Source organism: Fistularia commersonii, chromosome 30 (assembly GCF_037954325.1).
Source record: "Fistularia commersonii isolate RoL2024-O1a breed Wild chromosome 30, RoL_Fcom_v1.0, whole genome shotgun sequence".
In the NCBI taxonomy this organism is placed as follows: domain Eukaryota; kingdom Metazoa; phylum Chordata; class Actinopteri; order Syngnathiformes; family Fistulariidae; genus Fistularia; species Fistularia commersonii.
The window spans coordinates 6,390,742-6,451,118 of NC_141313.1; the positions used below are offsets into that span (position 1 = coordinate 6,390,742).

Here is a 60,377-nt window from a genome sequence, read left to right on the forward strand (position 1 = left end):
TGCGTTTCTTTGCTAATTATTACACAAGCCAATGTTATGATCACAATAAGTTTTCAAATGTATTTCACATATTTGTGGACTCCAAGGGAATTGCCAGGAAAATAAAATAAACTACAATTCCCATTGTGGTCATTCTACTCTAGCACATTGTATTGGCTGGATAAACGAACTTTCAAATAGCATGTAATCTTCTATCAACAAGTGTTCTCAAATTAATCCAAATACGAAATACTTTCATGAAAGTCCAGTGTTTCTCTGAAACAAATATTTTTTTAACCATAAAATCTCACTCCCTAAATAAGTGGCGAAACTACAAAACCTGACCGAGCGTCGTTCGGTGGTGAAGGCGACGCACAGTGCGCATGCGCAAATTGATTACCCTGATCAGCTGACTTGAGTGAGATGCTCTTGTTGAAGGACCCCTAAGCCCGAAAACCCGCTGTTATCCGCGCTATGCATGGGAACCAGCCACTCTCAAACTGAATTTTAGCGCGTAGATTAAACGCCGACATCTGCTAACGCACCGGTAAGTTGGAAAACATACCAATTAGTGACGTCGTGACAACGGCGCGTCGCAATGCTAGCAAGGCTTGTTTTCAACACAAGGCTAGCCGTTCGTTTAACCACGCACGCGTCTGTTTTGAATATAACTCGTTGATTTTCTTTTGCGAAATGAAATCGATGACACGGCGGGGAGCCTCTGTCTCCCGACGGGTGTGACGCTTCGGTTTTCATTCAACAGGAGATGTGTGTGCTTAACATGATCATCATGTCCTTTACAGCAATGGAGCTGATCATATGACAGTCAATCAGCAGACCGGAGACCTGTCTCCCCTCTACCGTGTCTCAGTGATGTAATCAATGGGTTTAGAGCAGGGCCACATGGGAACAAAAAATCTACGTTTCAGGAAAAAAAACAAAAACAAAACAGAAGTTAAGAAGGAACTAAGAGCAGATCTTTAAAATGGGACTGTGATTCACCCATGAAGGTGTCTGACTGACGCAGTAGTGGAAAAGCCCCGGGGTGAATGTCTTAAAGAAGTACGTGGGTACCAGAAAGATTGTCAATGGAAAAAGTAAAACACAGAAAGCAAACTTATATTTTATACTGGGGGCATGAGGAGAAAGACGATCACGGCTGGTCAGTCTTCTACCAATGAATATATTAGGAAATAACACATTTTGGAGTATGTGGACTGATGACACAAAACATGGCAAGAAGTTTAATTCTAGTGGTATTTAGATTCTTGGAATAGTGGTAACAATCATTCAAATAGAAGATATTTGACTCAGAGCAACTCATTTGATTCATTCAAAATAATTGAAATATTTCATTTCTAAATTTGAGCTTTTTATTTTTGTATTATGGTTATGTTCATTTGACTACTTATTCAAAGTTTACCCCAGTAAAGTAACTGTTGTCATCAATGTTATAAATAATACTAAATTGGATATATTAAAACAAGGTCAAAAGGAGGAATATTGTCCTCCAAACTCCTTTTATGAATCCATTTGCAATTTTTCTTTCAATATAAATCATTTGTCTGCAAACTAGGAACATTTTAATGATAATACTAGAGAATAATACCTCCTGTGACCTTTGTATCACCTATCAGTCTGGATCATGAGTTAAGGGATTCGGTACATTTACTGAAGGTCACAGTGAAAACCTTTTTTTTTTGTAAATGGAATTGAAGGCAAGAGAAACACTTACACAGCTCTAAGGGATTTTGTGCTATAACGTTCGAACTCCTGATGATGAAAAGTAAAACACAGCAGATTTTTTTTTCCTTAATATTTTCCCCATTTGCCTCAAGCTTTTCTCTCAGATCGGAAGCTAATCGCACAAACCCGCACGCAGCCATGACAGAATTCTGGTTGATCTCTGCTCCTGGCGAGAAGACGTGCCAGCAGACGTGGGACAAGCTGATGGTTGCCACCACCCGCACCAACAACCTCTCCACAAACAACAAGTTCAATATCCCTGACCTCAAGGTGAGACACAGCAGGTGGTGTCGGGACTGCACAATAAAACAAGGAGGCCATGGTTGATGTTTTATGTTTCTCCAGGTGGGGACACTTGATGTCTTGGTGGGTCTCTCCGATGAACTGGCCAAATTGGACACATTTGTGGAAAGGTGAGCGTTGCTTGGAGATTGCCTCAGTCTCACGGTTGCATCTCCAGCGGAGGGTCACCACTGATCAGGGTTTGCCTGAAAATTAAATCATTCATTGGCTCAGAAACTTTGAACCTCCTCTGGTATAAGATCTATGTGTGATGTTGAAACATTGCATGATTCGTGAGAGTATCTTTATGACATTTGACCTTAGGTATGTTTTTCTTGCATTGCTTTGTAAACCACTTTCTGCTTTCTTGCCTATGTGTTCTTTAGACAAAGCTCATAGTTTGTTTACTAGAAGTTGTCAAGATACTGGTCTTCATGGAAACAACCCCCTGCAGAGCGTTCTTCTGGCGCTGTTGCTCCTTGTTGTCACCAGACAAGTCTTAATTTATATCTGTCACTTATGGACTCTTGAAAGCTGTTCAAAATCTGTTCTTTTTCAGTTGTTTTGGTTTAAAATGGATCTTTCTTTAATATATAATGTCCTATATCTGATATTTATATTCTTTATTAAATTGTCTGTTGCCATTATTTATTTTTTTTAATTGGTGACATTCTGCCCTCAGAAGGTTGTATTTCCTTTCCATTCATTTAATCCAATCAGATGAACTTGCAATGATAATATTAGTTGTTAGTTTAAGGGTCCTGGGCTTTCTGGAACACTGTGTTGAGAAAATCTCTGCCTTGTGCTTCAGTGTGGTGAAGAAGGTGGCTCAGTACATGGCCGATGTGCTGGAGGACAGTCGAGACAAAGTCCAGGAGAACTTACTGGCCAACGGATGTAAGTAAACTTTACATCATCCCTCTGATAGGGGCAGAATCATGAGGTAGTTTTGGAAAAAAAAAAAGTCTGATCTGTCTCCTTACAGTGGATCTGGTCACATACATCACCAGATTTCAGTGGGACATGGCCAAATATCCAATCAAACAGTCACTGAAGAACATCTCTGAGATAATCTCCAAGGTATGATGGGGAAACAAATATTTTACACCATTCACGAGTTTGTCAGAAGACGTATGAAAGTCTCGCAGAGACTGTTCACCTTTTTTCCTTTTATCCGACACTATTGTCTGTGATTCTAGCAAGCAAGTCAAATTGACAACGACCTGAAGGCCAGAGCTTCGGCTTACAACAACTTGAAGGGAAACCTGCAGAACCTGGAGCGGAAAAATGCGTGGGTTTTTCATTTATTTATCAAAAGTTCTTCAGTGCACCTGCATTTATGAACTTTATTTCTCATTGTGCTTCAGCACTAATGACAAAAGGTTAGCACAGATCTAACCAGGATTATGATACATAATATATTTTCATATAAATTTGTATCATTATTATTTGTTCTTTTTCAGTCTTGGGTGTCTAAATTTGAAATTACCTCATCCACGGGAAGAATCTTTGTAGCTGTCAATTCAATTAAAAAAGCCTGAAATGTTAAATAAGAAATAAATAATTCAAATGAAAAGTTTCTTTAGCAACAGATAATATTTTTGTTTAACTAACACTCTTAACATCAAAGGAAGTAGACAGCAATAAGAATTGTACTTTTGTCTAATTTTGGTTACTTACCCTGTGAACTGAGACTGATTATAAATATTACATTGTCACACAGCTAGTTTCTTTTTTTGTGGTGATGTTGATATGAAAAGGCTAAATCATGTCTTTGCACAGACAAAACAGCATCAGTGATATTTTAACAAACTCACTGGGCCCCGTAAACCCCACACCCCATAAGTTATCGTACAATTTGTACTGTTTGTGTCTTCCTTTAGGGGGAGCTTGCTGACCAGGAGTCTGGCAGACATTGTGAAGAAGGAGGACTTTGTCCTGGATTCAGAGTACTTGATAACTATGTTGGTGGTTGTTCCAAAGTAAGCTGAATTGTGTTGTCTGCGTGTTTCTACTTATGGTCTGGAACAGAACATTTTTAATTTTATATCAAAATCTAGTCCTTTTTATTCCCTCCTTATTAGAAACATTCTTTTAGGAATTGTTATTCATTTGGCAGAAAAATAATCACCTGAAAGTCCATTAAAAATAGAGTTTGAAATCTCCTATTAATTTCCCAGATTACGATGAAAAGTGGGTTCCTAACAGTCATACAACGACTGTAAATGTTGATCATGATTACATGGTTAGGATGTCTTTAATAATACAAGCTGTATTTCGTTATGTATGAGTTATTTTGAAGTACAGTATCTGTGATTCTGTGGTTGAGTCATTTAGTCCGTGAGGGACAAAGGATCTTTTTAGGTTCCCAGAATGTTAGAAAAATCAGCCTTCTGGTTTAATCAAGCCTTCACTCGGGTCACAAGGAACACAAGATATGGATTTTTAAAATGCACTTTATTTTTTGGAATAAATGTTTTTATTTTAATATGCACTGTCATTTATGAAGGTGTACACAGTTTCATCAATAACAATTGTAAAGTATAATCCTGTTTTTTTTAGTGATGTGTAATTTAATATTTGCTCATACAATAATGAAGGACTTGGAACTTTGAAACCTGTATATTTTATTATTTATTTCCTTTTTTTTAAGTCAAGATGTCTCCGATTTAGTTTGCAACCAAATCACAGAACCAAAATGTTAATGCTGTTGTATTTGTGGTCCCAAACAGGAAGCTAATAAAAAAGGAACATACGCGAGTCACATTTCAATCCCGATTAATGCAGGGCAGTTGTCTCGACCAACTGGGGAACATAACTGTAGCATGCTGAGCTTAAGATAAACTATACAATCACGCTTTTCAGCAGAAACCGATTTCGAGAATGAAAAAGAATAATTACCACATTCTGTTTCGTCTGTCACCAGAACGAGCTACAACGACTGGCAGAAGACGTATGAAACTCTCGCAGAGATGGTTGTTCCCCGTTCCACCAAGTAAGTGTTGTATTAGATGTCTCTGGTGTTCAACACGTTTATTAGGTTTGGTTTAACAATCAATTCATTCAGTATAGCTGTTTGGCCATAAATGCAGCCTGTCGATAGTAATATTCAGTATTTTGGTGACACTGTCACAAAGGTATTAATGAAACGTCTCATTTATTGAGGTTGCAGTATCTTTTGAACAGAATGACAAAAAAACAAACAAACTGGAATATATAGCTTCTTTAGAATAAAATTTGCAACCAATTTGTCTTATTACATCAAATATAGTAATCATTGATTGTATATCCAATAAAAAGGGGACGTGACAGTGTTGTTTTCAAGAAACCTCCTGAAACTTTGCCTCCTCTCAGGTCTTTGACAGCCTTGCGAAATGGACCACATTTTACGGTTGACCTGCAAAAAGCACTTGACTTGTGTCAGACTGGAGAACATCATGTGGTTGACTTGCTCAAAACCACTGACCTTTAGCCAACGTTGCTGGATGATTGAGGACATTATCTCTTGCTTTTTGGATGAAGGAGACTCAGTAGGAAGTAGTTTCCAAGCAACATTTTTTTTTGCTTCACTCGTTTCAACTCAAAAAGTTTTTTGTGTACTTTTTACAAGTGCAGGTTTAGTTTTGATGGTTCAAGGTCTTAAAATGATCAGAATCAGAATCTCTGTAAATGCCAAATTCACAATATACACAGGAATTTGACATGGCATGTCTGCTGCCTTGTTGCAGGAAATCTACAATAATAGTTAATTGAGTGCTCATAGAAGTACATAACTAATACCCTGCTTTTTTATTTTTTATTTTTTTGCAAACACAAATTACTCTGCAGCACAAAAAAATTAGCGTATTCGCAGCATTATAATGACTGTTCGTTTGAGTTTTGATTTCACACTGCTCTGCAAGAAAAGGGTTGCTGGTTGTTAAATAATTTTCCCATTCATTTCCTACTTACTTTTCTTTACTCATTTTAGTTAGGGTGAAGCATGTAATTCGTGACAGTTATTGCACAAAATAAATACGGTGCACAACGCCAGTTTGTCAATTCTGAGCTCCAACTCTAGTTTTCATGGATCATTCTGGTTCCTCTCCCGTAGGCTGCTGTTCGAAGACAATGACAGCGGCCTCTTCAGTGTCACTCTTTTCCGAAAGGCTGTAGACGACTTCAAACACAAGGCCAGAGAAAACAAGTACCGTAACACTTTTTTTTTTTCCTCAGTTACACAAATGTTCTCAGCGGAAAATTCAGTTTCGACCGTTTCACGGCTCTTTGTTTTGAATTCCTTGTTGTTATTCTTGTTTGTGCTCACTATGATCAGCCTTCATCCTTTGGGAACCCAGTCAACCTAAATAATTAGCAGTAATGAGAGCTTGTGATTGAAGGAGGCTCTCTGTTTCTAAAAGCAAACACTGGCTCATCGTATGTGTGTGAGGGGGGCAGTCCCATTATAAACAAAAAAATTATCTGCACTCAACAGTCTCTTCAATTACAATGCCAGAGGAAGTATGTTCTATGTGTGTGCGCGCACATGCTTGCGCGCCTTTCAGTATTCTGGAGAGCACTTGTGCGTGCTGATGTCCAGTTCTCTGTTGTGTGTCGTGCCATAGATTCACAGTGCGTGATTTCCAGTACAATGAGGAGGAGATGAAGGCGGACAAGGAGGAGATGACACGCTTGTCCACCGACAAGAAGAAACAGTTTGTACGATGTTTGCTCTCATTAGTGATTATCCTGTCGTGACAAAGGTCAGATAGTGTATTAAGATCTGGGCTTTTTGTACATTTAATACCCATGGTATTAAATTGAAAATATCATATATTGTTTGTTCAGTCAATCTTGCAATGTGGTCTGAAATAGTGGTCCCCAACCCTGGACCGATACTGGTTTGTGGATCATTTGGTACTGGTCTCCAAAGAAAGTCTTTCTTGGTACTAGTTATGTTTTTTTCATAAGCCCTTCTGGATCTTATTTTGAAAAAAAGACTGTTTCCACCTTCACCTTGCTGCCGCACATAATATTGTAACTGCCTAATATAAAGTGTAATCGTTGCATTAAGATTAAATAATGTGAACTGACAAAAGTTTGACATTTTATAAATGTGGAAACATTTTCATGAATAAAAATGGTCCCTGGTACAAAAAAGGTTGGTGACCACTGGTCTAAAAGATTGGGTTTCCTTTTTTTCCCAAAAAGGAAATCAGAAATGTTTTGAAGTTTGACTTGAACAAACAATATATAATATGACATTTTCAATTCTTATTTAAGCCACTTCCCATATCTGGCTCTGTATCAGATATAGATTACATTTTTGCTCTTTTCACTTGTTTCTATTCACATGTCTTTTCCATCGCATAAAAAGTACCTGCAAACACTTCCTATAGGTGCTTTGTGATAATGGAAACTCTTACGAAGGTGGCCACCAAGCGACTGTTAGATCCCGCTAGAGTTTATCTTGTCGCTCAATGGAATTCAAACCTAAGGGCTGAGATCATACCTGTCCTGTGAAATGAGCAACATGAAACATATGGCATGTGAGTCCTGCAAGGACAGTGACAATGTATAAAGGAATTGAATGAGGCCAAGTTAAAAAAGATAAATTAAAGAAAGAAATTGTGTGACCTGTGAACAACAAAATCTGATCTGAGGACCAAATTTCATCAAGGCTAGCAAAAGAAGAATAGCCAGTGTTTCCTCAGATCTGAACTTGGAGAGGTTTGCCTATGAATCGATCACTGAGGACAGATCATAATGCTGGCCGGGCCAAAGAGTCAGTGCATACATGAGGGTTTGAAGCAAATAAACCCAAATACATCACAAAGGAAACAATATTTCCCAATATGATGTGACAGCCCCCCTTTCTAAAAATCAGTGTCTTGTTACTCATACTAATGTATAGATCTTGTTGAATCTTATGAGAACCTGTTTCTGACTGTCATTGAAGTTATTCTGTTATTTTTGAAGCAATATTAGCCCCTCAAGACAAATTGAATCCAGTTTAGATTGATTGGAACCAGTCAGAGCTTTCTGATGCCTCCAAAACCCCAGTACAATTCAGATGGATGAATAGCACCACGGGAAAAAGGCAAAGTAAATTGCTCTGTCCTCTTCTTTTTTTTTCAATCTGCGCTTATTGATGAATAAATTAGAATTGGAATTTAAAAATAAGTACCGGTAGTGAAGAAGAGGAACTGTTACCCATTTATTCTAACAAATATTTGGATCTCTGTAGGGGCCTCTGGTACGATGGCTGAAAGTAAATTTCAGTGAAGCTTTCATCGCATGGATTCACATAAAAGCTCTGCGGGTGTTTGTGGAGTCGGTCCTGAGGTAAGCTCTCAGATATATGAGCACTTTCTGGTCCATGTGTGCGTCTTTTGGTGTCTGATGAAATGTGATATGGTTGTTGGGATTCTTGGTTTTTTTTCTTTCTATTTTTTCTCAAAGGTATGGTCTGCCAGTAAACTTCCAAGCCATGTTGCTTCAGCCCAACAAGAAAAACATGAAGAAGCTGCGGGAGGTGCTGTATGATCTGTACAAGCACCTTGACAGCAGCGCTGCCATCATCGATGTGAGTCTCCTCTCATATTTATGAATATGCAGTCGTAGTAGCGTCTGCAGAATTCAGTGTTTCCCAAATAAACCAAGTTAAACTGAATTCCAATTTTTAAAAATGCATGATTCTATGTTCACGCCAACAACATATGATCATTATTCACCTTTTTTCAGTCACGCACCAGCCAGTCAGTGGTTGCAAGTGGAAACATTTTTGCTAATATTCAAAGGGATGTGATACATTGGTTTATCAGCAACTAGTTGGAAATACTGAACCATTTTCACTTGGTGTATCCACTCATTCTTCTCTTCTTTTTTTTAAACTGTATAAACAATATGGACTTCTAGGCATATCACATGAGGTTTCAAAATCTTAAAAAAATTAATGATAACAAATGTTTGTTCTGAATAGGCCAAGTTACTCTTTTAAATTTAAAGCAATAGTAATTTCTTCCATGTATCACCCATTCTCTGAGTAGGATGGTGTTTTTGCATATAAGACAAAATATAGAGAGAATATCAGAAATGGTAGAATTATCTTTTCTCTGTGTTGAGCAGCTGCACTTAAACTGAAACTGACAGAGAAACAGCAGCACAAGCGATACATTGTTTGTTTGTTAAACCACTTACATCATCTACCCAGAAGTGTGTCATAAAAGTATTGGCTGTTTAAAAATTATTCAAATATTTCATCATATCAGAAGCAACTCAGAGAACTCATAAAATGTGGGGTTTCTACCCCCCCTTAACATAGATCAAATTATCAAGTTCCCAAGATCCTGTAGTTACAACAGTTACAATGCTTACAGGGAAAGCTGCTGCTAATGGCACGGCTTTTCAAAAGTAAAGCACTGCTATTCAAATCATCGAGTCAAAATTTTTGAATTTGCATTATCAATTATAGAACCATAAAGCCTTATATTTTGTCTTACAGACTGTAAATGTATTAAATGCTTTTGAAGTGCCTCATTATATCCTATTTTATTAGCCTTGACTTGCATGGAACAACTAATGGCCAAGGGATACGTCCACAATATGAAAACTGTAGATTGTATTTGGAAATACCGGCCTATTGTTGTTTTTTTGCCACTGTAATGTCTTTACAGTCATTTTTTTTTTCAAATCCCATGGGCAGAAACAACAGTGAATGAGCAAGCAGTAAATCTGATATCTGGCACCATGCTATCAAGTCTGAGCGGCCAGAAACAAAGGGCCCCTTGATGGCCCTGTGACTGCCATTCGAAATGAGACAACCTTGTAAATCTATTCTTTATCTCTAGCCAACTGTGCTATTGGTTTAAAGACCGGTATTCTCACCAAAGTTGCTGCTAAAGGCCAGATGCTACAGACATGCAGTTGTAAACAAGTTGACACTTTAAGTGCCAACAGCAGACATTTGAACTGGTTGTTATTGACAACATCGTCAATGTTTTAATGGCACTTTGCTCTTCTATTTCTGTGACCCTGCTGTTGCATATTTGGGTTTTAGTAAGCAAATGAGCTTAAAATGTTGGTTGAAAATGAGCAGGTGTCTGGAAACCTACAATTTAAATTCATGCTGATCTCCTTCAATCATCCGGCTGCCTTCAGCAGAGGCAGTGTTTAGCAGGATTTTTTTTTTTTTATATTCACCCATAGTTTTGGGGAGCCTCCAGATCACCAGCCTTAAATGCGTATCTTTATAGGAATACTGATTTTTAATAGAATTAAACAATTTGATCTTTTTAGTAAGATGAGGAAAAAAACAGTCTTTCTTATGTGTGCGGTCCTCCTGCTCTGAGGAGCAGGAGATGCACCTCCTGCTAGTTAGCATAGTAAAACATTTTTTTTTTTTCTGCCCCACATCTTTTGCATTTTTGTTTTGCAATGTGTTCATTTTGTGTCGTGAAACCTTCTTCTCCTTTCGGCTTTTCCCTTCAGGGGTTGCTACAGTGAATCAACCTTCTCCATCCATCCCTATTCTCTGTATCCTCTCTCACATCAACTACCTTCATATCATCTTTGACTACGCCCATAAATCTTCTCCTTGGTCGTCCTCTAGACCTCCTGTCTGGCCATCTATTGCATAGTGCCCCTAACACTTTTCTCCATCCATTCCAAACCTCTTTTCCACACCCGTTGCTCTGGATTGTTGACCCCAAGTACCTGAAATCCTCCCAACTTCTTGATCTACACTCCCTGTAGCCTCACAGTTCCATCTGGGCTCCTCTCATTCAAGCGCATACAGTATACTCTGTCTTGCTGCAACTAACCTTCATTCCTCTCCTTTCCAGAGCATTTCGTGTCATGAAATACTAACCTGAAATATCAAGACTCTGTACACCGCTCTTACTTAAACAGCCTAACCTGGGTATTGTCATCAAGCAGAGGAAAAGGATGGTGTTTGTACATGTGTTATGAACAGACAAATGCAATTTGCAAGTTTTCCTCTCAGCACAGAGATAGCCAGATGGAGAACCTCACTTTTCTCTCCACATGATGTGGTTTTATTTTTATCACCCAGTGCTCTCCATCAACCCACTTGTATCTCTGTCTCTCTCTCCTTGCAGGCCTCAATGGACATCCCAGGTTTGAACTTGAGCCAGCAGGAGTACTACCCCTATGTTTACTACAAGATTGACTGCAATCTGCTGGACTTCAAAGTCTAACAAAAGCCCCCATCATGACCTGTCATGCTCTTAGCAGTGTCCAATGTGACTTGATCACCTTCCTGAGCTTTAATTTATTCTTTGTCCTCTGTGTACCCCTTATTTTCCATTGTTTTCCATTCTTGTCCCGCAACATTCCTGGGTCAATACTGGACAAGATGCCGAAGCTCTTTACTGACTGCAAATTTTATTCGTCAGTCAGATAGAAGGATGTTGCAAGGTATAAAATTATGCGACGTCCCACCTCCTCTGTTATCACTTCTCTGTACCGGGCGGTAAAATATGAACAGCTTTCCCATTTTTACCCAAAACGATTGACATTCACCCATAGAATCATAACATGTGTAAAAATAAAAAAAAATAAAAAAAAATATCACAATGTTGAATCCTCTCCATCCTGTCAAGACCACAATATGTAAAGCATCAAAGTCAAAGTAAAAACAATGGAACGCATATGGAGAGAAGTATATGGTAAATATAGTATTTATTTTAAGCCTATAAAACCAGTGAATATGCTTTCGATTGTTCGTTTTGTTTGAAGGTGGTGTGTTTTTAGCTCCATGTACCGAAAGTCTGTTTACAATAGATGTTGACCATTGTTTTCCTGCCCGGGCTATACTGAGATGTTTAATATGACTAATTTACCACAAGCAATATATTTTGATTGTATGCTCCTGTGATTTCTGTATATTAAGCAGTTTCAGAAAAAAAAATCTATGTGCAAATACTGTGTTGTCAGTATACAGAAAGTTGAACCATATTTAAAGTAAATGTGAAATAAATACTGTATGTGAAAGATGATTAATCCTGACTCACCATACTTGAAATAGCTTAGAAGTTTTTCAGTAGAATATGTCTCAAGCATAACCTTGTCCCCTGACACATTGATTTGTCAACTGTGACGTTCAAGCTTTTTGTGACATTGACTGGGAAAATGTACTACCGATGCCATTCAACTGTTCCACACAAGTGAAATTTAATTTTACACGGGTTGAAAATAATAGAGAACTCGAGCCAATGAAATCTGCATCCCATCTTAAAATACATTTTGCTCAGGAGTAAAAGATCACTTTTATCATTATTTTGGAGAACTGTTGAATGTATGACAAAAAAAATCTTAATGATCGTTTGCCAGAATCTTAGGTGATTCATAGTCATATTTAATGCATGAAATTGAAACTCAAGTATGAAGATAGGTCTGAAAGTGAATACATGTTTAAAAATCCAAAAACATACAAAGTTGCATCAGGAAAAAAAAAAATCACATTCCAATCCCTGATTCTCCATGATTTTAAGACCTTTAAGTGCATGTTTGCACTGTGATGCTGCTGATGCTGCTGACGCTGATGGTATTGGCCCTTCCTTCCAGCCAATCAGCAACCAGCATGGCTTCGCCCCGCCCCTTCCGTGTGTGCGTGACGCAGGTTATCCACTGTGTGTGTATATGTGTTCGTGAGTGTGTGTATGAGTGTGTGTGTGTTTGTGCTGTCCAGCTGCTGGCTGGACGGCAGCATCACAACCGCCGCCAGGAGCGACTTCGGAGATAATAATGGAAACGGAAAGGGAGACGGAAGTGCAGTAAAGGGAGACCCGGGGAGGAGAGGATGCAGCGTCTGTGAGTCGAGCCCAGCCGCGTTCAGCCCCGCCGCCCGTGGATGATTTTCCCGATGGGTTGTGGAGGGAGTCGGGCGGATGCGATCATAGAACCGAGGTACCACGAAAGCTGGACCAGGGAGACGGAATCGACGTGGCTTACCAACACCGACGTGGAGACCCCACTGCCAGTAGCGAACAGTAAGTCCATTTTGCGTGTGTTTTTACGAGCAGATCGTCTGCCGCCCAGAAGTCCAGGCGCACACGGACTGCACTTCATCCCGAGTGAAGTCTGCGGGTCCTCACTAGCGAAGGGGGTGATGACAAATGAACCCATACACAGCTGTCAACGCCTCCATTCTCCCGTGTGTTTGTATGTCAGCTGCACAGCTAAGTCTGACTCTCCTCCCCAAGACAAAGCTCTGGAGGCCAGTCTGAGGGAGAAGAGGATGGTGAACACCGGCACCCAGTGTGGGAAACAGGCCCACGCCACCACCGGATCCAACCACCAAAGGAGAGCCAGGCGCTCCTTGAGTGAGGTAGGTGTTGATGAGAGGAGCCTTGGGTCTGTTTGAGGGAAGAACATCAGCTTCTGGTCCGTGATGGAGAGTGACACAATGTTGTGCTCTTACTCTTCATATGAGCTTAAAGGCCAAATGCGTTGAATTATCTTAACAGGATAAAGGCCAGAACAAAAAAAGAAAAATGCACATTTTATTACATTGGCTGGTGAGTACCTGTATGGGCTTATAACTTTGTAGGAATGGCAACTATATGTATTAATATTTTACATCCAAAAGATCAGTGCATACTACTGGATTCTTATTGTCATTCCACTCTGAGACAACTGTACGAAATTAGTTTTCTGTGACAATATAATATCATGCGATTAGTTGTGTGTGAGATATGCACAGCAGAGAGATAAAAAAAAAAGAAAGTAATAAACCTTTATCGACAAATATACAGGAAATAATACAAAATGAGCATAGTTGATGAAAATGCTTTGTACATACAAGTCAGATGATGTACAAAGTTTGACTGTGCAAAATTACACCAGGTAGTTCGTTAGTTCCATACTGTCCGCACCCCCACATGCTTCATTTCTGACACAGGCCTTTTTCCCACATGAAGTTGGCACCTTTGGCCTGTGCACGCCGGGGGGAAATGACTGTGAGTTTCCGTATGTGAGCCTGTGATACATGGGCTTGGGGTGGGATGGGGGGGCGCCTTGCATCGTGCCCATTCTCTGCTGTGACTGGCTCCATCACCCACACAACCCTGGTTGCAAGATTAGGGATACAGACAATGAATGAATATAAAATACCTTATCAGTTGGATGTAATTGCATGCCTAACAGGCACCCAGACTGCAACCAGAGTTGTTTACACAGTAATATTATATTGAATGTAGGCTTTTTCTCGTCAGTGCCAGGATGACTAATGCCGATTTACGCCCAAAGGATAGTTGATGTTCAAATTGTGTCGCTTTTACAATATTTTTGATATTCATTTATATCTTTTTGATGCTACGTAGATGTCCGGTGCAACAATTCAGTCAAATGATTGTGACCATTTATAATCCATTTTAATGAAAGCAAATAAAGTAGCGATTAAGATATCTGAGAGGAAAAATCTTCTGTTTTGGTAGACATCAGTATATCGGAGACAACCCACACCATGATCATCAACTTTAATAAATAGCTCTTTAGGCTAAATTAAAGAAATGTATATTATAATTTATGGTAAAACAATCACTTTAACTGAGAAATAGATACTCTTTTCAAGCACAGGCTTATTATTTGTGCACATAAACTTCTTTAGATTAAGACGTGATTTTTTTTTCCAAAGTCTGTGACTTTAACTTGAGTGACAAACATTTATCTATGACTAATTCAAGTTTTTTATGACATTATAGTTCTTGCAGTGGCAGCATTTTGCAGCCCCTGAACCGGGTCAGTGATCTTATGAGATACAAACACATATGGTATTTAGCAATTCTGCTGAAAAAAAAAGATGTTTTACTCTAGTGTTGGACAAGGCAAGCATGCCAAACATGTATTACTCACCAGAACAGTAGCCTATATTTGGATTTGTTTGAATATACAGTGTGTGCTGTGCTGACATGCAAGTCACTGCTAGTCTTTAGATTTGTGAGTTTTCTTGTCAAAATCAGCTTATTCTTTCAAGGAAATATTGAGTCATATGCATATCTGAAAGCAAAAGTAAATTTCCATGCATCATGACTCTTGATGTTTCAAGTTTCAGGTTTTTTCATGATATTCTATACATTTTAGTAGCATTAGCCACTGTGGCTAATGTTTTGAAGGTGAGTTGAATCACAGTTGATTTCCATGATAGAAAAGCTTGAGCTTGAGAGGCTCAAACACAGGTTTTGCATAAAGGAATTGATCCGTCATGCAAAAATATGGTGCAGACTAACTGGTGATGACTGTGAGATGCAGCCATAAAGATTGTTTGTGCGTTATGTTAGATTTATGTTATTCTTTCGAGGGTGAGCCCAAATCTTGCTGCATTGAGGTAAAATATCATTTAAAGTTTCCCTGTTTTTTTTTAATCCCTTAAAATTCAATTATACTGCAGCACTCCAAAGAGTGACAAAGAATAAAGAAGGGAGTTTAGCTGTCTTTTCTCAGAAAGAGGATTCATGGATATTAATGCAAATGAATCCAACTCAGACAGTTGATGGACACGAATCTCCTGCAAGGTTTTGACCCAGTTTGGGGAAAGCAAGTGGATATGAATGTTTTTTGGCCATTTTTTTTACACTAGATATAATTCTTCTGACCTATTAAATCAAATTTTCAGAAAAGAGATTCATGATCTATTTATTTACATTTCCCTTCTCATGTCATCCACGTGTCACACACTGGCTTTCTGACCGTCTGTCAGCGACATTTACACTTACATCTCTCCCCACCAGACAACCCGAGACTACAAACGGAGTGCTTCCAAGGAGGCTAGTGCTTTGTCTAAGGACACGCAGTCCGTCATCATCAACAGCAACGAAGACACTGAACCTGTGAATGTGTGTGATGAAAGATGAAGAAAAGCCAAGGCAGAGGAAAATGGCCACAGCTGTGAGAAATTCACCCGGTGAAAGAATGATGACCGAAGTGCGAGGATGATGTTTGCTGGTAATTTTTTACAAAGCGAGCACTAATTTAAAACACAGTTAGCACCTGCATATGTTTCCCTCCAAAGACCTTGAGATGCTGCATCTTTGTTGTGCCATTGTGTGAAACAGGGGGTGGGCCACAACCAGTGTTCACACTCATGCTTCTTTCTCATGCTTATGGTGCCGGTCAGGGAACATATCACTGTGTAAAGGCAATTTTGAGAAAACAAGAAAAGGCCGTTCCATATGCGCATGATAATCACAATCTGCACATCAAATGTTTTCTGTGTGAGGCCTTTCCTACAGAATTTGCTTTAGTTCTTTGTGCTACTATATTCCTTTTCTTGTAAAAATTATATTGTGTGGGACCGATGGCGATGATGCTGTTTAATAAGTCACTGCTGTCAACTATTTACCTTCAGAAGAACCTGAAGTGCTGTTTTAGAAATCGAGGTTGGAGGCTCCAAGGCTGACGACTGTCTTTGTAAGATACAGAAACAAACACACCCGCATGTGCCTACAATTCACCAGTATTCAATTGAATCCATGTCATCTCTTCTCCGATCCTCATGCGTTTTTATTTGACGTGAACTTTACTCTTGATTTGTCAACACAACATCTCATCATGATGTAAGACGCGTGACTCGCCCTGATCTGCATGTGTGCAAATCGAGCCAAAATTATTGAATAAGCACTGTTGAAAATTGGTCATGCGCAGAAAATATTTCTCCACATGTCATCCATAGCGAGCAATGCCAATTTAAAAAAGGATGGCTCATTTTATGGTAAAGGGAAAAATAGCATAGAGGATATTCGGTAAGATGACTGGTTACCAGGTTAATGAGACTTAGGACCAGCAGAGGGAGCTGTTCCACTCAGATCAGTACTAATGAAAAGGCCCCATGACATTCGGCTCTCTTTAACAGCCATCTTTTAATTAAGGATCTTTAGGGTAATTGAAAGTCACGCTGGTCGTTTTGTCTAGCCAGACCACAGATATTGTGCAAGAACCTGCTTGTTTCTTAAATTCATTACATGGTAAATTGTGGAAATTTTGACCGCTGGTCATTTACAAACCTTTTGTCATAGCATTATTATTTTCATTTAGTATATTTATATTTGATTTATGATTTGAAAAGCCTGTCACTTGAAAATTGATCATCCATTATTCATTTGCTATTAAAGAAGGCAACAGCAAAATGTAATGCCTGAAATCATAAAGACCAATAAATAGCTTTATGTCATTTTGTCTGTGATTCCATACATCTGACTTTGTATGTATTACACAGTTTACAGGGATTTGTCCGTATTAATCAGCTGAAAGCATTATCCTACAATAACAGCTGTCATTATTATTCATCATGACAACTATTTAAGTGTCAAAATAAGAATAACACCAATTATGCTGTTGGACTAATGGAGTGTAAAATGGGACTAAAAGGGTTCTAAAAACTTTTTATAAAGGTATTTGGGATTAGAAATCATAATTTTATAAAAACAACCTAGATTTCTTAAGTGACAGCAGGCCTCGCAAAGGTGAACAATAGCTGCACTGGACGGAGTGTCCGGTTCCCGACATGATTTTGAATGAAAGACAGCTGTAAAATTTAGATTTTATAAGTTGAAATAACAAAGAAACAATTTAGACAAACAAAGACACAAAATTAGAAGATTACTTTTTACGGTATGGGTCAGGAAGCTGACTTAAACCCCATATTTATGAGTCTTACTTATTGTCATCTCAGTAAACTTTGCCATTTATTTTCTTCCAGAAAGGATCACAACTGAACCTTTATTTTCATATTCAGTATTTGAATTCAAATCCGCATGACGTGTGACAAGGGCCGGGCGCACCTGACGTTTACGCTCGCTGACGTAATGACGCACTGACGCAGCGTACGCGGAGGACCGCGCTGACTGACCGCCGTCGTCAGTGCGCCGTCAGTCGCTCACCGAGCCGCTTCTTCCACACGGAGCCGGTAGTCGATCGTCACCGACTGACCCCGAAACCCTCCCCGCCGCCGCACGATGAGGTCGTGATAACGCGAGGATGGCAAAGCGGCCGGGGACCGACGATGGGACGTTGAGCTCGCCGACGATTCACCGGGATTTCGCCGCCGATGTGAGCATGGAAAGCGGCGAGGGAGCCGAGGAGGTGTCCCTGGAGGAGATCCTGACTCTGTACGGCCAGCCGATCAACGAGGAGCAGGCGTGGGCGGTGTGTTACCAGTGCTGCCGGACTTTGGCTCACAAACACCGGCGGAGAGGCTCCAAGTCTCCGGCCGGTGACTGCCGGAGACGGATCGAGGGACCGGACGATGTGTGGATCGGGAGAGACGGGATGGTGAAGCTGCACTTCGAAGACGGACCAGGTAACCAGGTGTCTTTTGCGAGCATCGCAGCTCCACGACGCGGCGGAACCCACGTCTGTTTTCTCCCCGACTTAACGCGCGGTCGTGCGTCTTCCCGTCACGCCGCTCGTAGGCCAAAACCACCGGAGCATCGTTACAAAGAGGCCATATTGTTGCAACCGGCCCCCCCCCAACCCACCACCATCACCTCCAGCCATGTGCTGAATTTGTTTACTGATGGGGTTTTGGTAATAAAAACATTAACACATCGGCGCACGGCCGCAGGGCCGCCCCAGACAAAGGCGCTCTGTGGGGCGCTCAGGGGCCAAATCTGCCGTTCCGGCTCCAGACGCAGCTTTCGGTTCGGCCCATCCGGAGGAGAGGGCGGTGGGCACGGCTGCTTAGGAATGGCTGCAACCATTCAAATCCCCCTGTGAGGAGGAATTTGAAATGCCTCCGCAGCGGTAGAATAGCTTCGGTAAACACACACACACACACACACACACACACACACACACACACACACACCTGCGGGATGCGTGAGGTGACCTGGGTTAAGATCTGCTGCTCATCGAGTGTGTCCTGATTGAGATAAACCAACTTCCCCAAGCGTGTGTTTTGTTTTGATGAAAACTCCTCTGACAACTTTCTCCTGAGTAAATGCGCCTGTTCTTTTTATTTTATTTTATTTTTTTTAAGTCCTGGGAAACATCCAGGGAGCAAATAAGGAGGAATCTGTCTTTTTCAATTAGCATAACTTAAACAAACAGTCGTAATTTACCGAAGAAAGAAAATAAATAGATTTTATAATAGTTATCCAGGATAAATTAACAAATGGGGAGGGGAAGAGTGCTCGATTATCACCCAAGAATACATATTTAAATTACAGCAATATATCATACATTGATCATTCAAAAAAAACAAGCAATAGCCTATCAGTATCAAAAAAATATTTGGTACTTGTGTTTTATTCGATGTTTCTTTTGTTTTTATGTGAATTTTGAAAAAGTCATTAGTATTATTCCACATCATGGAGAAATACTGAATGAAATTAAGTCATGAAAGGTGCAATTTATATATTACATTTTTGTGCGTTTTCACAGAGCCATAACTACGCCCCTTTAGTGGAGGTCAGACCAGACACAAAAATTGTAAATCAGGATTTCAAATATTGATCACAGTAACACTTTCAGTTTTTGTTAACTAGCCAGTAGTTAGGACGTCTCCCCATTTTTCCGTCACGTATCTGATTCAATATATGGAATTGAAAGTGAATGCTCAATCTGAGCATAAGATACAGTGCTCATGTTTAAAAGAAGTTCACCTGTATTTTGTATTTTTAACCTTAATGCTGAGGCTCAGACTTATTAAATGTTAGAGGATCAACTTCTCCAAGTAATTGCTGTTTCAAGTTGAGTCTGGACATCAGCAGTTTGAAGTTTCCTCTGTCTGTCTCATGGAGGTTGAGACCGATGTCTTTTTACCAGGCTAGTTACATTTTGTAGAAGATGACTGGTGCTGGGAGGATGACATGAAAAGAGAATTTTTAGGTTTTAACACATTGTCCCATTTTGGATCAATCCATTGCCCTGTCATGAAAGTCTTGGATCTACCCAGTGATTTGTTGACACTTTAAATATGATGTGCAGGTTCCGCTGTCCACCGCTGTCCGACTGGGCTGGTCGGTTTTTCGAGACCCTGCTGACAGACACGCAAAGAAATCATAATATGCTTGGCTGAAATAAAAATCTCTCCTTTGAATCTTAAAGGTGTTTGATGTCAGTGGAACTGGGCTGATACACGCGTTTCTGGAATTCCACCGTGTGATCATTAGGACGAATTACATAAATTAAACCTGAAAGTGAAGTACGCAGCAAAGGAGCCTGTGTTTTTTTTTTTTTTATAAGTCCGTGACCCTGTGATGTAAGCAGGGGGAACTTGATTTTGAGCGCAGGATTGTGAGCAAAGCCCAAGAAAAGACGTAAAAATAGAAGGGAAAAGAAGCTTCATCTATAAAACCACCTCTTACCCCAGTTTCCCTTTTTTTTGCTTTCTTCCCCCTCATTTTCACTCCCAAGCTGAATCAAACGGTCGGTTTTCCTTCACAGCAGGGAAATTAGCCAACCAGTGACGATAGCTGTGTGTGGAAATTACATTCTTTCCATAAACAGATTCAGCACATGCTGAGCATCTTGGCTCTGCCGAAAATAGAACGAACGTGACAATTAGATGCACAGATTTTACAAGTCTTGACTGCAGACGAGCGCAGTGTCCGCGGGGTGAGGACTGTGCTCCTTTAGTTTAACCCGAGACGGAGGTATTTTGGGAAAATTTAGCCTGCTGTGTGTTTATTAGGTCCGGTGATGAGAGAGATGTGAAGCTTATTAGGCTCTCAGTAGCTCAGCTGTTAGTACAAGGGGTTAGTCCCCAGAAGGAAAATCAATACTTATGCAACGTGCGTAAGGCTAGCGGATGAGTTAAGGTGGAAAGCTTTGGCCAGAACCCAGGTTACGACCAAAACCCCTGCAACCTCCCCGGCCTTCATCTTTAACTCTTGTTTTGAGATTTGGACAGGCCAGTGTGGCGTTCGCTCATCATCTACAAATACAGCACGGGGTTGTATTTGTGATGCAGAGCGAACAGAATCAGACTAATAAGCAGCTCAGAGTCCAGACATACTTGATGCGAGACGTTGCCGCAGCCGCATCAGCTTGCACGGAGAATGGGAGGGAATATAGTCATTCCCACTTGACGTTACCTCAAGAAAGTGCTTCATCAAGCACAGGCACTTGTTTAATCCATGGCTATCCATAATGATGCAGTATGGAGGAGTCTTTTCTTTCTTCTCGGTTAATTTGGTACACCCAGCACTGAATGTTTTCAAATAATTAGATTATTAAAAAGTTGTGTTTCTATATAAATAAATACAGGGGTGTAAGTGGGTCTCGAAGCATTCATGTCAATAATGGCTGGCAGTTAGAGGAGGACAACAGAAGAGTATGTAACGCTTTGGGAAGGTGCATTGTAAGTCAACTCTATTCCACTCTGTTAATCTATTTAACCAGTAAAGTGGCTGATATTTTGCTAGAGCAGGATAGCCGAGGGTGATACTGCACAGCCCGAGTCGTGCCCGATGAGATTTAGTCGCCCGCCTCTCCGCAGCTGGTGCACAGAGAACCCAGTGTTTCCAGATGAGGGTCAGTGGATGTTTATTTTTCCTTCTCTGCCTGACTATAAATTAATAATGTGCTGCACAGAACTGAGCCGCAGCCGGCAACAAGCAGCTCAAATCGACAGTTCCAAAATATAATAGCTATCAAAGTGGAAACAGCATTTGTGTGGTTTCACTGTTTTGTCAAACCAATCTTTAGCTTATACTGTATTTGTAAAGTAAATAATTTTTATTTCACAGCATTCTGACTCTTCTTACATCTTTAAAAACATAACCCTATCCTCAGGATTGCTGTGATTTTATACTTAACATTTTGTATAAATGCTGTATTTGATTTGCTCACTTGCATATACATTGAATTTTTATTTATTTTGTATTTTGCCATAGTTCAGTTCAATAAAGTCCTTATGAAATGAAGAATAACAGATGATAAGTCTCTCTGAAACCCACTCAGGGCTTGCTTGAGTTTTATTCCACTATAGATTAATTTCACAATCCTACCACATCATCACAGGGCGAGTAGAGTCCATAGCTGATAAGTAATGTGTATGTTCAAGACACTGGTATCTAGCTGGCAAAGGTGTGAACTGAATTCTCATGCCTTGGACTTTTGTCACTAATTGGATAACTTTAGGCGCAAAATGTAAAAAGGCAAAACGTCTTCTACATTGGGCTTTTTATCATGGTGTTGCATTTAGGGAAGAAGTTTGAGATGTTTGACGTGTCTTAGGTTACCCTGTTCTGATCTGATCATGACCGGGGAAACAATGATCAGTGCCATCTCTGCTCAGTAGTACCGGGGATTAACCAGTCAGTGAAAGAAAAGTGATACTGAAACATTGGGAAGTGGTGTAGCTGGCTATAGAGTATTATTCTGTTATCTGCATTCTGGACTGGTGTAAAAGTCTGCCAGTCTATTGGTCCCCGTGCACTTTCATACCTGGTGATACTGCTGGTTGAAAGTTCAATAAAACAGGAGGAGAAAAACTGTCAAAAGTCACATCTGGCTTTGTACGCCATTGCAAGAATTCCCGGTAAGCAATGTCAATTGCACTGGGCTGGAATTCAAATACACAAAAATCTTGCAAAACAGGTGTGTCAGAAAAAAAACTCCTATGAGCACAATAGATAAGAGCACATGCATTTTTTTTTTAATCTCAAGTCTGATAAAGACAAAAGCGAGTTCATGTTTTCCGATTCGCTTTGGATCTTGTAATTCAGGTTTACAGTGAACTGTAAATATCAGTGAGTGTGCAGCAGTCTCTCCCACAGAGACACGCAGTTTAAAATGGTTAAAGGCCAATGCGAGAAGTCGCTCTCCCTGAAGTAAGAATTAACTTTCCCTGCTGCACAATCAGCCCTGGGGGGACGCTTTGCAAGTCTGTCTTTGGCATTTGCTACCGAGGAAAAACAAACACTTAATTCAGCTGCTAGTATAATGCTTGTCTTTAGTGATGTCAGGTACTCACTTTGCTCCTGCATGGTTCAATTCTCGCTCACTTCACTCTCCTAGAACGATAAGTTCAATATTTCATGTCCTATATGGGATGAGTTTATGAATAATTCATAGGGTGGGTTTGGCTTGTTGATTATTGCAAATAAATACTTGCACAGTTAATAACCATGCTGTGTTTGTGAGTATAAATAGTAATTGTATCTGTTCTTTCTTTTCAGAAAAAGACAGATCGGCCCCAACATCATTAGAGGTGAGTTGCTGTGCAGCATACTGTAAATGTTATGGTCGGGCAAGTGAAGAATGACAGCCACACTTTAAGTACCTCTTGCTTGGTTCAAAATGTTTTTTTCCTATTGGACATTTGGAGCATTTGAATATTTCATAATTTGATAAAAACATAGAGGGAGTGGAAAATTGAAAACTGTGTTTACTACATACCCGGAGTGATAATTTCTGTTTCAAATCAAGTGCTGAGGAAAGCATTGAGAGTGACATTGCGTAATCCAAAGAAGTATGCATTTTCTTTTCCTCTAAGAACATTTTTCAGCGTTTGACAGAAAACTGTCGTTGACAGTTTTTATGCAAGGGAACATAAGGGATCTTTGCCGGTTTAATGAAATTATGATGGACTTGGAAATTATTCTCACAGTGACACTTAGAATAAGATCAGTAGGTTCTTAGCCGCAGAGTATGGATTTTGTAAATGTCATCAAAAAACAAATTAGAAAAGAGAGCTGATGTAGGGACACGAGTTTGAGGGAACAAGCTCTAATTTCAGCATCACTCAATATTGATTTTCTATTACCCCGCCCACCCTAAGACTTGAATCATAGGCACGCTACTGGTATTCTCATTGTCCTTCTACACTCAGAATCCTCTGTTAGATGTTGTCTTTTAAATTATTCAATCTTACACTCTTAACGGTTTTTGTGTCTCTGGGATAAAACTGTTTCACTATTTTCACTGTAGATGATGATATTTAAAGTTGGAACAGTGGATTGTAACTTTCAGAAATGTAAATATGCTAACATTACACAGGAAAGACACTCACTGTGGACTTAGTAATTTCTTCTGTTTTTTTTGACTGATGTGAAAAAAACAAACTTACAGCTGCACAAAAGTTCACATAACAATTCTCAACACAAAGTATTTAGAATTACAACAAATGGGCTTGAGGCCTTTTCTCTGATGTATGACACTTCTGAATGTGTTCAAACAGCATTTCATTTCCATTCTACTTTGTTTGCTGTTCTTAAGCCTAAGTCTACTCAATGTTAGTTCCTAGTGAACTCCTTAAGATTCATCGCCATTTGTACACTGAGACATCATAACCACAGCCATGTGACAAAGACATGTGGCCAGTGTCTGTTTGGCCAAGTGACATTGGGTATAAAGCTGGGAGGAGAGGCCTTGTTCAAGTTTCATGTGTGGACAGACTGATTAACCAAGACAAACTGTAGTACAGTTAACTCTTCACCAGTTAGATTTTCTTTCATGTTTGTATTGTGCTGTCTATGTTCACGTGTGCAATCACATGTGCGTGTTTTTGCATGGCTGAGCGGGAGGCTGGAATCCTGTAACGCCGCTGATAATCTGAATTCCCATGGCTGAAATGCCAGCAGCTGGGCCTGACGGCACCCACCACCCGATGATCCTCTGTTCAGTCATTATGGATTAATACAGCCATTATCAATATTCTCATAAAAATGGCTCAAATGATTAAATTATGTATTTCTTATTACATCATCAGCATTATTTTGTTTACAAATGGCTTGATAACTTCATACTGATGAAGCAGTGAGTTGAAGGGAATATCAAATAAAGCAGCTCATAGTTGTATCTTTCACTGCTTCTGTTTAAGACAACAGAAAAAGTCTCAAACTGGAACCGAAACAAGCCCATTGAAGCAGCACTGTAGTCTGAGTACACCAATGGCCGGCGTCTCATTATAATTGTCAGTAACGTGGTTGCCAGGAACTTGTCAAGGGGCCGAGGGGTGTATTCTACACTGGGAGTGCAAAGTTTTTGGCTTTCTTTTCTCAGGAACCAAGAGCACTTGAATCAAACGATGGTTATCGCCAAGATATTTTCTCATGAGAACAACACAGACTGACAGGTCTTGTTCCCTCTAGATCAAGAGCCAGTGGTCCTACTTTGGAGATGACAGCTTTACTTTTGAGGATATTCTGTATCATAGCGACCAAAAGTCAGTCGTTTCCTAGCTGTGCTTTCTTAGAGGAGAAGCTCGTGCTTTGTTCTAAAAGAAAGCTAAACTCATTGGACATGGGCAATGATGCAGTTTTGCTGAGCATGTCGCGGACTGCTAAACTGGACTAAAAAAGAGGATTCTTGGCAGATCTGACAAGCGAGTAAAATGACCTGAACCTGTCAGCGTTATTTGAAGCAAGCAGCAGTTTGAGCCTTGGTCAGCTCTGATGTTTACCAGAAAAACATTTGAAACTTGGGAAAAAGGGGAGAGCAGTACCAATGCTTCTTCTTGACAAATCAGTGAATCATTCAGTTATTTCAAACCTTTTTGGTTTCCTAACACCTTGCAAGATACTGTTGCGCCCCGTAGCTGAAGTTTTTATATTATAACCGTTGTTTTGTTTTGGTTTTATCTATGCGCTCTATGCTTTATCAATATGTATCTATGTTCAGCCCATAAACTGTCAGCTGTCATACGGACAGACAGGCTCTTACCAGAAAGGGCTGGGTGATCATTAAATGTGTTTCATTACCCATGCAGCAATTGCTTTGCAAATGCGTCAAAAATGCTTTAAAAAATCTACATAGTCCTGTATTTTCATTTTCTTTAAAACTTCTATTCATACTACTGAACACAGTGGGTTTTTACATCACAATTTGTGCATCAGCAGAATGCCAGCCCTATTTTGCATGCCAGTGCTTTCTTTTTCCTCTTCCATTTGAGGGCATTGTGTTGTGTTCAAAGTCCACTCTCGCTGCAGGTTAGAGGGAACCATCATTTAAATACAGCTAAAACTCTGCCATCCACATCTGTCACCCCTTTGCCGTGCTCAGTGGCTTGTTTTTAAACTCAGATTTCTCGTGCCCTACTTGTATCATGCTGCGTGGGCGTGGGCAGCCTTATTCATGTTCTGTGACTTCCAGTTTTTCGAGTTATGGACCTTCCAGTTCCAGTTTCCTTCAATTCAGTCTGTCTGAGCTATTAGTTTAGTGTACAATCGAAGTCTGAAAAAGCCTCTTTACTCCTCTTGATTGATGCACATTGATGTGGTCACATTTTGGCAATGTGCTCCGGTGATTTGGTGGAGAGTGCTTTGTGTTTACTTGACCCACTTTTTCACTCCGAATATCCCAGCAAGATACTGGTGATAACCATCGGATGAACGTACTGGATTACCTTTTTCGATTTGCGTTTTGGATGTTTATTGAGGCATTGATGTGGTGAGCAGCGGGCGTTTCAAACACGAAACATCTTATTTGAGATGTGCACCTTCTGTTGTGGCCCATACGATAAGCTTAACCTAGTTTGTGCTCAGTTAAAGATTAAGGTGAGATTAGTTGAGTTATCCTATTACAGTTTTCACCACTTTGCCAGGACTGCAAATTAGTCATTGTAGCTCAGTTCTTGGCCATGACAATCAACCAGTGTCATGCATGAGCTCTAAAGCCTTGGATTTTGAAATAGATGAGTAGATTTTTTTTTCTCATCAAATGAAGCAGTAAACGGTTGTTACTGCCGTTCGTCCCAAGGTGTAGTGTTTCTGCCCAAAGGCCACACAGGGATATTTGTGTTTTTGCATGTAAACAGCATACACTAGACAGTTCCAGTGGCCCAACAGGGGCTGTGTGTGTCTGCATGTGTTTGTGTGTGTGTGCGTGTGTGTGTGCGTGTGTGTGTGTGTGTGTGTGTGTGTGTGTGTGTGTGTGTGTGTGTGTGTGTGTGTGTGTGTGTGTGTGTTGCCCCCACAGCCTAAATTAACAAAGACTGTCTTACTGCTGTTTGCCCTTGATGTTAGACAAGGTCTGAGAAGGCATGAGTTTTTTTTTTTTTTCTAATTTTCTTTCAAATCCTTTCGTCAGACGTCTGTGTAATGCAAGAAAGTGTGATATAAAACTCCCCTCGAGAGATGCGTTGGAGCACAAAATCTCTTGTCTGCTTGGTAATGTACCATTGACTTCATTTATGCTGTACTCCGCCTTAGTACTAATTAGTCAATCGATTTTGTGACATTTACACCTTCGTTTAAAATGACTTTTGCAGCTTGTGTTACAGTCCCTGAGGTTACATTTCTGCTTGAACAACAATATTAACGGTCAGCACGCAGCCATTGAAATGCAGTCTATTGAACGATCCGAACTATTTCAGGCAGTGCATCCTATTTAAAACCCCGCTGATAGAAATCTATTGTCTCTATTATTATTTTGGATTTATCAACCTGGATATTTTTTTTGTGTTGCAAATATATTTAAACTAAGACAATTTTATTCTAAGTGGTATATTTTATTTTGTGAAGCTTGTTTTTCTTTTAAATTAACCGTCTTGTCTTAAATGTGTTCTTCTCTTGACAGCAGGTAATAATGACGCAGAGTAGCATAAGTGTTGTTTTTTTTTTTTTTTCCCCCTGCCCTCAGCTATTTCCATTTGACTGCATAAAAGAGTGCTGGCTTGACGGGTTTGGGCCAGAAAATGTAAAGGAGTGGCATCCGGCTCTGTCCTGCTGTGAACTAGGATAGTGATGCTGCATTCAGGAGGAGGTTGCGCATCCGTCCCTGCAGTGGAAGCCCCCGGGATTTAGGTCTGGTTATGTAACTGTCTGTGATGATGGCTTCACTTTGCTACCAAAACAAGGTTGAAGGGCTCTCATTTGACTGGTGTGTGAACTCAGAAGGCAGCAGGCTGTGGGTCAAAACTTTAAAGCAAGTGTATTATGTTAATGTCTCAAACAAAAAAAGAGACTGAAAATGACCACTTTTAGTATTAAATATAGTATATTTGAAAGGTAGAGCTTAATGATACTTTTAAAAAGGTGTTTGCTTGAATGCACTTTAATAAAATCTTTCTGCCTGAGTGTTTTATACTGTCACTCATCTAGATCAAATATTAATCTGTGATTATGCTGACAAGAATGTCTGTCAGGATGCAGGCAAGCCAGGCCTTTTTCTGAACAGCTTAACAATGGAAAAACTAGGAGTTGTATGTTCTTGCAGAAACTGTAGTCCACAACATAATGGTTTGTCTATTTCGTGTGTGCTTGTGTGTGGAGTGTGCTCTTCAGCACAAACAAGTCATTCTTTGCCCGTCTGCGTTACACGTTGACTCATTGATTCCGGTACCGTGATTGCTTCTCTCGCATTGCTAGTATGAGCTCCACCGTTTTTCAGGATCATTTGCCCTGCGTTATTGGCTGCGATTGAACAGATGGCTGGAGAAAAGGGAAACAACACATATTCATTATAGTCAGACAAAGCTTGATATCCACAGGTCTAAAAATTTGAACAAGTGTCTGATCCATATTATGAATCAACATATACAGAAGTTTAAGTTTAAGAATTGCTCTTCTAAGTGGCTCTAGTAGGAGAAAGAACACGGGCATGAAGCCCAAACTAACACAAAACTGTTGCCTCATAGAAACGGCATTTATACCCATCAGGGAGGTGATGTGCTTATCTTCCACCCCCAAGATTAAACTGATGTTCTCACTTGTTTTGTTTAGTTGTCAGATGGGCAGTATTTGCTAATAATTTTTTTGAGTTTGAAGGCGCACAGATAAGTACAAAAGTATTTGGTATGAGATTCCTCCTTTCAAACATTTGTGTAAATGCGTCCATCAGTACGATATCCTATTTCCAAAACATTTGTTCAGTGTATCTCGAAGTATATGACTGTTAGGTTATGTGAAACACAATCAACGTAGCCCTGGTTTGCAAATTCCCTCTGGACACAGAGGTTGTTTGTGAGTAAAACATTCTCCTATTATTTGTCATCAAGCCCATAGACAGTGTCCCAGACATTGCGCATGCTAGAAAAGGTAAATTATCTGGAATAAATCAGCTCATTGTTGGAAAACATAACCCAGTCCTTTCTACTAGCCATGATGTCCCAGGAGCACCAGGAATTGTTCTTTATTCAAAGAAGGCCACATTAGCATTTTTTGTTTTGTTTCCACCTTTAATCTAAATTTTGTTTTTGGTAACTCAGAATTAATTTTTGTCAGTGCCCTCCGCCCACATCTGATGGCTAAATGACTCAGAAGAGCTGTGATACCCGTGGTCCTTTCAAGACCTTACGGACGGCAACACATTTTGTTTTTACCCGCTGTGGCAGGCGTCCACCCCGCCTGGGCGGAGGCCATTTCCAGTTATTGGATTGCAGACAGTTCCACCTGCAGTGCTTGAAAGCTGGCAACAGATTTTTTTTTTTTAGCCGTAGTCTCCAACTGTTTGTCCGCATACTCACTTCCCTTCCTTCTCTCCTACTGCTGCTCCTCTGCTCGCCTCCTTTCACAAAGTCAGACCCCAGTCTGATGAGCTTGTGCTGTGTAATTGCAAAACCAAGCTGCTTTTCTCGATACTGTTGTGCGTCTGTCGGCCCGGCACTGGCTTGCTTCCCCATTCCTCTGAAGGTCTCTTTTAGGGACTGGATGTCATTTCTCAGCAGATCAAACCGATGTAAGATGCAAAACCCTTGGAATACTGCCATGTTTGCAAATGTCAACTTTGGTTAGAGAGCATGAAAGAGATATAAAAAGAAAAATTTGCACTTTGCAATATTTGGTCGCTTATATTTAATGTTTCAGCACCGAAGATAAGGCTTAACTGTTTTCATGATGTGCTTGTAAAGTCTTCCTCATACCACTAACCTGACTTCAGTTCCAGCCAACCCTGCCCTTAAGTTTAAGTATGGACTCAGTACAGGTTTTTTAATTGTTGATAATTGTAAGTTAGCAATCTCTTGCCACTGGAATTACCGGTAGAATTAATTTTAATTTATGGCCAAATCTAATCTTTCCCTGCCTTTTCATTCCAGTGTCCATTAGTGTCACTGCTGGCCGCAGTGCCTGTTGTCCTATGGATGGATTAAAAGGTTACATAATAAGACACCAAGGAATAGGATATTTGTTTAAGCCCTAGAACAGGATTTCCAACCACAAACAGAGATTGCGGATAAATTAAGTGAGTGTAATATTCTACAGAAAGACCAAAAGGGTTTTGAAATGTTGAGCCATAAAAATCATATACCTTATGTTTCCACAATTTTACCAGACCCTGAGACATACTTTGTTGCCCTCTTAATTTTTTGCCAAGACTCCAATGCTGAATGAATTCGGACAGTTGTTTCAGTTGGATTACGGTTAGAAAACCTTTGTGTGCTATTTTTCATGAGATGTCAATCAGATGGAATTAGATGTTACTGTCATAAGGCCCAGGCAGTTAAAAAGGAAATTTATCTAAACCAATATCTAGAGCTTCTAACATCTTAATCTTAATAATCTTCCTAATGCATACCCAACTCTGTCCTTTGGTACTGTGTCAGATAAGATACATGCTCTACAAAAAGGATTTTTTTTTTTTTGCTTGGATTGTATCATCTGTGAGGACAGCTCAAAAACAAACAAGAAGTTAAACGTGCCAATAAAACAAAAGCAGTACCTGCTAATCAGTTTGTAGTCAAGACTAATGCTTGAAGTAATCAATTTGAGGATGACTGTCCAAATCATTTCCCTTCTTTTGTTCAATACTTAAGCAGTTGAGGGACAGCTTTTTGTCAAGTAATCTACAACTAACTACACTTTAATACAAAAAAAGTTAAAATTATGAAGAGACTTAAATGCAGTGATATCAAAAAATGTCATAAAAATCATTTCTTCACTGCCAAAGTTGTGAAAGTAACTAATGCACAAATCTGATCAGCTTCATTTTAAGATCAGCTTTATTTATGTTAGACATTTGTGGTTTTTAGACATCACTCTTACAACCAATTATTTTTGTCTTGTTTGCTCATGTCTGAGTCCAAACGTGCTCAGTCATTACCCTTCCCTTTTAATACACGGCCAGGTGTTGTTCCCGGGAACCTCAACCAGGCATAGACACAGCCTTGCCCTTCAGCTCTTGCCTCACCCAAATTAATGTGCTGTGCAATCCGTGCTCCTCCCTTTCTCAACAATGCAATTCCGGTCCTGGATAACAACATGCGGATACATCAAAATACACACAGGGGTCAATCATCGCTTCTCAGTTTGGGTGTTATTTGATTCTTGTCAAATCTTTTTGGTACCCAAATATTCAAATGGAGGGAAAAAAAAACACAAGTTCTATTTCAGTTGGTTTCTTGCTTAATCATGGCCATTTTCAATTCTTCACATTGACAAGTCTCCTGTAAACCATCTTTCATCGTGCATTGCAAACTGTTGTTCTATATTGTATGTAATGCATCGTTAACACAGAAATAATGTTTAGTTTTGAGGTGATGACCGGACAGCAAGGTGATCTATATTTTGCAAACATACTGTTTGTTTCTACACATTTCAGAAAAGTTATCTTGTGCAACATAGCTTGTTTGTCTTGAAGCACATTATGCCAAAAAGTTTGTGTTGGTGCAGAGAGAACAGAGAATTGACCCCACTGGAATTACTCCATTTGATTGAGAAAACTTGTCTTTCTGAAATTGAGCAGAGTCAGAGCAAGTTATAAAAAGAGATGCAATACACTGTGGAATAATGAGAGGAAATGAAATCATCCCCACACTAGGTTAATAATCATGCCTTTTGGGAGAACACTGTGCCCCTTATTCACATCTGGTTTGAGGACATGAACTGTCCTCTTTGCTTCTCAGGTGATTGAGCTGTTAAAGGTAGTTGTTTGTCTGAAGATGAGGAGGGCGCTATGGAGTAGGTTTTCACTTCTGGGACATACAGTACGTTAATTTTTTTCAGGACAAGGAGAACATGAAATTGAAATTAGGTTGTTGTTTATTTGTGTGGTCCATAATAACGATCTGCTCCGCTCCCACAGGTTATTGACTCTCTGGGCGTCATGATCTACAAGGCACTCGACTATGGCCTTAAAGAGAATGAAGAGCGTGAGCTGAGCCCGCCGCTGGAGCACCTGATTGACCTGATGACCAACATTGAGGAGATCGAGAGCGATTGTTGTCCCGACGAGGGTTATGAGGCCACAGAGGAAGAAGACGAGTGTGAGGAAGAGGAGGAGGAGCTCATTTCTACTTCAACCACCACAACAGTCAGCAACATTCGCAGCTATAGAGACATTATCACAGTAGGTCTCTGTTATTGGAACTGGATGTGTTGATAAGGTCCATACAGCAACATATCAGCTGTACCTTTTGTAATTTAGTTGGAAAAAACAAACTGCTAATGTGGGAAAAATGTCTTGCTGCATGTATTTTCTTTTTCAAATGAGAATGTGATTCCTTGTTTGCCTGCCAACTGACGTATTCCCATCCTGTCGAGCATTTTCAGCTGTATTTCCGCAAGTCACAGACCAGGAAATCAGGCATGCAAAGATCTTCATCATCAAACAATTTTCCTCTAATGTCAAGCGTATCCCATCAACATATTTCTTCCAGTTTTACATAATCTGTTGATAAATTCATCATTGCCATCGCCCCCCCCAAATATCCCCCTTCTTACGGGGGTTAACATGCTCTAAATTCTCATAGTGGCTTCTAAATAAGCGACTGGTAATTATAGCAGTGTAAACACACTGGTATTTGGGGAATAAGCCATGAGATTTTCCATACCCACTTCTTTCTATATAATGAAATGGGTATGGAAAACAAATGTAGGATTGTCTATCCCATTTCTCCAACAATCATTCTCTGTAGCATTTACTCCAAGTATGGAGTGGTAGGTTTAGGTGATTGCACATTTGTGAGTGCCCTCCCTTCTCGTGTCAGTGAGAGTGACGTCGGGTTGATGGCAGTTCATCAAGATACCGAGTTAAGTGAAAACGCTGTCCCACTGAGACAAGAATAAGTCCAGAAGGATTTTCTCATCACTTTTATTGAAATTAAATTGACTAAGGAGGAGTTACATAAGCTGCCATCCTCGCGCTTAAATTATAGATGTATATTCCACCTTCTTTTTTTATTGTTTTGTCCAGGAAATTCTAAATTTATTCAACTCACAAGGCCTTTCATTTAACACATCCACTGACTGTGATTTTGAACACACGCTCAATAATTTATTTTCATAGTTCAACAACTTTGCCCTCACCCTTTTATAATAGGCTTCACCTGTCACCAAGTTTTCACATGTTTACGTCGCAAAAAGCGTTTTTTGGGGATTTTAGGGATTTTACGCACAGCTCAGTTATCGGTCACCTTTTAAACGTCCTTGTCGTGTAGAAAGAGAAAAACACAATGCTGAGTCCAACATTCTTGTGGTTTGCCAAACCTGTCAGGTGAAAACATGTTGTCAGTCTGGTTCACCCTTTTGTGTCATGGGAGATATTTTGATAGTGCATGCATTACTTTGGTCTCTTTATTGTCACTGCGTTTGCAGTAGATTGAAATTTTAAAGGGATGCCAGAATAGCAATGCCATGCGGCTTTACACACTCTTGTATGTTTGCCGCCTGCTAGCAGTGCAGTTTGCGGACCAGTTAATAACCGAGTATCAGAAATTCCAAAAAATTCAAGTTTAATTTAGATGAAAAATTAGCAACTTCAACTTTTCACGTCAAATATGTCATTGTCCATGAATATGAACACATATATACTCACTAATGATATCACCATCTATTTTATTATGCAATTATGCTAATATGCTAATATTAGCGTGCTGGGAGTATATAAGATTAAGCTTGGTTGAGTTGTATTTTGATGGGTTACCATCAGTATTGCAACTGTCACATAACACAGCATTCTCCTCTAGCTTTTAATGTTAACATTTTAGAAGTTAAAAAAATGAAGCATTACCTGCTAAACTTGGGATTTTAGTATTGTCAATAAAATCCTTAAACATGTCCACATGGCTTCTAAATGTGGTAGCTCTATTTTGAGCAAAATGATCTAAAATCATCAACTCAATGAAGACCGGTATGGGGTCTCTTGACTCACTTTTTAATCTAGGAGAACATTTTTTGGGACCTCCTGTAAAATATTTAGGTTGCACATGTATATTGAAATGAGGTCCAACAGGATTTGCCTTTTGAATTTTGCATGAAATTGAGAATTGGGTGTTTTTGTTTCTAAAACTTCACATGTCTAAAAAGGAGGAAATTTGAGCAGATTCATAAAATGAATTATCTTTATATGCACAACTTGGAATAAAACACAAAATCAGGTACGCAGTTTGCGTGGTTGCAAGCAGCTTTTTTTCTCCCAGAGTTGCAATATGCAACTAAAAGGTAAACTTATGCATCCCTGGTGGACATTATGCAATATATTAATTCTTGTTATATCAGCAAAGTTTCATCTGTGAATAATTCATAAGCATTAATGTGGAACTCCTTCCATACAGCTGTGCTCCTCACACTTACCAAGCCCGTCAGATGCCCCCAACCATTACCAGGCTGTGTGTCGCGCTCTTTATGCAGAGTCCAGAGAACTGCGGACCTTCCTGGAGAAGATCAAGAGTGCCAAGGAGGTGAGGTGTTCAGCTGGTATTAAACTAATGTTGTAATTCTCCTAGTCCAAAGTCATCAAGAGCAACATGCCTCTGCAGTCCCTCACTGGCCATCTTTGAACATATAACATTTAGATTGATTCACAGCTATTAGTCGCTGGAAAAACTCATGCAACCTTGGGGTGACCTGCATCACTCCGCCTTTGATTTGCAGGATGTGGGTGGAAAGATATTATGCTGACAGGCAGATGAATGCTACTGAACCAAACCATAATACCGACAGACAATGGGGCAGACAAGCCGCGAGTACCGCATACAGTCGGGATAGCCTTAAACTTCGAAGTGCTGTGACATTTTGAGTGATGTCTTGCAAATATGCTTTGATATGCTGTCGAGACAATGGCTGTCTGTGAGGAGAAACAGTTTAGACTTAAATTAAAATGCTTGAAATGGACTTGGTCATGTTGACGTATCTGAGTTGCAGTTCTTTTGTGTATTTGTTGTAAATTCCGAATAGCTTTTGCGTGTTATTTTTCTGTTATTTTTTGAGTTTGGAAGATGAACGCTTCTTTCTCTGTCTCTTCTGATCTCATTATTACAGTAGATTTTCTTTATTGAAGAAAGAAGCCTATTGTAAGTGTGTTAATGGCAAAGAAACTCTGAACATCGAGGTAAAACACCTCCTAAAATGTCTGCCTACTTGAATATTTTTTTTCCACTTTACGAAACAATGAATAATATGCCTGCTATTGTGTGCAACAATGACTCACATCACGACACCTTCTGCTGATCATCTCCATGTTCATATATCTGGACCATTTAATGAGTGAGTCATACTTGCATTGACGCATTTGAATGTCTAAAACATGTACTAAGAATATAAAACAGGTGAAAAAAAAGATATTCCAGTGTCTCATTCCTTGGTTTCACTGTGAATTTGGTTTTAGTGTGAGGAGTAACATTGTTAGACAAACATTTGGGAGGCTGCCAGGTCTTTTATAGCTGGGAAGAAAACTAACAAAGTATCCAGAAGGTCAAAGTAAAAACAACTAGGTCCGCTTTATGACGTTGGTCCAGAAGCTTCTAGCCTGTATGTGGGTGTCGATCTCCTGCCAGGCCCGCTGATATGCCTGCACGTCTCCGGTGAGCGCTTTAACTCGGAGTGAACGTGAGCTGACATCTTGTGTCGTATGCAAACTAACAGGCAGACTCATTATGACAGTTATGAGAGACTTGATGCGAATGGTATGATTTCTTCACCATACGGGCATTTTTTTTGCCCATTTTTGGGAAAAAAGTGACATGAAGCAGTGGCAGCAGGAAATGAGAACGGCTTGTTTTGACTTAGAGTGGTTAAAGTGTTGATCCAGGCAAGTGGAAAGACCCTATTAGTTGTACACTGTTGCGCTCTGATTGAATTGGGGTTTAGGGAAGATGCTACCACATGACCGAGTCCACTGCTGCACACACTCATGCAATAGGTGCTGGCTGTGACTTGTAGAGGGGGAGGATTCATGCAAACACGCTTATGTAATATATGGTTATAGAATAAAGTGTAACGTTATTAAAGCTATTTAAGGAGCTTATTGAAGGGGCCAACAGGCTATAGAGGCTGCTTTACATTTCCCGAGGTACTGACTGTCACAAGATAATTTGCAGTAAATAGGCATACGCAGTTCTGAGTATCTCAGATGTTTACAAATTAGGGTCTTACACAGTGAGTTTATCAGTTTTTTGAACTATTTTTGTTTTTCTCCATTTTGTCAGGGTGTCCTTCCATTTTTATTTTCTCTGATTCCCCGGTCTTTCCTGTGAGTTTCAGAAGTGAACGGAGTCTCATTTGTAATGAAAGGTGCAGGTGAACGATGAACTGACATGAATTTATATGAGTTAGAAGAGAATCAAAAGAGCAGAAATAGGAACAGGGTTGAATGTATCTGTTTATGATGAGAAACCGTTCCAGCTGCTAGCAGGAGATCCATCTTTACCCTCGAACTATGGTTTTAACAGGCACCGTGAAATTTGCTTTCCTCCCTCTGGGTTTTGAGTTCTATTTTGTATTTCACGTCTTAATGATCCTCTGAGTTCAAAATTGAAGAAAAATGAAAAGCAGAGATGATAATACTGACAGCCGACTGTGCCCTTCACTGCTGTTTGTACAGCTATGGAGTTCAGCGAAATACAAATCGGATTGAGTCTCGACGTGCCAAGAAATGGCTGAATAATCCACAGTAGACTGAGACCACGATTCATGCTGAATATGCCAAAAAGGGCTGGTATCATTACCCTTTCTCAATGTGATCTTCGAAGTAATGACATCAAACTATTTATTTGCGCAGCAAAGATTCACTGACACGTGTTAACAAACACATACAGTAGAGTACTTGAAATCCTCTAACCTCATTGTGTTTCCAGCTAAATTACAGGCAGAACAGATAGTAAGTAATGAATAAGTGATTTTTTTTTCTTTTTTTTTTTAAGCAATTCATTGTGTCCTCTTCTTACTCCCTCTCGTTTGGACTCCATTTTTATGAAAAGTGGAAATATATTTACCACTATCATCATAACAGCTATTAACTTGTTTTTTTCTTTTTCCCCGTTGCCCTATAAATATAGGCCAAGCCCATATTAATGCTCTTATGTGACCCTACATCGACTGATTATCAACCAGACCAAACTAGTTTTCTAGCGACTTTTTCAACCATTACTACACATACTAATTGTATTGATGTTTTGCTTTTTGAATCATATTTATTCGCTTACTATTTTTTTCTTGATGTTTTTATTGGACAGAACCTTCGAAAAATGGAAGGCGAGACTCGGGAGGAGCCTGTTAAGGATCTCAATGAATTGCAAAATGCCGATTGGGTAAGAATATAATCCACTGCATTTCTTTTAACTGTATATACAAATCCTCCATAACAAACCATTTTATGGTATGTACTGTAATGGAAATTTTATTGATCAGTGTGTACTTTTCTGCGCTGCAGGCACGGTTCTGGGTGCAGGTGATGAGAGATCTTCGGAACGGTGTGAAGCTGAAGAAAGTTCAGGAGCGTCAGTACAATCCGTTACCGATTGAATACCAGCTCACACCATATGAAATGCTAATGGACGATATCCGATCCAAGCGGTACAAGCTGAGGAAAGTCATGGTATGATTTTCACTCGCCACAATTAACTGTACAATAAATATGTTTTTTTTTTTCCTGTCACTTTTCTATTTTTTTCTGTACATTATTCACATCTGTTAAGTGCTTTTTGATTGTTTATCCCTGTGAGGTAAGGATTTCTACCTACCTCAAGGCACAAAGATGAAAAAAAACCATGCTAAACATGGGTCCTTACTATTTTCCAGAGATTTCAACCATTTCTAGTATTTATGTATTTCTGTTTTAAGAAGTAAACATCAAAACACTTTTTTACTCATTGTGATTCCAGGTGAATGGGGACATCCCTCCACGGTTAAAGAAGAGCGCTCATGAGATTATTCTGGAGTTCATCAGGTCAAGACCTCCTCTCAATCCTGTGAGTAGCAGCTGTCGAAAAGTTGTTTCACAACTAAGCTGGTGGTGTTTCTTCATGGTTAAATTTGGCAACGTTCACCAAATGACTGACACACTTATCGATGTTCAATTGGACTGTGAAAACACTTAGTCCGTGTCGTGTTTTCACACTGGCTCATTCAAACCATACTCTCTGTGCGAATGTGATGGAGAGATTTTGTTGACTTAATTGCGAATCTCATACTGTTTATCGAGATCAGATGGAAATCCTACAGTGACGGCAGTTCTGAGCTCACACTTAGGGTTGTCATGACAGGTCTCTGCGCGTAAACTGAAGCCCCATCCGCCGCGGCCCCGGAGCCTCCATGAGCGCCTGCTGGAGGATATTAAAGCTGAGAGGAAGCTCAGGCCTGTCTCACCAGACATGATCCGCAGAAGCCGTTTGGGTGAGGCATTGACGCTTACACACACACACACGCACTGCAAACACAGATAGATTTAGCTCTAATCATGATTGGTGTTGATGGGGAAATATTCTGCCAAAATACTCAAGAATCAGCAATTTATCAGCTACATATATGGTACATTAGCTTAAAATTAAATATATGTATACAAAAAGAGTGTTCTCCCCGGCATTCATGGAATAGATTGCACTTTAACTTATTTGAAAGTTTAGTTTGAAATGTTCTGATACTTATCAGGTCTTTATCCTGCAACTGACTTAAATTGTTGGTAATTTCTTTAATTTTGCATTACATTTAAAATAAGAATTGATTGATCCCCATAGAGGAAATTCCTTTGCCACAGCAGCGTAACAGTAAAATGTAAAATTGAAAAAAAAAAAAGTAAAATGAATATGAATATAAATATAAAAAGAGACAGAAGACAGAAGATAGCAAGACATCCACGAATAAATAGAAAGCAGCAAAAACAAAAACAACAGCAACAACATCAGGGATAATAATGGACAACATACATGTATATTTCTCCATTATTTTACATTTAAATGCAGCAAATGTTCAGAAAGTGACTAATCCTGTTTTTCACTCATGACCATTTACTTCTTTTCCCCTTAAAAAAAACAAAAAAATACATATTACGAAGCCAAAAATGAAAAAAGGATTGAAAGAGGACGTATATTTTAAAAATGTTGACATTGTTAAAGTAAATATATCTAAAAACTAAAATCATTAGAAATGTTCTTTATGGGCATATGTGCATGTAGTATTTGGACATGACTAACTCAAACAACTTTTCTTTACAAACTATCTGCCAAAGAGCTGTGTTGGTTTTCTCAGTGCTAAAATCATATAACATCACGTAATCGTTATCAAACACTTGCATCACAATTATCTGAACAGTCAAAGTGATCCCTTGTTAAACAATTAGATGGTTAGGATCAAGTCGCAAATAATTGGAGGCATAGAACCTGGAGGTAACAATGTTGTTTGCGAGACATGCAATAACTTTAGCTGATATAGTTATGTATGACATTCCTGCTTTGATGCCTGTGTGTAATTTTTTTTCCCCCAAAGCAATGCATAGGAGCTAGATTATCTGCTTGGTATGTGCTGGTCATTTTTTGTCCAGTTTGCCACTAATTTTCATAATGTTTAAACCATTTAAGGCTAAAATCAGACAAGACTTGTAGAAGAAGAGATCTTTTTCAATCTATATTATGAGGTTTTCTCTGTAGTTCATACAATATGCCTTTTGTTTTGGGCTTTAGAAATTTAGCACAGAATAGTTTTTATGTAGTCATACACAGGTGAGACTGGAATAGTTTTAGGAAAATTATAGATCCAAATCAGATTGTTGGTTTTGGGGCTGTTTTTTTCCTCTTAAATGGTTTGTAAAAATGGACAGTTCATTGATTTCACCATCCATCTGAACTCTCATGGATTTTCTTTTCTGTCTCTCCAATTTGCTTCCATCTCCTTTATTCAAACATGGGCAAATCTGTCAGTCATGCGACCTCTTAGCATGTCTTTCAGTTTTGACTCATCAGGTAAAGTTCACGTCACCGGTTGTCTCCATTGTTTCACCCGCCTTTAATTCTATTTTTAAAACCAGCGCTTGCTTCTTCCTGCTTTCAGCACACACCCTTTTCTTTTGTCAAGCTATGTCTACGCTGTGTGAATATATAAAAGAATCGTCCTTTGTCGTGACGTCGACATCTACCTGCAGTCTAGAAAGAGGTGTGGCGGCTCAGTTAGTTTGTAATCTGACTTTTTAATAAAAAGTTTTATGTTTGGATCTAATTTCACACATTCTTACGAATATAGTTTTGGCGGCAGCCTTGACTCAGAATGAAATCGCATTTCGTGTGAAGTTCAGGTCATCTTTTAAGCATGAAATGAATGGTACAAGTTGGAACAGTTTCAACACCCCGGATTTGGAGATCCTCCCAGGGGTTTTTTCGGTTGTTAAGGTGATGAGGGATTGCCTTGAGCCCGTGTCACCAGGGAGAGATTGCACATCGTCTCTCTGTCGGTGCTGCCCGCTCGCCACCCTAATCCGCTCCCAAGAGGGGAATATGAAAAATTATATAACTTGTGTGTTGGCCGCCTACCTTCCAGATAGAAAATCTGAATGGCAGATGACCATGTGAAAGCAGCAGTGGAGATCACAGGGCGATAATCCAGACCGATGTACGGGAATAACCTGTTTTGCTGTGGCTGCACTCATTGTCACTATCCGTGTCTCTGTCACTGTCCCACTGTGCTTCCCAGCCGCACAATGTGTTAGTGTAGCTCACAACTACACAGCATCCCCCTCAGTGCACACCTGGACCCACAGATGCTTGTTGCTGTCAAGTCCTCCCTGTAGTTACAGCCTCTCTGTGTGGCCCAGTTGCGGGTTATAATCTGTTAATTTAATTTGCAGGAGCAGGGAAAAGCATCAGCACTCCTCAGGACTTGTTCCGCAGCTCAGGTAAAGCACAAGAGGAGAGTGTCGTGGACGTTAATTCACGAGTTTATTTCGATTTCACTCGAGTCGAAGTGACCAAGGATTAATGTTCGTCAGTGGCAGCAATGTGAAAGTTTACCGAACGTGTGAGCTGTGGTTTAGAAATGTTTAACACCGCTGGTTTACGCTGCTTAGATGACTAGACAGTGTGTATCTCACTTGAAATTAACCCTTGTTTAAAACTTAAATCCTATTAGGGATGTCAGAGGCTTATTGTCTGATCAGCTGCTCCATCTCTCCTGCAGACACTCCTGATGCTGCCAGGAAGTTGGCCGTCAGTACACAGTCTTTAGCGAGTGGCACGACAGGACCCAGTCAAGGCGGAGGTCAGCCGCTTTGCCAGAGGAAGAGGCTGCTCAGGGCGCCAACGCTGGCCGAACTGGACAGCTCCGAATCTGATGTAAGATTTCTGGCCCGTGTTGAAATGGCTTTTGTTCACTTCAGCATGCTGTGCAGATGGACGGCAGAACGATTTTTACACAAGCGACCACAGTGCAACCGACCCTGGGTTTTTGCAGTGGATTGGGAATTAAATGAACATAAATACGATATTAATAAATAGGCTAGTATTTCAGTTATACGTAAATGTTGTATGGCCAGAGCTTATTTTCAATTCATCTTACTTAAATACATAATTACTTACTTACCTCAATTTAACCAACAATCAAAACATTTCTTTCCAACTTGTCAGGACCTAATATACAGTAATCATATGTAATACTTCATTCTTAAGCTGATAATAATGTATCAGAGAAATACTGATATTTTCAGTTCCATTATATTGTTATGCCTTTTTGCCTCGGTTTTTAGTCCCACCAAGCTTTTTCATTTCATTTTCATTATTTTAGTTCTAGCAATTATCAACAGGGATAACTGCTAGGTTGGCTAAACAAAAACTTGCCTTGGCTCTATTTTTCCAAAGTATCAAGCACTTGATCATTCTGCAAATCCTTTTTTTAAATTTGAAGCATTTCCCATCCAGTCAGCATTTCTATTCTGTGGAGAGAATAATTCATGAGTTTGAAAAGCAGCCGCAGTACAGTGATCATGCTTCATACCACTGCGTCATCAGAAAAGATGAGGTTTGGAAGGAAACCCAAAAGAACGACTGCGCTTTCATTCTCCCATTTCAGTGATGTCTCACTCTTCCAGAATCCAGCAGAGGAAATGATTGAAAATTATATTAGTTATGGATGGATGAATAACAGACATAGATTTACACATGGAGAAAAACAGACCCTCAGTATGTATTGATAATTATTTTACTTACTGTATTTGGCCTGATCTTCTCACTCCACGTGCTTGACTTGTCCTGCAGATATATATTTTTTTAAATGACAGTTTTGAATCTGTATTGTGTGATTTGCCTGTTCTTATGCCGAACACTAACAAATTGATTGCATCACGTCGCTGCTCTCCGACATTGATTTGTAGGAGGAACCCACAAGGAGCAGCTCCAGTATGTCACCCTCCCTGATGGACACGTCTCCAGAGATGGTCATCGGGAAGAAGAGTAAGTGCGATCTAACTGCATTCAAACTCAGATACCTAACATGATTATGCTGACCACTTTAGTAGTTGTTTATTTTTCCTTTTTTATGCATTTCTGAAATTGCATTCATCACCCCTTCTCCCCTTTTTCCCTCCCAGCTCCTCCAAACTTCCTGCCGGTCTCTGCCACTCCCCAGCCAGACAAACGTCAGTCTCCCCAGAGGCGGCACTCTATTGAGAAGGAGGCTCCCACCAGTGTTCGTCCGTTCTTGCCGCCATCCAGACAGAACTCCAAGTCATTGGTATGTTAACTGGCAATTAGTGAATGAAATAGCAAACGCAGCCCTGAAGGTTGATGTCAACATCCCCCATTTCCCATTTAATTGTTATTGCATAATATGACGAAGATGGGTCATCATGGCTAGACCAGTAACGGAGTTTTAGAGACAAACCTGTGCACTTAAAAAAATTGAAATAGTGATATGTATTGGCTAAAATCTATATAAACAGAAGTACTGTTCTGAAATTTTTTAAAATACCTCCTATGCAATGAACTATTTGTTTTGGTTTTCCCCCTGCGTTGTTATTGCTGGATGAATATTAAAGAAACATTTCAATGTTTTCATACTAAACTACGTTGACTTGCAATGGAATTTGTGTGGATGTAATAGTCACTTCCAGCAGCACCAGTGCAAGTACAATATAACTGTTGAATTTACTCCCGTCCTGTGACTGGTCATTTGTTTACCATGAGATCATTGAGCCTCTGAGTAACTCCGTGCTGGTCGTATGATTCCAGTGAGGTTGATGCATTTAATTGAAACCACAGGACATACTGCTCTATGAAGAGGATTCAGAAGGAATTGCTTCATTCTCAACACTTGCTAGTTTAATTGTAGACCCCTGGCGCCCCACCAATAGCTCTCTTTTCAACCCGCTGCAGGTCATCAAAATACACTCAATAGTCTAGATTACAAGACCCTGCTCTTCCGTGACTCATTGCCTTCTCTACATGGGGCCACAGGATCTTCTGTGTGTTTTTTGTTTATTTTTTTTATTTAGCAAGTGTTTCCGACTTGCATTAAAAACAGCATCTTAATCTATTTATTATTATGCCACTGCGAATCAGGATGACCTTTGGTGACTTCTCTACTCCCTAATTTATCTCATTATAATACCAGTTGGCGTCTTTTTCACAAGACTTACTTGCAGTGATTTCTGTTTCACATAAATGCTGCAGCTGATGGATCCCAGTGCCAAGGTAACTTGGTCATTTGTTTCCATCCATCATCATTTTCTTTACTTTGTAACATTTTCATTTGTTTTATATCAATGACATTTTTGATTAAGTCGATTTTCATAAATCTTATTTTTGCAGTTTTCTTGCTCTACACTTGATGTGTCATTAAACTGAAATATTGTGCCTTTTTAGATATAGTGATAAACAGGGAAAGATTAGATGAGTTACTAATATAATTTGCAAGATATTACTTTGACCAGTTTCCTTCTTTTCCTAATATATTGTAATATGTTATATGTTCCTAATATATGTAAAATTTATATTTTTAAAATTAATTTCTTTCTCATTTGTCAAACAAAGTAAGTTCAACTTGCAACCTGCACAATTTTTAGATGGCTAATTGGCTGGCAAATTTGAAGGTAAATCATAATCAATGTTTTTATGTTTAAGGAAAATAAAGCTATCATTGAGTGTTTTGATTGTGATTGAATTACATCAGTGCAGCTCAGGGGTTCAGGAAGAGGAATAGATTTTAGACCATATTAATCATCGAAGGGGGAAAAAAATTACATTCATAAACATCAGCTTTGGCGGAGGAATCCGCTCCAAGTTGTTTGTAGGACCGGGGAGAGTGAGAGGGCCAGGCATGGGAGATGAATGATATCTCTGCAGCAGCAGTGCACGCCCAGCTGTGGGCCGTGGTTTTATGACAGCTCTAGAAGATAGGACACAATCATGAGATGAAGGCTGTGAACCCTGGTGACCTGTCCCATCTTGGGACAGATGCTGTCAGATGATTTTTCAGTCATGGGACTTGCTGTTATGAAGCTCTTTTTGATTGAAATTAGATTTCTTGCCATACATGATATGAAGCAGGATAATTAATGGCATGAGCTCCAGGGAGGAGTGTTTCAAAATAAATATTTTAAATCATACTTTTGAATTGTTACTGTAAGAAATGGTTTCTACTGTCATTTAAATTTATTTTTTTTCTATTTGGGAGAAACATCTGTGAGGGATGATATAACCTCATTCACCTAACCCTATTTACTTGATTGTATTTAACTAGCGAGTTGAAATGAGGTTATGTGTCTATGTTGAATGTCCCGTTCCTCTGTCTGCTGGTCAGGGGGACGTCGCCAGCGGTGCTCAGGGCACGGTACGTTATTGCATCTGCATATCAAATTTCCAGGGCGCCACATGATTCAATAGACCAGCTTTGGATGAAAGGGACCTTGGACCATGACAGCTTGTTAAAATGAGAGATTTGTGGCATACTAAAATAACTCCCAGCAACATTTTCTATTTCAAGACAATGTATGAAAATGAGCCTAATTGTCTTGTGAAGATTTGCTCTCTTCAATTTCTCTTGTCTCAGAGATAACATTAAAAAGACTGCTGGCTGTCAAAAATATATATCACAAATCTCTGCGCAAACTAATCTTACACCATGACTGGGATCCACTTGCAAATTGGCTGAAAGGATGTTTTTTTTAAAACTTTGTATAGAAGAAAGCCATTGCATCTTTTTTGAGTAATTTTACCAAATGATATGGTTGAATATTAAATTGAGAAGCATCTGAATGCTGTGGACCACCGACATGGACAAGGGTGACTTTCTCTATGAGGGGGCTTCAATCTGTTCATCTCCACCGTCATCAACACTGAAAGCATCATTTGTGGTTTCAGTGGTTGTAATCGATTGAAGTTCTAAATCTGACCATCTCATGGCATGTTTACTGTTTTGGTAAAGTGTTGTTCGGTTGGGTCTTCATTTTATTTCTTTTGAAAGTCTTTGTTTTCCATTGCTCTGTAACATTATGCAAGGTACTCATGGAATCCCCACTCCCACTGGCATCAGATATCATACAGATATCATACATATCAACATACTGGTGATGTCCATGTTACTTCATAGACACTTCCACCTATTTTCTCACTTTGGTTTTTCTACGTAGGAGGAGTTTTGTTACCCCGTGGAGTGTCTGGCCCTGACGGTGGAGGAGGTGATGCACATCAGGCAGGTTCTGGTGAAAGCTGAGCTAGAAAAGTTCCAGCAGTACAAAGATATCTACAATGCACTCAAGAAAGGAAAGGTAGGCTCTAGCCTGCTCTAACCTCCACTCTGAAATGCATCAGCGCTGCACCCTTCTCACCTCAAACCTTCCCCTCTAGCTGTGCTTCTCATGCCGGAGCAAAAGGTTCTCCCTCTTCACCTGGTCATACACCTGCCAGTTCTGCAAAAGGTAAATAATGTCATTCTTTAACCTGCCCCATGAACTCTTAGTGTGATGGGCAGCCGGACAACTGAGGGTTGGAGTTTTCCCACGGCCACACTGTATTGGTGTTGATTATTTTAGCAACAGATTTATGGGGTTGTATTGACTGTTATGTTTGAATAATTGGGTTTTCATCCAGCATATTGGAAATTTAAACTGATCTGTTCGGTGAATTACAAAAGGAAATGCTAATCTTGCACATGGTTATTCAAAATTGATTTAATGGGGTAAGCAGTGGCTGGCATTGATTCAGAACAACACTTTTATCACCACTGCAAAAGAGGCAAACACACAAACACAAAGTAATTACACCATAGCATTTAGTTATTTTGCCCATCCACGAGAGGATATTTGCTTCCTGGGTTAGTCCACAAAATTTAGATTTCTCCCCAATGCTCTGCATGTGTGTAGTGTTTTCTGTCTACCATCAATTTTTTTGTTTCTTCATCTGGCAGAGGATGGGACATTTCTGGACAGTGTGTCATCAGTTAGTTACTTCATCTGTCTCCCTCATATTTAAATCCTACTTGCCTTTCTGTCAACAAATAACATTTCCAAGTGGTTTAAGGGGGGACTTTTCTTATATATTCAGTAAGGTATTTTTGTATATCTGACAAACAGGTGATTTAGATTATGCAGAAAATGTTGATTACTGTGATTAATCTTTAATTTTTTCATGCAGTTCTTTGCATCATCTGTCATTTGAATGGAATGAAATAGGAAATAGGCGGCTGTAGATCTCCCTATTCTATCTGAATTCAACGAAAGCGATCCGTTATGCCCGACACACAATGTGTGCGCCTGGAGAGTTGTTGGACCGTCTCTCTTTGCTAAACCTTCTGCATTATTCTGCCCATCTGATCGGTGATATCTGTTTCCTCAGGCCTGTGTGTTCCCAGTGCTCAAAAAAGGTAGGAAGCTGCCGCATTGAGTTCAACGCTTACGAAGACCCGAGACCTTGAAGAATGCAGGCAACTCAAAACTTTGTATCCTGTCACCTCAGATGCGGCTGCCTTCAAAGCCCTACTCCACCCTGCCCATCTACACTCTGGGCCCCAGCGCCATGACTAAAGAAGAAACGAGCAGGGAGTCCGTCCAGGCAGAGCCAGAAAAGCAGCCATTTGGGTCGGCACACAACAGAAGCAGCCTACGCAGAAGCGTCTCCAAGTCCGTCACAGATTCAAACTTTCCATCACATACAGTGGTGAGCTCTCCATTTTGTGTAAAACTCATAATTTTGTCAACCCTCTGCCATCAGATTGTCGAGGCACAGCAGCAGTAGCAAAGAAGCCCGGGCTCAGGAGGAGCCAGAGCTGCCCAAGGAGCTAACAGAGGACTGGGCGACCATGGAGGTCTGTGTGGACTGTAAGAAGTTCATCACGGAGATCATCACCTCCAGCAAGCGCAGCCTGTGCGTGGCCACCAAGCGTGCCCGTCTCAACCGCAAAACCCAGTCCTTCTTTATGTCCTCCTCCACCTCAGTCAACTTCAGGCCTTGTGACCGCACCATAAAAGAGGTGTAGAAAGTAGGAACCGCCCCTTTGCACTTGATGCTTATCCCTTGATCTTATTTAGTTTAAAACCTGTATTTGGTCTGGTCGTGACAGTTAAGTGGTGATTTTCAGAAAATCGCAAGTGACCACGAAGTAAGTTCACCCCACTGCCAAAGTCAGTAAAGGTTCGAAGACCTTATCCCCCCTCAGGAAAAATTTGGCGGGCCGCAACTGGCCATGCGATATCGAGTCAGACCTGTGCGCCGGCTGCCAGATAACAAACGTGAGCCATGTTTCCCCGTGTGAAGGTGATAATTCAGAGCAAGTTAGCGGTGGGTGTAATGGATATATGGAGCTGCTGATGTTGCTGGCGTGGAGCAGGTGAGAGAATGTATTTGAGCGAGGAGTTGGATTTAAAGGGTGCAGAAAGTCGAAACGCTGCAGAGGTGTTGTGTAAATAGTTTTAACAGCCCTTCCCCTAATCCTTGCTACGTTTCCAGGTCCCTGTTTACTTCTAGCGCTCAGGAAGATCAACCGATTGTCTTTTGACAGAAATGCACTGTAGATCCTCGTGTCAGGTGTGCTGGGGTAGATTGCTGCCACTCTCCGCCCTTGTCGTATTCTTCCAGCAACATTTATGCCAAATGTTCTATGTTTTTAAGCCCGTTTGCATCAAATGTAGTCAAACACATATTTGCTATGTCTCACATGAGATGGTATGTTGGAGGGTGGAAATTGATTATTTTTCTGGGTGGTTTTTAGCTATTTTAGGATCAGTGTAAATTCAATTATGTGCCTGGTGCCAAAATGTAATTTCTTTCTTCTGAATGTCTTTCTAGTTGTGGACTTTCTGTAAATACGGTGCAAACGGAATGGGGGATATTTCACAGTTATGTAAGGTGTTTCTTGCTCTTCCCTTTATGTCGGGTAAAGGAAGCACAGATTTCTGGATATGAATATGTACATGCTGTATATCTAAAATACTCCAAATTTAATATAAAAATTGATAGAAGTAGAAGTCTAATTTTCTAAGTTCCAAGTTCTCTGCCTGTGGAGTTTCATTGAAATTCCTCTCTGAAACCTTTATTAACGTTATTATTATTTGTGTGGTTGTATAATTAAGATTTTATTTCTATAATGCAGTTTAAAAAAGCAGTGTTAAGACTCCACTCCAAACTTACTTTAACTGGACCAACTTATTTTTTATCTTTGGTTGTTTTGCTTCTTTGATTATTCTAATTATTTTGGGGGATCAAAAAGGCCATTTCCCCAAGGAAATTGATAATAGAGCTGTGTGAATGGCTGCAAGTGGTTTGTAAGGAAGTAATGATGGCCAGAGGCAAAATTCTCCATTGAATTGAAGTTTTACAATTCAGACTATATGGATTTTGTGTCCGAAAGCACTATGGCTCATGAGACCCTCACCAAATCGAACATGCAACCCACGCACAAGTATTCACATGCATCAAATGCAGGTTATTTTTTCCAGCAGCCTCCTGCAGACGAACGCAAGGCCCGACAGCCAAACGCTACATCTGACCAGTTATGTTAGGGCTCAGTTAGGAATGTCTGCATGCTGTATTGTTATTGTAATTTTTTATTGAAAAAAAAAAAAAAAACAATTCTAATAATAATAAAATCACAATGATTCCTACATCTCACTGTGTTTTCACTGAGGCGCAGTAAACTAAACTTCTAAGTGCATCACCGCCATTCTCAGCAGAAGCTGGTTAAAATAGCCTATAGTTTTATGGACATCTCGTGGTAGAAGATCAGTATTACAAGTATTTGCACTCCTGTCAGTGACAGCAGACTCCCCAGTTTTGATCATGAACAGCAGGGGCTGCAAGAGAGGGGGCTTTGTGAGACAATTGGCAAAAATCAAAAGTAAGTAGAATTTAAAAGTCATTATATTTGGCCTATTTCTGTCATAATTCTCTCAAATTCTAAACACTTCAGTTAAGACCTTAACCCCCACCCAGCCCCCCTCTTTCTCTTTATCTAATATCAAGTGGTGGGCTGGTCTGTGTACCTCTTGTTTTTAACTTTTACAATTTAATTTTGCTTAGTTCCCGCTAACTTTTTCGTGTAGTGTAATTCATAGTATACACAGTATACAATATTCTGCTCCATTTGAAATATTTGAGTGAAAACTCAATGCATGTTTATCTATGATGCCTCCCCATTCAACACATTTACTTAAGTGCAAAGAGGAGCAAGACACCCTCTCATGTGACACAGCAGGAAATCCCTCAATTACTATTTCAGGCTAATTTCAAGTTACAAATTAAATATTTAGCATTCACCTTTGTCATCAGTGGAAGAAGATAGATGTGAAAACGCTGACTGAAAAAAGTCAAATGCTAGAGGCCTTGTGAATTTTCATGGACTTGAAAGACGATATTTGGTGACAGTGTATTTATGTACGTGTATAAATGCATAAAGGTCTTTAAACCACAATTATGTGTGGATGTGCAGACGCAGAATAGGCTAGCAATGAAACGCTATCCTGTGATGGGTTGGTAACCGATGCTGAAAATAACCTGCCAGGCTGGAGCTTCCCCCCTCCCTCCCCGAAGGGTGACCCTCACACACTGGTTTCTATGGAAAGGCAGCAAGCAAACACACATGAATAAACAGTCTAAATAGGCGGCGTCTTTAGCAGCGGCTCAATAAAAAGTTTCACAGGGTGTTATACTTAAATGCTTTTATGGCTAACTGAGAAGAACACATGATATCTGTCTCATCTGAATATTATATCTGCCATATGATTTAAAAAAATTGAATGGTGTCCAACCAAGAGATTGTAAGGATTTCTTTCTTAATTCTTAAGAATAGCAAATTTATCAAACAGAAGTGGAAGGTATTTTTCCTGCCAGGGATTGTTATTGTCTCCCTTCTGTTTTATTACTTTGCCAACACTTTTCAGGAAGTCTATTTAACTTACAAAATAGAAAAATCTACAAGGACGTACTTAGTCCATTATTATGAATATTGTTGTTGTTTCTAAGGGTTTCTGAAGGCAGCATCTCAGTCAAACGTGTAATATGCAACCAGGAAACTATTTCTATTAAACATTAAATATGTTTTATAGAAACTTTAGTTTGTAATTTCCCCTTTTGGCTCTCAGTCCTAATCATAAACTGTGTCGATGATGTAAAATTTATAACTGGTTGGTTCAAATTGTATGTTCTAGTCCATAGGGAATGTATTTTGTATTTTGCCTACACAGACACACACATACACACACACTTCCAGAGTGCTGTTATGAAACAAATCAGGCTCCTAGGTTTCAGTGTTTTCCCACTAATGGGTTGGGATTAAAATGTTAGACTGAAATCTGAACCCCCATCTTTTCTCTTAATAGCTCTGCGCTAAAGGGGTTCACACAAGAGATCCCAACAGAACAAACAGTAAGCCTTAGGGACAAACATGTAACTGGATATTAATCCTGTGTGAGGATCACCCACTGCTAGACATGCTAAATGAACATAATGTTGCATCGGCCAGTGTAAAACAACATTTATCTCTGAAATCAAGATCATCCTGAAGCGGATGTTTGGCCTCCAACTGGAAATACAATGCCATTAGGGATAAGAGGTTTTGAAATAGAAATAAAATTTAAAAAGTATTAAAGTTTTAAAAGATATTTCGACAATTTTTCATTTGTCAACTGAGCCTCAAAAATGCATCAAATATTATATAATTTAATGTGATGAGTTCCATTATCACCTGTTTTCATAGCATTTCATCTAATAAAACAGCAATGCAGTAAAACAGTAATAAATAAAACTCTCTTTCTCGCCCTCTCTTTTTATCTATGCCGATCTTTGTCTAGATGATATGATTTATATATCAATATGATCCGTACATATCAATGACATATCGAAAGCACTTAATTAAACTATGTAATATTTCCAAATTGGTGTGTCCTCATTTATCAACATTTGAACAGCATTAAAATGCTTTTCATTACATAAAATTTTGCTTAAATGCATTAAATCTAATAGCTGTTTGGAAAAGTTATGGAACAAAACATACATATATTTAATCTTGCATTTCATGCATTTTATTTTCCATCACATGAGTGTAGCAAAGACATTTGTGAAAAACCACATGCTGAAATTCTCAAACCATTTCAAATTATGATTGCGATTGTGGCTGCCTTTATTAGGTTATTTTCACCACGGGACGACTCCCTCGCATGTCAACATCCATTAGCTGCCTGGAAAATCATTTCCCTACGGCAATATCACTTTGTGAAACTGAAGGAAAAGCATCACTGCTTTGCTGGAACATCTTTGATACTGTTCTGCTTTTCTGCTCCTTTCTGTTCACAGCTGGATAAATCTACAGAACATGCTTCACTGGGAATATCCTGTACAAGTGTTACTCGAGCATTATTTCAGCCAGATCGCTGTATCCAAAGGTATTACCTGGGATGGGTAATTCCTACTTTTCGGTGAGCACTCGGGGATGTCAGTCATTGGGGGATGCCAAGAGATTAAGACAAGGACTAAAAGGTTAAGGTGTGCTGTGACATTATCCAAAGCTAAACATCTGACAAAAGAACATGGCAACTCCGGGAAAAAAAAAAATAATATCAGTCTTAAATAGTAAAAATAAGTAAGGACAACTTTTGGAAAGTAGCCCCAGTAACAAGAAAACTTTGGAAGAACTTGTACCAACATAGTTTTAAGCTGGGCCTGACCACAGGCTACGCTTACATAGAAACTAAGTCAATAAGGAATGTATTATATTTTTTTAAAGTGCATATTCATTGTTGAATAGTTTGTCTCTTTTTGTCGGACAAGATAAGCAGCACACATATACAGTACTTAATTACAAATGCACTCACAGCTGAATGTAACCGTTAAAGAAGGCAAACTGCAGCTGTGCACGGGGACAGCTTGTGTATTAAAGGTTAAATTAAAGCATTAGCACTTTTTAGTTAACATCAAAAGAGTGCAGCCATCTGCAAAAAGAGCTATGTGAAATATGTACAGTGTGTGTCTGAACAGGCGCTTGATGTGGGGTCCACATCCCCACGCCAACTTCTTATTCCTAAGAAATCCTGGTTGTGCTGTCAGCCTGTTTCTCTCTTGATGCACCTGGATGCAACAGCAGAGCTTTTCTGAGAAATGCAGTGACTTTGAGATCATTTGCAAATCTGGAGATGGGTCATTTTCTCGGATGAAGATGGATGATGAGCACAAAATCCTCTCCTCGAGTGGATAGTTTGGCGGTGGATCAGGGAGGATTGGGTCTGTTGGAAACACAGACGAGGGCCAGAGAGCCATGGTCGAATAACTTGTACGGCAAAGAACCTTTGGACATCCAAACATCTGTTTTTGGGTCATAACACTCAAAGCAGTCCGAGTCCTCGATTGTGTCGTGACTGTTGAGGATCCGTCCACCGGTGACATACAGCTTGTTGCTGATGACCGTAGCACTGTGGTGCATCCTGCGTTCCTTTAGATTCTCACACTTGATCAATTTGTTAGCCTTGGTGTCGTAGGCTATCATTCGCCTGGTGTATCCTGTAAAAAAACGAAAAGAAAAGGGAAAAAAAAAATCAAGTTAGACATTTAAGAGCAGAATCCCGCAGCCTGTGGTGAGTGTTCACTATTTTCAAGCTTATAAAGTCTCCTACAATTTTTGAATCATCTTCAAAATTGCAGTTTCCAATTCTTTAAAAAAAGCTATTATGCTTCTTCAGGGGGCTGGCGCTTATTACAGCTGTCATTGGGTTAGAGGCGGGATTCACTCTGGACCATATAGAGATGTACAACCAGTCACTTTCATTCACACATTTGGCCAATTGAGGGTATTCCAGTGACCCTACTGCATGTTTTTGGACTATGGGACTCCAACCCCTCACCTCCAATGATATAGATCTTGTCCTCTATAACTGCTGCGGGACCGCACACATTTTTCACAGTCCTCGTCTCCAGCCTGGACCACGAGTTGCGAGAGATATGATACACCTGGCGACACACGAACATTATCCAGCTCTGTTTGTCTGAAGCAGCTTTTTGTTATCGTTTTGTCCGATGGGACAATTTTTAAATTTAAACTTTACTGCCCGGAGCAGAAGATCTACCTGAATGAGCCTGACTGGGTTTTGCATGGCATCTTCACCCCCAAAAACGTAGATCCTCTGGTCGGTTGCTGCCACGGCGGGATGCAGCGCGGCGGTGGGCATCGGTGCCATGACCTCCCACTGGTTGAACATACTGTTGTACCTCTCCACTGACCGAGAGATGGTCTTGTCGATACCTATCCCTCCGAGCACAAAAATAAAGTGCAGAAAGGAAACACTTTGGTGGGCATACCGTGGCTCCAACATGGGCTCAGCCGTACGCCACTGGTTGGTTTTCAGCGAGAGAGTGTAAACGGTGGCGCTGACCGAGCTGTCGCCTGACGCCATGCAGAGGCTCAGCCCACCGAGCACATACAGGATGCTGTGAATGCACACATAGGCTGCTTTGTAGAGCCGCAGAGGCAACTTGGCCAACCACTGCCAACGATGGGTCCTTTCGTCATACAGCAAAGCCTCTCGAGATGTCTGCTCATTGTTTTTGCGTCCTCCGACCACGACCAGTGTTTCCCGGCAAGTGTAACGTCTCGGTATGGTCCAGAGGGGCCTGAGTTCACGGCTGCAACTGCTGCTGACAGAGAGCATGAGGCGGCGAACCGACTCGATGATCTCCGTGCACAGACTGGAGGACTGAACCAGAGGGTCGTTGGCGATAAACTGGAAAAGGTAAGTCGGGTGGATGTATCGTAAGCGGACCCTCTTGAAGAGATCGTGGATCGCGCCTTGTCTCGAGAAGGGGTCGTGGTGGATCCAGGCCAGTAGGGTCTCGAACACCTGCTCCTCCTCAGCGCAAAGCCGGTCATCCTCCAGGTAACGCATGAGCTCGGGAAGAGACAGCTCACAGAAGTCCTCTGTTGCTGCCACGTCGGAGAAACACCTGACCGCCATTTCACTTGCCCGCTCCCTTAAACTCATACAGTGGAGGATTTCAGAGAGGCGAATCATGCTTAGACAGTTCTCTGGACTCAGCTGCTCCTGGAGGAACGCTGAACACGCCTCGAACAGACAACCATAGTGGAGCATGGAAGCAGCTTGCATGAGCGGGAGCACAATCTCCATGGTGATAGTCACGCAACCAGTATAGATATAGTCCACGATGCTGATTAGTATATTGGATGGTATCCCCTTGATGTTGACTCGAGGCTGGTGGCTTTCCAGGAAGTTACTACAGAACATGGCGTGGAAATATGGGCTGCTGGACACCAGGACATTCCTGTGACAGGGGATCTCCTGATCCTCGACGCACAGTAGGACGTCTGTCAGGATACGTTCCTGCCGCAGGAGATTGAGCTGAACAAGCAGGTGCGAGGAGAGTTCGCAGTCTTTGAAAGAGAATGCTTCTGGTGGTTTGTGGGCCATTCTACAGAGAGAGGGGAAAATCTGTATTTCTTGCACTTGTTCAGGAAGTCATTCAAACAGTAATAAAATATTTAGAAAACATTCAAAAGAAAACAAAAAGAATTGATTGGCTTTACTAATCCAGTGATGTTTCAAATGCAATTTTACAGAGGGAGGAAATGTCATCTGTATCAGAAGATATAATGAGGCAAGCGACAATGATGCATTCAAAGACCGGATTTGTTTGTGTTTGTTTGTGAAGCTCGCTCGGTTACAAACCTCTGCCTTGCAATTACCTGTGACATTCATTCTTTGCCGAGATGAACTCTCAGGTGGGATGACGATTGAATTACCCGAAAAAAAACTGATAAAAATCAGCCAGGAAGCTACATGATTATTCTCATTTTAACTTCAGTTCAGGCAGAATTCCTTTTAAAAAGTAATATTTGAAAAATGTAAAATACAAGCCACAACAGATAATCTTTTCACGGATTGGAACTCTGACAGAGTAGCTTTCTGAACAATTACAAACACTGACTTCTATTTTCTTGCGAATGGTATTCATGTGTCCATATAGTATTCGGCCTCCTCCCTAACAGCATGCTTTCCATCATTATTCACATTATCAGAGTTGTTTGTTTCCATTCCTACAAACCTCTCTCACTTTGATTGCTGCAATTTTCTATTGCAGTGTGCCTTTGTCACAATTGTTCTCCCCGCTCATGATCTCATTTCAGTTCCAATCTTTCTTTTGTTTAAATGGGAGAAATGGTACATAGTTATTCTTCTAATCACCTCTCAAACAGCTTCTGATTTACTCCCACTTAGAGAGCCAGCCTGTCTGACGGAGCAGGACTGTTAATCACTAATGCATGCGTTATAAAATGCCACCGGCAGACAGACATTTCACAGCTGGCCGTTTTCAAATGAACTATTGTGGAGATAAAGAGCTCCCTATAAACATTACCGAATCAGACTAATATGAATTCCAACACCTGCTGCCTTCCAAATTAATTGTCAGTTCTATTTCGGTGTGACAGTTGTTTATCCAATTTAGCTTTATATACTTTTAACTCAACACAAACGGTAATGAATAATGAAGCAATTCACAAAAGAGATCCTCGTGAAGATTAGATCTGACAAAACCTCAATTCATCAGTTTTTAGCTAATATTCAGTGTCTGATATTCAATTTGTAATTATTTCAATCAAATCACAAACTTATGTCGTCTTTGAAGAAATCAAAAAATACAGGTGTAAAAAAACAAACGAAAAAAGGAACATTTTATGTTATTTCATAACCAGTGCATGACAGATGACTCATCTGCAACATCTGTAAGAGAGAGTGAATACTTACCTCCTGTCCTCAAGAGATCAAGAAAACCTTAATGCGTTTATCAATCTGCTCAGAAAATAAGACGAGTTCCAAAAGAAGGAGGACCGAAACGTTTTCCAGAAGGAAGGTGAGCATCATGAGGACGAGGAAACAAGCACGAAACGGGGAAATGACAGGGCTTGCCAGTTAGGGGCTCGCCATGAGGCCACTGTGTACATTCCTGCAGCTAAGAATAGTTTCCCAGGCCACCGCGACTCTAGCCAGGCCTCTCATGTGACACGGAGCTGTTTGGTACCCGGTTGCCAGCTTAACAGCTCTGCCAGGATTCAGGGGAGAGACTGTTTAATAGCCCGGTGGTGAACAATCACCACTGGGTCCTCAACGGCCCTAAAGCCCACCCAGGCCAGTGTTCAAGTGTTTCACTCCAGAACTCTGTCCATTTGATGCTTAATTCGGCTCCTTCTTGTTTGCAGTTTGTGAGCAGCTGCGTTGAGGGCGGCACTCTTTCTGCCTCAGGTATGTCACTTTATGAAAACACAAAAGTGGAGAGAGCCGCTGCGACATGCCATCTTCGTTACATCGAGTAACTATGTATTTTCATCGCTATTTCTCTTGTTTTTGAAATGTTCAAGAATTTTGCGACATTTTATATCCTCTCGCACATTCAAAATTTCCGATAATGCCCTCTAAACTGCAAGACCAGACAGGGTTCATGTGAGGTAGGCAACCCTGATGTGATTTCACGTACTAACAATAACAGCCCTCCCGTGGTGGTTGCGGAGATGAACTCTGAAAATGGATTTGACAGAGATGAATGGAGCTCTGCCTGGTGGAGGCTCTAGGCCATCTCAGTTTTGGTCCAGTGTTCTTATCGCAGATTAAATTATGTAGCTCAGGCAAAAATGGGCAAACATATTAAAAAAAAAAAAAAACAGTATGCATCCGAGGTTGGCTGACTTTCTTCTCATGAGAACGAATCCTAAAAAAAAGGTGAGATACACAACAGACAATATCTCTAAATATTTACTGCTATGAAGTTTTAATTAGTTCATTCCACAATCACTGGAGGAACAAAAGCCTCTATTGTTTTTTTAATACACAAAGATAACCGGCAGTATTGGATAAGTTAACTGTAACAAAGCCACACATACACACACAAGCAACAAGAATAGTAAATGAAGGAACAGATTGATTTGCATGTCATGTAACTTGTGCTTGGAGGGGATGCCGACCACAATTTCCCTGCATAACATTTTGAGCTTAATTTACATGCAATTTTCCTTGTACTACATATGTAAAATAATGACATCTTTTTAATAAAGATAAATGTGGAAATATGAGAAAATAAGGGGTTGTAATGAAAAAGACAAGCTCCATTTATGCCATAATTTTTTCACCATTTAATTTCCATCCATCTTCTGTCGCTTATCCTACACTCAGGGTTGCGGGGGATGCTGAAGCCTATCCCAGCTGTCATCGGGCGAGAGGCGGTATATGGAATGGCCGCCAGTCAATCGCAGGGCCACATATACAGACGGACAACCATTCATTCACAAACTCATTCGGGTCAATTTTCCCAATTTTTCCAATTAACCTGCTGCATGGAAACCCACGCAAAATCGGGGAGCAATTCGTGGAAAAGTGATACTGTGTACTGCCTCTATTACCTCGCTGTTTCATGCCACCAGCGCATGTGTTTTTCTTGACAAGCATAGAGCAATGAGGCATGGATTATTTGGGAATACACAACAATCAGGGAGAGCTTGATTGACCTCCAGGGCTTTTGATCACGTGACTTGCCAACGTGTTTTCATCCATCCAAATGTCTGCTCGTCAAGACAATGAGCCTTGCAGTGATGCAAAAACTACCACTCCTGTTCCTGGCCTTTCAGAGGCGGCTTGTCAAAGCTAAGGATGCCAACTGGCTCTTCCAAGCAAGTACAGGCACCAACCCTAATGAGGTAAAAGCCAGCTGGAGGGTGGAGGATCTGGGACAGGTCTGGCATCAACATCCACCTGAATAGCCCACAAACACCACAGGAAATGTGCTTCTTGCATCACAGATGGGCTGTATTTGTAGTGATGGAAGCGGGTTGTAGTGGATATAGCATTCAGAAGTGGATTAGCAGACTGCAAAAATGATGAAAATATTATACTGACTTGCAGTGTAAAAAAGGTTGGGGGTCTCTGCCCAAGAATAAGCGGATTCCAAAGACACTTGGGTGCCTCACAAACTCATTCATGTTTAAATTGACCAAAACTTTGCTTCAATCTACTTTTTGCAATTAAATGAATTGGAGAGGAAACTACTCATTTATGCGCACAAATACATTTACCGTAGTGACAGGTGAATGTCAGAGGCGCTATAAATAATGAATCTTCTTAGCATCTTGATTTAATTTGGTCCCCTTTGCGACACTTGACATCTCTCTACCTGTGAGTCAAAGTTTTAATCAGCAACGGGGGCGTGAAGTTTAGAGCTTGTTATTAAAGATCTTCAGTTTGATCTTTGGAGGGGAAATATGCACAGCAGGAAGAAAAACAACACGTGACACACCAGAGACGATGTTAATGTTATGAAAATAAAAGGGAAATATCCTGAAATGACGTTGAAACACTGAGTGGCCACAGCATAACTTAACTCAGAACAATGAAGACCAAAAATAAAATAAAATAAAATAAATTAAAATAAAATAAAATGAAACCAGCAACCTTAAACATACTGACATATGGTATATGTATATGACATATTGGCACTGGGGCAACATGTAGTAAAATGTTCTTGTGTGGCAAGTCAATTCAGAAAATTGTACATTAGACAGTGGCCCCCCCTTGTGGCGTTGGGGCCCCAAGGACCAGCTTGGATTGCTTGTAGCCAGTGTTGCATCTGGGTTTCTGTCATATGTCAGCACCACATAATCTTTAGGGGTCACAAGACTAAAAAAAGAAGGAAACAGAGGCATGAGTCAGTGGCAGCACAAAAAAATGCTGGCTTAAATCTTCCTGAGATTACAATGAAAGCAGATAGAACCTCTGTCATCCCTGTGTTTGGGATTTAGAAATGTTAATTTCATACAGATTTTCTCACAATTTCCCAAGAGGGCAGAGAGGGATAAATTAATCTCAAGCCTTAATGTCAACATAGTTCTCAGGTACTCTCGGGAGGCTGGGGTTGAGTGATTGCTATGTTTGTTTAGTGGCAAATGACAAGTAACTGGCCTTACATGTGGACAGATTGAATAGCAAAGCTGCAATATAGTGAGCTGTCAACAAGTCACGCATGCAGCTTTGGTGGCCCATAACTTGATGAAATCCTACACTCTGTTACCAAGCGACGGTGTCATGCTGGTATGTCATGGGGGGTGCGTCCCTTGTGCAGATCTCACGAGGACCATTTTCCAAATGAATGTATCTTTTGGTACAAACTAGTGATTGATTTTGAATTTACATTTCTTGCCAAAACACATTCCTAGCTCACTTGCATAATATAAAACAGACTTGCTGTGGTTGTTTTCTTGGATCATCAGTAGCATGCTGAAAAGCAAGTGACAAAAGTGTGTCTAATCAGAATTCTACACGTTTGCTCAGAATACCACTGTTTGTGTAATGATACGCTATGTACTATTTGAAAACTACAAAGTAACTCAAAACCTGCCAAGACCTTGGCTGGAACCATAAAAATCAATTCAGGCTATTTATGCAACCTATGACTTGGCATCAATTAAATGTATGCACTTTTGATCTGACTTTTGTGTTGCAGTCAATTCTCTTGTTTTTTCACACTCTCAACCCCCAGCACTTTTGTTTTTATCATTATGCAAACATAAATAAATGCGCCTTGTGCAAACTGAATGAGGCTCAGTTCATTACTTTCAAGGACATATTCATTTATTTATTTGTACATTTTTCTCGAAAAAGTGTTTACAATGATACAACTTATTTATTTATTTGTTCCATACCTAACTGGCTTCGCTATGGACAGCAAAATAAGAATGTCATTGTACAAGGACACATATTTCAAAATTGTGCATATAACATCAGACATTTTGAATTTGAAAAAAGGTTGGATTCTCCAGTTTGTTATTATTATTATTGCAAGCATATATCGTTGCAAGAGGAGCCCTGCAGTTCAGTTTAGT

The 60,377-nt window shown here is 40.1% G+C and overlaps 4 protein-coding genes across 10 annotated transcripts; 3 read left to right on the forward strand and 1 right to left on the reverse strand.

The window, feature by feature from the left end:
* The first annotated feature begins 360 nt into the window (after window positions 1-360).
* atp6v1c1b (ATPase H+ transporting V1 subunit C1b) lies at window positions 361-12,005 on the forward strand. The gene is made up of 13 exons (XM_086178517.1): window positions 361-526; window positions 1,818-1,995; window positions 2,071-2,138; window positions 2,819-2,904; window positions 2,993-3,087; window positions 3,207-3,298; window positions 3,891-3,989; window positions 4,934-5,002; window positions 6,101-6,193; window positions 6,612-6,705; window positions 8,234-8,331; window positions 8,449-8,572; window positions 11,106-12,005. The coding sequence occupies exons 2-13, from the start codon at window positions 1,864-1,866 to the stop codon at window positions 11,202-11,204; spliced, it is 1,149 nt and encodes a 382-aa protein (XP_086034643.1). The 5' UTR covers window positions 361-526; window positions 1,818-1,863; the 3' UTR covers window positions 11,205-12,005.
* A 666-nt stretch (window positions 12,006-12,671) lies between these two features.
* LOC147216254 (brain and acute leukemia cytoplasmic protein) lies at window positions 12,672-17,173 on the forward strand. The gene is made up of 3 exons (XM_086177850.1): window positions 12,672-12,998; window positions 13,212-13,336; window positions 15,738-17,173. Exons 1-3 carry the CDS (start codon window positions 12,860-12,862, stop codon window positions 15,858-15,860), a joined length of 387 nt encoding a protein of 128 aa, XP_086033976.1. The 5' UTR covers window positions 12,672-12,859; the 3' UTR covers window positions 15,861-17,173.
* A 711-nt stretch (window positions 17,174-17,884) lies between these two features.
* On the forward strand, window positions 17,885-48,595 carry spire1a (spire-type actin nucleation factor 1a). 6 transcript variants are annotated; one of them, XM_086177924.1, is made up of 20 exons: window positions 17,885-18,304; window positions 23,130-23,161; window positions 31,912-32,175; window positions 34,382-34,507; window positions 37,280-37,354; window positions 37,477-37,641; window positions 37,928-38,014; window positions 38,309-38,438; window positions 39,959-40,000; window positions 40,879-40,926; window positions 41,208-41,362; window positions 42,397-42,475; window positions 42,613-42,755; window positions 43,694-43,714; window positions 44,823-44,852; window positions 45,652-45,789; window positions 45,869-45,939; window positions 46,856-46,883; window positions 46,976-47,139; window positions 47,231-48,595. In XM_086177924.1, the coding sequence occupies exons 1-20, from the start codon at window positions 17,983-17,985 to the stop codon at window positions 47,493-47,495; spliced, it is 2,385 nt and encodes a 794-aa protein (XP_086034050.1). In that variant the 5' UTR covers window positions 17,885-17,982; the 3' UTR covers window positions 47,496-48,595. The 6 variants fall into 6 exon arrangements, with proteins under 6 accessions (XP_086034050.1, XP_086034052.1, XP_086034051.1 ...); XM_086177926.1 differs by lacking the exon at window positions 44,823-44,852; XM_086177925.1 differs by lacking the exon at window positions 43,694-43,714.
* Window positions 48,596-48,717: 122 nt separating this feature from the next.
* klhl38a (kelch-like family member 38a) lies at window positions 48,718-56,430 on the reverse strand. 2 transcript variants are annotated; one of them, XM_086177931.1, is made up of 4 exons: window positions 56,260-56,430; window positions 53,569-54,925; window positions 53,347-53,452; window positions 48,718-53,005 (listed from the first exon to the last, which is right to left on the reverse strand). In XM_086177931.1, exons 2-4 carry the CDS (start codon window positions 54,922-54,924, stop codon window positions 52,716-52,718), a joined length of 1,752 nt encoding a protein of 583 aa, XP_086034057.1. In that variant the 5' UTR covers window position 54,925; window positions 56,260-56,430; the 3' UTR covers window positions 48,718-52,715. The 2 variants fall into 2 exon arrangements, with proteins under 2 accessions (XP_086034057.1, XP_086034058.1); XM_086177932.1 differs by lacking the exon at window positions 56,260-56,430 and having other exon boundaries at window positions 53,569-55,057.
* Between the last annotated feature and the right edge of the window lie 3,947 nt (window positions 56,431-60,377).

What these genes read in the sequence shown, in the direction of transcription:
- atp6v1c1b (XM_086178517.1), top strand. Translation starts at nt 1,864, where the DNA reads ATGACAGAATTCTGGTTGATCTCTGCTCCTGGCGAGAAGACGTGCCAG. An exon ending in TTGGACACATTTGTGGAAAG is followed by an intron (nt 2,139 to 2,818) that starts GTGAGCGTTGCT and finishes CTTGTGCTTCAG; the next exon opens with TGTGGTGAAGAAGGTGGCTC. An exon ending in TTTGTGGAGTCGGTCCTGAG is followed by an intron (nt 8,332 to 8,448) that starts GTAAGCTCTCAG and finishes TTTTTCTCAAAG; the next exon opens with GTATGGTCTGCCAGTAAACT.
- LOC147216254 (XM_086177850.1), top strand. Translation starts at nt 12,860, where the DNA reads ATGATTTTCCCGATGGGTTGTGGAGGGAGTCGGGCGGATGCGATCATA. An exon ending in CCCACTGCCAGTAGCGAACA is followed by an intron (nt 12,999 to 13,211) that starts GTAAGTCCATTT and finishes CTCCTCCCCAAG; the next exon opens with ACAAAGCTCTGGAGGCCAGT. An exon ending in CCAGGCGCTCCTTGAGTGAG is followed by an intron (nt 13,337 to 15,737) that starts GTAGGTGTTGAT and finishes TCTCCCCACCAG; the next exon opens with ACAACCCGAGACTACAAACG.
- spire1a (XM_086177924.1), top strand. Translation starts at nt 17,983, where the DNA reads ATGGCAAAGCGGCCGGGGACCGACGATGGGACGTTGAGCTCGCCGACG. An exon ending in CGGCCCCAACATCATTAGAG is followed by an intron (nt 23,162 to 31,911) that starts GTGAGTTGCTGT and finishes CCGCTCCCACAG; the next exon opens with GTTATTGACTCTCTGGGCGT. An exon ending in ATGCACTCAAGAAAGGAAAG is followed by an intron (nt 45,790 to 45,868) that starts GTAGGCTCTAGC and finishes CTTCCCCTCTAG; the next exon opens with CTGTGCTTCTCATGCCGGAG.
- klhl38a (XM_086177931.1), bottom strand. Translation starts at nt 54,924, where the DNA reads ATGGCCCACAAACCACCAGAAGCATTCTCTTTCAAAGACTGCGAACTC. An exon ending in ACCCAGTCAGGCTCATTCAG is followed by an intron (nt 53,453 to 53,568) that starts GTAGATCTTCTG and finishes GTGTGTCGCCAG; the next exon opens with GTGTATCATATCTCTCGCAA. An exon ending in CAAGATCTATATCATTGGAG is followed by an intron (nt 53,006 to 53,346) that starts GTGAGGGGTTGG and finishes GTTTTTTTACAG; the next exon opens with GATACACCAGGCGAATGATA.